Source organism: Pristiophorus japonicus, chromosome 12 (assembly GCF_044704955.1).
Source record: "Pristiophorus japonicus isolate sPriJap1 chromosome 12, sPriJap1.hap1, whole genome shotgun sequence".
Lineage (NCBI taxonomy): Eukaryota > Metazoa > Chordata > Chondrichthyes > Pristiophoridae > Pristiophorus > Pristiophorus japonicus.
The window spans coordinates 45013076-45085164 of record NC_091988.1 but is presented as its reverse complement, the minus strand read 5'-3'; the positions used below and the strand labels follow the sequence as shown (position 1 = coordinate 45085164).

The following is a 72089-nucleotide window of genomic DNA, read 5'->3' as shown; positions in this document are numbered from 1 at the left end:
TGCACCACTATTATAGAGTGGGTTGCCATGGGTTATTTCATGCTTGACATGCTACACCTAAATTATTTTCATGATGGAGTGTGCTGATACCTCTATTTTTTTCAGAGTTGAAATGGGATATAACCTTCTCCAATATGGGAATAATTTTCAGTCTTTCTGTACTTCACGTTCTTGCTTCCAGACTAACATCAATTAATGCCACCGTTCATTTATTCTGTAATAAATTGGTAACCATACACTGAGATTATACAAGAATGAATCTGGATCCTAATGAATTTCTAAGTACACTGTAATCTAAGGTAAGGTTTTCAAACTAAATTATTTTTTTCCCTGAAAATCTTTTATGATCTTTCAGGACTGTCACTATTGCAGCCATTTCTTCATGATCCTAATTATGTAACATGCTGAAATCAGTAGACCATGTTACCTGACAGGAGATTATCTGATGCTTTGCGTCACAATTCTACTGCATGCCTACCGGGGCTTGCAGTACATAGTGTCATCTGACAACACACACCACATATTATATTCTCATTTCACCCTTGTAAAGAGTGCTAACACTGTCCATGTAGTAGTTTGACCAGGCAACGTGATTGTACTCAAGATTTTTTTGTCTGCATTCTTTGCCAATAGCTAAGTAATTCAGACACAGTAACCATTTACTTAGCTGACAGGGGAAAGGGTGGGTTGATTTGATACAGGGTTAATCCACAGATTATCTTATTAAGCATTTTAACTGTCTTTCCCTTCAAAACTGGAAATTAAATGAGTATTTTGACTCTGACACCAATGTTTCACTATATATGCATATATATTTGTAAATCATCGGCATATCTCCACATCCATCAGCTGAAAAGGCAGTGTGATAATAGTTGTGCATTTGACATAAGAGCGTTGATCGAATCCATGGAGAGCAAGATTGATTGGGTAAGCTATTGTGGCCTTGTTGTGTCGCAGGTACGAGTTTGAGATTGGTATCTACTTTGACTGATGCTGAGCTGAGACGCCCAATTATATTGCCAGCTCTGCATCGTTTTCTGGCTCAAACACATACTTACACATAAGGACAACTCTGCTCAGCAGGGTCCAATTGTGAGTTAAATCTAGTTAGGCATGGGGTCCTAAAACAGACATTAGACCTGTTATTAGCATATTCAAGGGACCGAGTGCCTGTTTCAGGTGGCGACCTGCCCTGGACATTCGGAAGTCGTGTGATACCGCCTCCCAAAATTCGTTCCCTGAACACTCATTTACCATCCAGAAATTGGGCACAACGCAGGCCAAATCTCCTCCTGCGCTTAATATGGCAAACAAGAAAGAGTATCTTTCAATTGGAAGGGCAGAATTCTTGTTAGGTTTAATTTTTTTCATTTTCTAGGGCACAAATGAATTAATTTTATTTAGATTTTTGTCAATAACTTTGGTATCTCTGTGGTAAAGTTAAACTATTTCCCTTATGCAGTTTTCACATGAAATAAAATGTGGCTTGTCAACTTACTAACTGTGTTAAATGCAAAACATCCTGCCTAAGTATGTATGGAGCATTTGTTCTCAAAGGAACAGTGGACTGCATCAGAAGTAGATTGGAAATGCAGCAATCTCCTGCCTGTTTCCTAGTGATGAGGCCTTGTCTATTTCTAAACAGTAATATATAATCAAACAAATATGGCTTTGGTAAAACTGCTTTGTAACTCTGTAAACACACAAGAAAAGCTGGTATCCAATGAGTGTTGTTTCTTTCAACATACATATCTATATTTACATATACATATATATTAAAAAACTCTATAAAAAACCTTACTTATGTGTGTACTTTCTATTTACCAATCTTACTTATTTACATTTCTGTCACAATTTTGCGTCAATTGTTTCCATTACAAATTCCTTTGTCCACATTTAGAGTGGAAACTCGATGTGCAAACTTGTCGTGCTGTGATTGCAGAATCATGCCACTAGTGGTGCTGTAACAACTCCATTTTGCTTCTCCCAGCTCCTCAGCCTGTATTGCAGAGAAACTCCTATGCTCCAACAAACTCTACTTCTCTGCTGTAAGTTTTTCTATTTAACTATAACAACAACAACAACTTGTATTTATATAGCACCTTTAACGTAGTGAAATGTCCCAAGGTGCTTCACAGGACTATTATAAGATAAAAAGTTTGAGACATCAAAAAAACATCAAAGTGTTAAATAAAAATAAGAGCAGAACATGTGACTTTAAAGTGGGGACTGAATTACATGCAAATATACGAACGTACAAACAATGATGGACAGGTAAAGACCATCTGGTCCATCGAGCCTGTCCCACACAATTGCGATACCTTGTGTATCACAACATATACACTCCACCCCACCCGAAACCATGGATATTCTGTGCACACCCTAGTCTAATTCACCACCTGAAGTATACATGGTCTGAGTTCCCTTCAGCAGAAATAGTATGCAAATTCACCTTCCGGTGAGCTGGCACCTGTGGCGTCCTATTTCCCCTACCCTAGTTTCTGTACACTTGTGCCCAGTGCTTCACCACCTGAAGACCTCACCTCTAGCCCAGCCTCTAAAGTGTGCGTAGTGCCAGTATCTGAGCTGGTGCTTTCAAGGGTGAGATCGAGCAAATGCTGTACGATCAGGAAGGCTGGTGTTTGCTTTCTGAAGTGACAGAGCATTGTCCACACCTTCAGCACTTGAAATGAAAGAGAGGGACAAGGGTTAGTTTTTAGTGTGCATGAAGAGAAGTGTCTGGTGAAAATATCTTCAGTTTGTCATGCAGGGTGTGCAGGGTAAGATAGAAGTAATAAAAGAAAAAGAGTATAAGGTGTGAAAAACTCTGTGTGGCATCTCCTCCAGCATTGCCAGCCACTATAGCAAGGACTCTGCTGTATTGCCCAAATTGTTTTCTTTGAGAATGGCAGCCTCCTGTCTGGAGTTGTGGGCAACCTTCTCCTCCAAGAAAGAAGGGAGTGTGTTAATGACAGTCTTCTAAGGTGCTTAGAGAATGTGCTTAATATGGTGCAATAGCTGGTATGCAGAGTATCAAATGTGAGGTGTGGGGAAGTGAACATTGCAAAAGTGCTGAGCGTGTTATTATGAGGAGAAGGTGATGGAGTGTAATGTGCACTGATTATAGGAGAGTGAAGGGAAATGGGGAGGGGATTATTGTGAGTAGTAAGGCTGAAGATGGGGTGGCTTGAGCAGAGAGTAAGAGAGGTTACCTTGACAACTCTGGTACAGTCAGTGAACTCTTTTCAACATTGTAGTTATGTCCTGGAAGCTATGCTCCAGGCATTAACCTCCTCAGTGATATCTACCCATTGGCGGTGGAGTTGTTGCCTGACGGGTGTTCTGCCCCCTGCAGGAACAGGATCTCCTTTGCCTGCACCAGGACCTCCAAGGCAGAATTGGAAAACCTTGGTACTTTCTCAGTATTTGCTGCAGCCATTTCTGTGTACAGAACTGTGTCTCTGTTGTCTGTAGCCAGAGTGCACCTCCCCTTTAAGAGGTGCTGGCTGCCTTTAAGTAGCATCAGAGACACCCAATATCAGGCCTCTCAAGCAGGCATGCAGCCAATGAATAGCTCTGGCTGCATGCTTGACTTATGACAATGAGCACGCAGCACAAATATTACGTGCTGCCTGGGACAACACCAATAGGCGAGTGCAGTGTACGCCCAGCCCCCTGCTCGCCCGTTTTTGGCCGTAATCAAATTTCTCAGCCAAACTATCCCTAATGTTAGCATAACCAACAAACAGTGCTGATTGTGAACTGGCCAGCGGACTGCTGAGCCAAAGGATGGAGTAAGATGGTAAACTATACCACACAATGGCTGAATTAGCATGCAGAACATACTCCAAGGTAGCCTCATGTTACTTGAATTGTTGTGGACAGTGGACTAAATTATTGCCAAGTATAATTGCAGTGTAACTGTGGCTGCGGTTAGATGAGGCCACCTACTCCAGCTGGACCATTAGAAAATTGATGAATCAATGCCAGGTTGGCAAATTTAAACTGCAGTTATACTGCCTAGTTGGCACCAATGCCAATGCGGCAGTTTGACTGCCCTAGTAGAGGTGTAAGAGTAGCTGTTCAACTTGTTGCAGAGTTCATTTTAACCACGTCTTACTTAGCGATCTGAGATTCTTTAATCGTATTATTTCACCGAGTATGTCCTGTAACTATTTTTGTTTCGTGTTCATGATCATAAAAGATTAAATAGTAAAACCTATTATTATTATTTGAAAAGCCTCGTTAATGTAAAGTGTAGCAGCTGTTACAGTAAATTATCATCAAAGTACAAAATAATGTCTGCCCCCCATGAGGCACTGTAATTGATACCTTATGTGGCTCTGAGACAATTCTCTTTTTCAGCAGTGCAGCCATGTGTTCCACTGCACCAATTGCTGAGTTTTTGCAAATTATGTTACAGGTTCATAAGGATGTGACATGTTTCACAGTCAAATCCCTTAAAAGAACATAGCTATGAAGGTAAACCAGATGGGAATTTAAACGCTAAATGTCTTTCCCATCGGTTAACTGGTTGCTTCATCCCTCATTTGTTCACCATCTGTTATTTTGAAACTTAAAGTGATCACACCTCAAACATTCCATCATGATTTAGTTCCAATATCTATCTTGCTTTTTTTACTAACAAAGAATATTTATGTTTCAAATATACAGCACATATTGTCGTAACATTACATATTTAAAATAAAACCTATGCATTTACATAACTTTTAAGTCAGTGTACAATCTACTACTTTAAGGGCCTTTAGTGTTTTATGTTCTATATAATTGGTTTTAATAGAGCTCTTAGTGATAAAATATCTCTGTTGATTATAATCCAGGTATAAAACTGTTGAATGACAGCTGCTCACACAAATTAAACAGCATTGTTTCTTGTATATTGTCTCAGGTTGACCCAGGATTCCTTTAGTCTATTCTGTATGACAATTCCTCTGAGTGTGTTGACTGGCAGAAATATAAGAGGTAAAGCTTAATTGTTGGAAATTGTTATGAGTTGGACACGCTGACCTTTGCACCAGGATTCCTGGTATCAGCTGCTGCTGTGCTAAACTGTGTGCCAGGATGCACTAACTGGCACAATTTACCCCATAGTTCAACAGTTTGTTTCTGCTAAATTGATCATTCATATGACCAACAGACAGTTAATGGGAAAATTGTCAGCACTTAGCAGCACATACCATTCCGATTCATGTGGAGTCACTGGCATCTCCCCACCCCACACAAGCTGAGAAACAATTGTTTGCGCTATTTGAGTAAAAGTGCTTAATTTATTGGTACGCCACTCCTCTGCTCACTATTTTAACAGAGGCATTAACCTACTGAAAATGAACAGATTAGTGCTTTGTTAAAGTAGTAGATAGAGGAATGTCATACGGATGCATTAAGTATTCATATCACAAACATTAATTGGTGGGCTATGGGTTTTTTTGCCGCTGTTCGAAATTATAATTGCATTTTTTTAAATCTCTTTAACCTGGGGTTCACTATGAGTTGCAAATGAAATAATGAGGTCTGTTATGAGTTAGCACATCCTGGGACACAGTTATGCTCAACAGGAGCTCATATCAGGAATTCTGGTGCACAGATCACCGCACCCAATTTGGACGATTTTCTGACAATTAAACTTTACGCTATATATTTCTGCCAGTTAGCACACTTAGAATAATTACCATAAACAATAGATGAAGAGAATCCTGGCTCAGTCCAATCCAGGCAAAGAATATCAGCTTGCAGCAGGATACTGCTTTGTATCCGGTGCTGAGCTTAATCCAATAGTCTTCTTCTGGGAAATCAAGGGACATAGGGAGAAATTGGGGTAATTTGCACCTTCCGTTAGCAGGGACAATAATGGGGCACAAACGACTTTGCGACCAGGCGCAGAATTGCTAACAACTCCCGCTAAATTCGACGGGGGTTTAGCGGCGGCGCTACGGCATTGCGCCCCGATCTCCTGCGCCCGGAGATCGTGACGTCACCGCTATGCGCAGCGTCCCATTAGTGCCACGGATCCTAAATTGGGTATCACTCCCTGAAGCTGCACCGGGCGATGACAGCTTCAGGGGATGTGTATCGGGGGGCCGAACGCAAGCCGGGAGACAGTTAAAGGGGAGTTGGCCGGCTGTTCGTCAAAAAAATGTCTGCTTTTTTTCTGCACCATTGCTGCTTTGGACGAGGGGTGCGTGCTGCGATCGCTCAGCCTGGCACACTGCTTGAGTGCTGGGCTTATCGTGCCACAGCCCGCTCCCCAGTGGTCCAGGTAGGACCCTTTTTATTCTGCAGAGTATGAAGCTTTGACCCTTCCCTTTAAATCAGGGAAGAGTCCCTCATACGAGGCAGCACTATGCAGCCTAATGCGTAGCGCTGCTGAGCCGAGCACCCCACTCCCGCCCCATAAAGGAAGTGGAACATGTTATTTTGTGCTCCAGTTCCTTTTGGGGATGTTAACCCCAATTTCTCATGAGAGGCGAGACTTCTGGCTTGGCGCAAAGTCTCCCAACTCGCGAGTGTTACTGCCCCCAAACAGGGCACATGCGAATTTCTAGAATGTGGATGATAAAGATTTCCAACTGCTACAGTCTGTACATTTTCTGGCAATGCTGCTGTAGAGCCAATTGCAATTCATGCCACATCTTAACGAGGACTGCTTCATTCGGTCACTCAGTATTAAACAGAAAAAAAATTCCATCGTTCCAGTTTCTCTAACCATCAATCCAGCCAGATACTGCAGTTGGGAAACACGACTCGGTTATTATTCTTTCGAAGCACAATTTAGAATCTACCACAGGCAAGGGAGAAGAAAGTCTCCTCTCACTGATTACTGTTAAAGGTCACAAGTAAATTAGGTCATTAAAAGTAGGCCAAGATCCGAGTAAAAGGATGCGCAACACAAAGGTATCACTAAATTAATACACTTGACTATAAGAAAGTCAGCATTTTAACTATGGGAAGGATTACCTGCTGCAAGGATTGGCATCTACCTGACACCAGGGTGTCGCTTTCTTTTTTGGAAAAGAAAGGGCAGCACTGCTGCTAGGGGCAGGTCTTAATAATTGCTTAAGCAAAAGCAATGAAAATTATTCCATATCAGGAATAAGTCGGAATTTGGTTTAATTGGTGGCCCTCTCCTCTCTGAGCTAGGAGATCATGTAGTGGAAAGTTGCCTTGTGCGGCAGTGCAACACAGGCGATGGCGAATGGGCCGCCTGTTATTCAGCACCATTGTCTTCAATAGAAGTGAATATCGGACAGGGCCTAAAGCAGAGGTCCAATGTTCATTTAGAACTCATTTCTACCCCCATAAACTCCCAACCCAGCCACGTAATCTATGCTGCCACTTGCGTTCAATGCTAAGGAAATGTTGCACTGTTGGAGGTGCCATCCTTTCGAGGAGATATTAAACAAAGGAGGAAGAGAGAAAACAAGGAATTATAGACCGAAAATGGGGGAAAATATTGGAATCAATTATTAAAGATACAATAGCAGCACATTTAGAAAGCAGTGACAGGATCAGTCCAAGTCAGCATGGATTTATGAAAGGGAAATCATGCTTGACAAATCTTCTAGAGTTTTTTGAGGATGTAACTAGTAGAGTGGACAAGGGAGAACCAGTGGATGTGGTATATTTGGACCTTCAAAAGGCTTTTGACAAGGTCCCACACAAGAGATTGGTGTGCAAAATTAAAGCACATGGTGTTGGGGGTAATGTACTGACGTGGATAGAGAAGTGGTTGGCAGACAGGAAGCAAAGAGTAGGAATAAATGGGTCCTTTTCAGAATGGCAGGCAGTGACTAGTGGGGTACTACAAGGTTCAGTGCTGGGACCCCAGCTATTTACAATATACATTAATGATTTAGACCAAGGAATTGAATGTAATATCTCTAAGTTTGCAGATGACACTAAGCTGGGTGCAGTGTGAGCTGTGAGGAGGATGCTAAGAGGCTGCAGGGTGACTTGGACAGGTTAGGTGAATGGGCAAGTGCATGGCAGATGCAATATAATGTCAATAAATGTGAAGTTATCCACTTTGGTGGCAAAAACAGGAAGGCAGAATATTATCTGAATGGTGACAGATTAGGAAAAGGGGAGGTACAACGAGACCTGGGTGTCATGGTACATCAGTCATTGAAAGTTGGCATGCAGGTACAGCAGGCAGTGAAGAAGGCAAATGGCATGTTGGCCTTCATCGCGAGAAGATTTGAGTATAAGAGCAGGGAGGTCTTACTGCAGTTGTACAGGGCCTTGGTGAGACCACACCTTGAATATTGTATACAGTTTTGGTCTCCTAATCTGAGGAGGGACATTCTTGCTATTGAGGGAGTGCAGCGAAGGTTCACCAGACTGATTCCCGAGATGGCAGGACTGACATATGAAGAAAGACTGGATCGACTAGGCTTATATTCACTGGAATTTAGAAGAATGCGAGGGGATCTCATAGAAACATATAACATTCTGACGGGATTGGACAGGTTAGACGCAGGAAGAATGTTCCCGATGTTGGGGAAGTCCAGAACCAGGGGTGACAGTCTAAGGATAAGGGGCAGGCCATTTAGGACCGAGATGAGGAAAAACCTCTTCACCCAGAGAATTATGAACCTGTAGAATTCTCTACCACACAAAGTTGTTGAGGCCAGTTCGTTAGATATATTCAAAAGGGAGTTAGATGTGGCCCTTACAGCTAAAGGGATCAAGGGGTGTGGAGAGAAAGCAGGAATGGGGTACTGAAGTTGCATGATCAGCCATGATCATATTGAATGGTGGTGCAGGCTTAAAGGGCCAAATGGCCTACTCCTGCGCCTATTTTCTATGTTCTATGTCTCATCTGCCGGCTCAGATGGATGTTCAAGATCCTGTGGCACCATTCAAAGAAAAGCAGACCAACATCCCTCCCTCAACCAACGCCACTATAGACTGGTCATTCATCTCATTACTCTTTGTGGGATCTTGCTATGTAAAAAGTAGATGTGTTTACCAACATAACAAGCTTCAAAGTAATTCACTGCCTGTTAATTGATTTGAAATATATCTGAAAGGTGCAATAAGGTGCGATATAAATACAAGACTTTTATTTCTATATTCATACATAGTTTCACACATCTTTAACATACCAGATTGTATTTACAAATATTATAATTCTGAGAACCAAACATCAAATACCTACAATTCCTTTATCATGCCAGGTAAAATCAGAAATGATGAAAACAAAGCTGAACTATCACAGTAGCTGTTTTGGTAATTATAATTTTAATTAATTTATTTTGCTAAGCAATTACTATTACAGCACGACAGTAGTCAACTTAAGTGAAATCGTAGAAAGCAATTAATTCCTTTCAGATTCTTCATTTTTCAGCTGCAGAAGTTTAAAACTTTTAACTAGTCATTTTTTCTTTTTTTTAAAACAAGTTACTTTCGATAAAATATACCAAAAAAGGAGTGTGTAAAATTTTTAAACATATTATTCGGTTCGCATTGAGCTAAATTTTGACCTAGTCTGACATAAATTCAGGATGGAGCACAAACAGTTGAAAGGAGCTCTGTATTTGCATTTTTCCAAGAAAACTATGTTTTCCATTCTGATCGCTCAACACAGCTTTGCACTGACCAATCACAACGCTCCTACAATTAATTCTTGTTGCATGCTAAACAACGCGTTAATGATGCCCAAGCTCATTTGAATTCTCTGCTACAGTGAAGTGCTCCACAAAATCCATGGGAAATTGGCAGCGGAAACAGAGCAAAGCCCAGGCAGACAGCACAAAGCCAGAGTCAGGAGGCAAGGATTGACAGCTGAAGCTTGACATAATACAGGGAAACATTTTTGGAATGAACACAAAGGCCCCCCACAGAACAGTGAAGAAGAGGACCTGGGAGAAGACTGCTTCCAGAAACAGTATTATCAATTCCTCGGCTGTGGTTGACTTGTTAGGTAGGGTCTAGTGTTGCCTACAAAGACGAGAAGAAACAGCAGACCAGGAGCAATCAGGAGAGAAACAGGGAGTGCTCCAGCCATCACTAGTTTCTATGCCAAAGTGACTTGTGGCAGTAGGATATGATAATCATCAACAAGTAGAAGGTCAGAAGTACATGTCCGTTAAAAGTAGCTGCTCCTTTTTACTGTCTGTACAATCAGTTAGAAAATAAGATACAACTACACAACAGAATTGTTCTATGCAATTTAATCGGTGATGTTTTTTCTGATACAGCTAGTGTCACAGTTTAGGAAACAATTGATCACAGTGTCCAAAAGGTGAACTTATTTAAGTAAGTCAATACCAACTTCAATCCTCACCAAAATATGTAGTAAATAGTTAAAGGTTCACAATTGCCACGTTCTGATTTGTGTGAAAAATGAAATGTTAATAAATGGACAGAAATTGGACAACTTTACAAGAAACATCTGAAAATAAAGAACATGAAAAGACCATTCACCTCATTGACACCACTCCTACTGACAGACCATGTACATTTTGTACCAGCAAGGACTGTTCCTGATTTATTCAATCTCCTGAAGCAGGTAAACACAGAAAGTAAAACTACCAAGATAAAATGCTATGAAATTTCTCCCTAGTCCCAGAGGTGATTAAGCAAAACATCAAGATTTCAACTAAACATCTAAAAATTACTGTTGTAGCACGATTTGATTTGCTGTGGGTAACTGAAAACAATTGGGCATGTTCCCATCTGCAAATCACCCCAGTATCAATGTTTTTAGTCACATGTGCAAACCATGCGATTCCCCATCCACACAGCTGGTTCTCTAATGAAGCGTCAGAATCAATTATACAGTTGAGCAAATTTTAAGTGAATTTGCAGGATTTAAGCCCCTACATTGTGATGGAGTGAGCAAGCCAGAGTTACCACTCCAATAATCTTGTTAAATGAAAACTACCAAAGTGTGAATGGCTAGATTAGATGACCAAGCACTGGTGGATACTAACAATGAAGTTCTGGAAACTAGTGATGTCCTACATAGGACAGAAAGACAACCTTCTCAAAAGTGATTGGTTCAGGAAGCATGGGATCAGATTGCAGTCTGATTCAATGCTGTTTGCAGGATTCATTTGCTGCGGGTAAGGAAGAAGATGGCTGACCTGAAGAAAGCTGCTAAGGTCAGCCAACATAACAACATAAGAAATAGGAACAGGAATAGGCCATGCGGCCTCTCGAACCTGCTCCCCCATTCAATACGATCATGGCTGATCTGATCATGGACTCAGCTCCACTTCCCTGCCCGCTCCCCATAACCCCTTATCCCCTTATCGTTTAAGAAACTGTCTATTTCTGTCTTAAATTTATTTAATGTCCCAGCTTCCACATCTCTCTGAGGCACTGAATTCCACAGATCCACAACCCTCTCAGAGAAGAAATTTCTCCTCATCTCAGTTCTAAATGTGCGGCCCCTTATTCTAAGATCATGCCCTCTAGATCTAGTCTCCCCTACCAGTGGAAACCTCCTCTCTGCAACCACCTTGTCAAGTCCCCTCATAATCTTATATGTTTCGATAAGATCACCTCTCATTCTTCTGAATTCCAATGAGTAGAGGCCCAACCTACACAACCTTTTCTCATAAGTCAACCCCCTCATCCCCGGAATCAACCTACTGAACCTTCTCTGAACTGCCTCCAAAACAAGCACATCCTTTTGTAAATATGGAAACCAAAACTGCACACAGTATTCTAGGTGTTGCCTCACCAATAACCCGTACAGCTGTAACAAGACTTCCCTGCTCTAATACTCCATCCCCTTTGCAATAAAAGATTCCATTGGCCTTCCAGATCACTTGTTGTACCTCCATACTATCCTTCTGTGTTTCATTCACAAGTATCCCCAGGTCCCGCTGTACTGCAGCACTTCGCAATCTTTCTCCATTTAAATAATAACTTGCTCTTTGATTTTTCTCTGCCGAAGTGCATGACCTCATACTTTCCAACATTATACTCCATCTGCCAAATTTTTGCCCACTCACTTAGCCTGTCTAAGTCCTTTTGTAGCTTTTTTATGTCCTCCTCACACATTGCTTTTCCTCCCATCTTTGTATCATCAGCAAACTTGGCTACATTACACTCAGTCCCTTCTTCCAAGTTGTTAATATAGATTGTAAATAGTTGGGGTCCCAGCAGCACCCCACTCGTTACTGATTGCCAACCAGAGAATGAACCATTTATCCCGACTCTCTGTTTTCTGGTTGTTAGCCAATCTTCTATCCATGCCAATATATTACCCCCAACCCGTGAACTTTTATCTTGTGTAATAAGCTTTTCTGTGGCATCTTCTGGAAATCCACATCCACTGGTTCCCCTTTATCCACCCTGTTCGTTACATCCTTAAAGAATTCCAGCTATTTTTCAAACATGACTTCCCCTTCAAAAATCCATGCTGACTCTGCCTGACCAAATTTTGCTTTTCCAAATGTCCTGTTACTGCTTCTTTAATAATGGACTCCAACATTTTCCCAACCACAGATGTTAGGCTAACTGGTCTATAGTTTTCTGCTTTTTGTCTGCCTCCTTTTTTGAATAGGGGAGTTACATTTGCAATTTTCCAATCTGCTGGGACCGCCCCTGAATCCAGGAAAATTTGGTAAATTACAACCAATGCATCCACAATCCCTACCGCTACTTCTCTTAAGACCCTAGGATGCAAGCCATCAGGTCCAGGGGATTTATCTGCCTTTAGTCCCATTATCTTACTAAGGACCACCTCCTTAGTGATTGTAATTGTGTTAAGTTCCTCCCCCCCTATAGCCCCTTGACTATCCACTGTTGGAATATTAGTGTCCTCTACCTTAAAAACTGAAACAAAATACTTGTTTAGAGTTTCTGCTATCTCCATGTTCCCCATTACTAATTCCCCGGTCTCATCCTCTAAGGGACCAACATTTACTTTAGCCACTCTTTTTCTTTTTATATACCTATAGAAACTCTTGCTATCTGTTTTTATATTTTATGCTAGTTTACTTTCATAGTCTATCTTCCCTTTCTTAATCATGTTTTTAGTCATTCTTTGCTGGCTTTTAAAAGCTTCCCAATCTTCTGTCCTCCCACTAGTTTTGGCCACTTTGTATGCCCTTGTTTTTAATCGGATACCATCCTTTATTTCTTTAGTTAGCCATGGATGGCTTTCTTTTCGCTTGCACCTTTTCCTCCTTACTGGAACAGTACAGCTTCTACAGCAGTACCTGCTACAGATATACATGCCACAAAATCTACCCTCATAACCTGCAAATCAGTTTGTGGTGAACCTAAATATTCATAAAGACTTATTTTGTGCAATCCTACCGTGAGAGAAACGGTCCTAGAATGCTCACTATGCATGGTGCTCAAATTAAAGGTCAACAAATCACCAAGTTTACATCTAAGGTTCCTGATGGAAACTAGGGTAGAAACAGTGGAGGCATTGACTATAATTTCCCAACATGCTTTACAAAACAAAAATTGTGCCAGGAGGAGTAGCCATGGTACCAGTAAGGCTAAGGGGTTGGTACTGTGTGTATCTAGGCTACTGCTACAGCAGGTAAGATGTCATGTTGGAGTTGGTGAGGATAGGGAAAAGGATATGGACCTCAATGAGCCTGACTTCATCTGAGTGACTAGCTTCTTTCTCCTAAACATCCCCTAGAATTGGAAAAGCCGAGCCTTGTTTGGCTGTGTAAATAGTGAGATGTCTCCCTGAAGGAATAGATAAAGAAAGCACAGCCATTGCTACACTTTAACAATCCACATGAAGCTAAAATAACGTGTGCTTTGCCTTTACCAATCTGATCTTGATGACTCCCCCCCTACTTCGCTATCTCATACAACCTCTCCTGTATGTCTGCTTGTAAGCTGCAAAGCTTCCTCCTTGTGGGCATTCAAAAGTGTCCAAGATTATTATTCTCCTCCCGTTGCTGTTCTTTGGTGCCGTTTGTGTGCTACTTTTTCCTTTGCAAAGAGAGAGTTAGAGGAATTTAGTTGCCAGTCACACTTCTTTTCACCCAGGGGTCTGTGTCCATCCCTTGATTATAATACTTGCAGGTGATAGGTCACTTTAAATAAATCTTCTTTCAGAGTAGCACTAACCCCTCCTGGCCTGAAATTTGAGTTCAGACCACAGTATGAGGTTAACATGGTGCAAGTGAGGATTGTCTTGGTCAGAGGAGGGAACTAAGGCTGAATTTGTGCAAAAAGAAGGGCGATAGGCCACAATGCTGCTTTGTTTTGGAGTTGTGGGGGGGGGGGCGTTGGGAGGGTTAAAGTGCAGGAATGCTACTCAGTGGAGTAGGTTTGGGCTGGCAATTTTCTCTATGGAGGGGAAAGTATAATGCTCAGTGGGAGGACAGGCCAGATTGAAAACCTATGTGCATGTTGGGAAGTCAGAAATGTTGCTCAACGGGAAAAGGAAGGATAGCAGGGCTAGTGGGTACTGAATGGCCAGACAGTGGGCAATGAGGGCATGTGGGGGTGGGGGTGGGGTGGAGGGGGGGGCTGGTTGGGGAGTTATCTAGCTAGCAACATGGGTCTGCACATCTGAAATAATTAGCAGCATCATCCACATCTGAAAGTAGAAGACAATGTCCCCTTTCCCTTTTTAGATGCTGGTGGGCCTGATGTTTATTCCTAGCTAATTTTCTCTTCACAGCTGCTCCTTTCATACAATTTTCAACTGGAGGAGAATAATAATCTTGGACACTTTTGAATGCCCTAAAGGAGGAAACTTTGCAGTTTTCAGACAGATATACAGGAGAGGTTGTAAGAGATAGCAAAGTAGGAGGGGGTCGTTAAGATCAGATTGGTAAAGGCAAAACACACGTCATTTCATATGTATGTTTTCATATCATTCCATTCTATTAAGTTTGATCTCTTCAAAAACTTGATTCACATGAGTTCAGAGAAGACCAACAATAGTAATTCTAGAACTCCGGGCTTTAGGTCATGGGGAAAGTTCATAGAACCAACATTATTTTAATTATAGAAGATCGAGAGGAGGCATAACCTAGGTCAGTAAAACGCTGAGAGTTGTGGAATGTGTAGTTTAATCCGTTTATTTAATTTAGGTCTGAATTGCAAATATCCAGAACATGGGCACAATATTAATAAGTCTCAAGTAAGACTAGAGATTAGAAGGTTTTTTTTAACCACGACAGAATTCATATAGACTCCTAGCAAAACATAAGAGCTTAAGAAATAGGAGCAGGAGTAGGCCATTTGCCCCTTGAGCCTGTTCCGCCATTCAATAAGATCATGGCTGATCTGATCTTGGCCTCAACTCCACTTTCCTGCCCACTCCCCATAACCCTTGACTCCCTTATCATTCAAAAATCTGCCTATCTCCACCTTAAATATATTCAGTAACCTCGCCTCCACAGCTCTCTGGGGAAGAAAATTCCAAAGATTCATGACCCTCTGAGAGAAGAAATTCTTCCTCATTTCCGTTTTAATTGGACGACCCCTTATTCTGAAATTATGCTCCTTAGTTCTAGATTCCCCCATGAGGGGAAACATCCTCTCTACATCTACCCTGTCAAGCCCCCTCAGAGCCTTATACGCTTCAATAAGATCACCTCTCATTCTTCTAAACTCCAATGTGTATAGAGCCAACCTGCTCAACCTTTCTTCATATGACAACACCTTCATCTCAGGAATCAACCTCGTGAACCTTCTCTGAACTGCCTCCAATGCAAGTATATCCTTTCTTAAAAAAGGAGACCAATACTCTACGTAGTACTCCAGGTGTGGTCTTACCAACACCCTGTACAGTTGTAGCAGGACTTCATTACTTTCATCCCCTTTGCAATAAAGGCCAACATTTCATTTGCCTTCCTTATTACTTGCTGTACCTGCATGCTAACTTTTTGTGTTTCACATACAAGGATTCCCAGATCCCGCTGTACCTCAGCACTTTGTAATCTCTCCCCATTTAAATAATAATTTGCTTTTTTATTTTTCTTACCAAAGTGGATAACTTCACATTTTCCCCCATTATACTCCATCTGCCAGATTTCCACCCACTCACTTAGCCTATTTATCCCTTTGCAGATTCTTTGTGTCCTCCCACCTATCTTGTGTCCTTGTATCATCAGCAAATTTCGCTACATTACACTCGGTCCCTTCATCCAAGTCATTAATATAGATTGTAAATAGTTGAGGCCCCAGCACTGATCCCTGTGGCACCCCACTTGTTACAATTTGCCAACCGGAAAATGATCCATTTATCCCAACTCTCTGTTTTCTGTCGGTTAGCCAATCCTCTATCCATACTAATATATTACCTCCAACACCATGAGCTTTTATCTTGTGCAGTAACCTTTTATGTGGCACCTTATTGAATGCCTTCTGGAAAACCAAATACATGACATCTACTGGCTCCCCTTTATTCACCCTGCTCATTACATCCTCAAAGAACTCCAGTAAATTTGTCAAACATGATTTCTCTTTCATAAAGCCATGCTGAATCTGCTTGACTATATGATGATTTTCTAAATGACCTGCTATCACCTCCAGCATTTTTCCAATAACAGATGTTAGGCTAACTGTAGTTGAAAAGTAGTTGATTAACTCCATTGAAAAGATTTGGATAAATAAATGTTAACTGAAATAGGTAGATAAGAATGAGTTGCAGTGGGTTCTTTACAGAGCCTGCCTGGAGATGGATCAATGTTTCAAGAGATTCTACACTTGCAGTTGAAAATACACCTGAGCCACAAGAGACAGAGACTAACTTTGTTACACCCTCCAATGTCCTCGAGATCTTGCAGAGAAGGGTATGTATCTGCTGAAGCAGGCCAGGTGCAATCTTCATGCCAGTGTGTGGTCTAGCGGCAAGCAGATGTGCACTGATATGGTTATCTGCAACACATTATGCAGTTTGGCTGAGCACTGTTGGCAGTGTACACAGATCCTCTATTCAATTTGCTCAGCACACTTGTGTATAATGACCTACTGTCCTCTATGTTGCTCCAGGATATAGCAATTCACAGCCTTATAGAACTATCTGAAGGCCTTTCCAGGGAATTGTGGGGTAGGAATCCATTTCACTTCTTCCTAAGGTCAGGACTCTAAACTGTGGCCCACAAGTCCTGGCAATTTCACTCTCTGGTTTATCCTGTTTAAATGTCATTGGTCTGGCGGTTTGGGAAGGGTATCCTTAGCACTATTCCTTCATTGGTGGATAAATTCTAAATCAGAACGCCAAAGTCTATTAGTATCAGCAACTTGAGATGTATTCAGATTAATGGGAACATGGACTTCAATTTTAGAGGGTCCAAATTCCAAAGGGCCCACTCTGCTGGTGTAATTATAGCAGAGCAAACCTCACAATAACCCAAATGGAAGGTCTCATATCCTGCCACAAATTCCAGGGACAGGGTTATTTACATGTTTGGAGTGGGGGCATATCAATGGCACCCACCCCAATCCACTGTTTGAAGATGGAGCAGTCCACAGCCGCTCAGCTAGAGGTTCCCCAAGGCATGTCCTGGGCCAAAGAATTTTGCCAGCTTTTTGATTTTCAGCTCCAAAGAAAGCGATAAGTAATATAAATAAAGATAATCAATCCCTTAGTTTTGCCTGAGAACCTCCCAGGGCCATCCCAAGGACCTCAATAAAACATTTGCCAGGTCTCAGTTAGTAAGGGTTCTGTTGAGGTCTTGTAAGGCCATGCTGGGCAGAATTCCTGGTGTAGCCTGGGAACTCCACCAGAGATGCACCTTTGATGTAGAGTGGAGGGCAGAAGACTTACTCATTCCCCCCCCACCCCCACTCCTTATTGGAATTTAAGGTATAACTGTGTTCTGCTTGAAATTGAGTTCCCATTATGGGCTCCACCTGTTGTCTACCTTGGCCTCACGTCTGAATTTTGGGGCCTGCATGTGCTCCCCAAGGCTCCATGGCATACACCTCTGTGGCCCATGTAAGTAAAAAGCTTGGGCACTCCTACCTGACCCTTACTTTGGGAGGGCAGATGGATCTTTGTTAAATTTGAAAAGTGAAGCCTTGAATATTTTCCTCATCTGCATGTATCCTATAGAATGATGAGGAGTTGTTGACTAAGTAGCATTGTTTATCTTTTAAGATATCTTTGCACAAACTCTTCACACAGAAAAAACAATGTAATGGCAGACACAATTTAAGCAATTGGACAACTTCAGAATGCAATGGGTATAACTACAATTATATAACTTGTCTGAAGAGAAGTAATATTTTATTTACTTGTATTTCCTTTTCTAAGTTGTTAAAACAAGACTTATATAATTTTACCACTTACTTCTTGACTTCTCCTCTATGTCAATATTTCAAATTCAGCTCATGTGTACATCTGAAATCTTCAGCGTGAGCTTGGATTACTCTCCTGGGTAGAACTCTGAATGCTTCTTAAACACTCAGCCTGATTCGGTGTTCTTTCTCTTGGTGGGGACATGACATTGTTTGTGTGGCAGTTCGCTGCACAATTCTAGCTGCAAAAGCGCAATGTGCATGTGCATCTATTCAGTAAATTTCTATCCTGAATCACTCTTCTAATGAGATGCCAAATGGTTTTACCGACTTTAAATCACAATTCAAGCTCATGTTAATTAATCCTCTGTATTAAGACGCAACCTGTGCATCAGTTCGCAGAGTTAGCCGATTACAATATTTGAAATTATCAGTTCACTAGTCACTGGGATTAAATTGAGATCTGGTTCGAGTATAACTAAAGTAAATCCAGCTATGTTTAAAACATAGTACTTCAGAAATTGCTGGCTAGGTAAAATTGATTCTATCCACACCCAATCATAACTGAAGTGCTGATATACCAAAGCTGTTAAAATGTAAAAACTGTGCCATGAAATACGTACTAGAAGTTATATCAGTTAAGCTCTTTTATGCCAAGATGGACACGACTTTTATGTGTTGAATACGAATTAAATTGACTGTCAGGGAGATTATCGCTCCCAAACTGGTTGATATTCAACGTTGTTTAAAACGATTTTCACATCTTGAGTAAAATCACATATGGGTTAGTTTGGCCAATAACAAATGACGTATGTTTGTTCCCCAAAATAAATTAGCAATAATCCTCACAAACACTAATTATGAAAAAAGGATTCATTTGCTAATTAATTGAATACCAATTAATTTGGAAGGGAAAATGATTCAACAACTGAACATTATGCAAATTATTTTAATAAATATGTCTTTTTGTTCTTTCTGTAGATATTGAATGAAGGTGGGTGACAAAATATTGCAGCAGGGGCAAATTTAGATTAAAAAACATAAAATTACTAGTTATCAAATGTTGGACAAAACACCGCCATATAAACTGCAGGGAATCTTGCGTTGAGTTAATTTGTTTACCATGGAATCAGAAACTGAAAGCAAACACAGCTTTACCATAACATTTAGCCTGGTGTCTTAAATCTTGAAGAGTGTGATAGGATGGTGACAGGTCACACATTGATGCAATCAGGCCCAGTTAATAAAGATGCTTTGGGTTTCTACCTAGGACTCTAGAACAATACACATTCACAATGCACAATGTCTGTATGTGTTGTGTGTGTGTATGTGTTGTGTGTGTGTGTAAATGTATGTGTTGTGTGTGTGCTGTGTTATGTATATGTTGTGTATGTGTGTCGTGTGTGTGTGTGCTGTGTGTGTTGCGTATGTGTATTGTGTGTATGTATGTGGTGTGTGTGCTGTGCATGTATGCTGTGTGTATGTATATGCTGTGTGTGTGCTGTGTGTGTTGTGTGTGTGTATGTGATGTGTGTGCTGTATGCTGTGTGCATGCATGTGTTGTCTGTATGTGCTGTGTGCATGTTGAGTGTGTGTGTGTGTATGTGCTATGTGTGTGTATGTTGTGTGTGTGTGTATGTGTTGTGTGTGTACTGTGTATATGTATGTGTTATGTGTGTGTGCAGTGTGTATATCTGTTCTTCTTAGGCAATCCCCCAGAGTCGAGGATGACACTAATATGAGTTCTAATGTGACTGATGAGACCAATGCGGGATCTACAGTCTCTGTCACAGGTGGGGCAGGTGGTGGTTGAAGGGACGGGTCGATGGGGTGCTTGGTTTGTTGTGCGCTCCTTCCGCTGTTTGTGCTTGGCTTCTGCGGGCTCCCAATGTAGAGGCTCGAAGTGCTCGGTATCTTCTGGGATGATTCCCCTCCACTTTGAGCGGTCTTGGGCCAGGATTCCCAAGAGTCGGTGGGGTGTTACGGTTTTTCAAGGAGGCTTTGAGAGTGTCCTTGAAGGGTTTTCTCTGCCCTTCTGGGACTGGCTTGCTGTGATGGAGCTCGGAGTAGATTGCTTGCTTCAGGAGTCTAGTATCGGGCATGTGAAAATGTGGCCCATCCATCGCAGCTGATCAAGTGTGGTCAATGCTTCGATACTGGGGATGTTGGCCTGAGAGAGAACACTGACATTGGTGTGCCTATCCTGCCAATGGATTTGCAGAATTTTGAAGAGGCAGTGTTGGTGGTACTTCTCCAGTGCTTTGAGGTGCCTACTCTATATAGTCCATGTCTCTGAAGCGTATAGGAGGGTGGGCATCACTACTGCTCTGTAGACCATGAGCTTGGTGCTGGGTTTGAAATCTTGGTCTTCGAACACTTTTTTTTCTCAGATGACTGAAGGTTGCTCTGGCACACTGAAGGTGGTGTTGAACTTCGTCATCGATGTCTGTCCTTGCTGACAGTAGACAGTAGTATGGGAAGTGGTCCATATTGTCAAAGGTCTCATCATGAATCTTGATAATGGGGGACAGTGCTGTGTGGTGGGGGCAGGTTGGTAGAGAACCTTTGTCTTATAGATATTTAATATAAGGTCCAGACTTTCGTATCTTTCAGTGATGGTGTCAACAATGGCTTGGAGTTCAGCCTCCGATGTGCACAAACACAAGCGTCGTCTGCATACTGTTATTCAATGACAGAGATTTGAAACAACCTTGGATCTGGACTCTATGTGTTGTGTGAGTGTATGTGTTGTATGTGTTGTGTGTGTATGTGTTATGCATATATATGTTTGTGTGTGTTAAATCTCAATATACACATCACAAATGATTACACAGCAGACAGTAGATACGTTACTTAATTTAATGATCTATTTAAATCCTTAATCGCCCGAATATAACTTGTGCTAACCATTCAGGTCACGTTATTATGAAATCCTACGCCCTTTGGTTGAGATATATAACATTTGAGGTGTTTATAAACACCTTAGCAACTATGGTATTTAGCAAGTATGTGACATCGTTCTTTAGGGCTTCAGTGCACATAGAACTATTTCCATTCCAGTCACTACATCTACCTGTTGGGTTGCGTTGTTATTTTTGGTTAGACAATCAAATCAATGTTAATACCGGATTATGGAGGACACTGAAGTTCACCAGAGGTAAAGAACTGGAATATCGTAAAATCTTCTGTTTTGCCACAATTGGGTGAATCTACCATGTATCTAAAAGTATAGCTGTAAATGCAAAAGTCTCGTTATCCCGCTACCCCAGTAACAACTGAGATCAGTGAAGTCCAAAATCTTGTTTACAACTTGCTTTGTGAGTCATGGCGACATTAGCTGAATCTACTTGTGTCGAATTATATACCTATAAATACATATATAGTTTGCTATCCGTTATTCAAAAAGAACTGACTTAATTAAATATCTCAAACGCAGAAAAGTTATTTTATATAGTTATAAAATCTTACTGAAAGAGGTGTATTACTTGTTTAGTATATTAAACAAAATATGTCTTTAAAAATAGGTTTTGAAAATTGCAATGTTCATTTTCAATTTACGGCGACCTCAACATCTGATAGATTATTAATTATGTTTTACCACTACGTTTTGAACTGAACTATGAACATGTTACCCATTTCAAAAAGTGAAACCGTATTTCTCCAGTCTCCCGTGATTATCTCCAGGACCACAATGTTGAGGCATATGGCTCTGCTGCCCTACATGTCCACATCGATAATGAAAAGTATCTACAGGTTTTATATGAATATAATGAGCACCAACACAAATCAATTGAGAAATGGTTAATCAGCGCAGTGAACTCGGTGGAGTTGCTCCAGACCCTCACAGCACACTGGAAACGTGTTTGTGCCGTGAGATCCCAGGCCATTGCTAACCGTTTCCTCAGGTTGAGAACATTAAACACGTTTCCAGTGGGAACCGTCAAGCTTGAGCAGGCTGTGTATAAAGGTTTCTTCAAATCAAAGCAGTCGTATTGCAACATTCAAAATATTGGGCGCGTCAGTTATACCACAAGTGGTCCTTACTGGGAAAGGATAAACGGTTTGGTGACAAGAAATCCCATAATTGGCACAGTTACAGCGTTTAACTGCAAATGATGGAATCGATCCACAGCTGTACGCTGTCATAGGTTCCATTCAGCGCCTCTTCATATTTAATGGAAATCTCTGTTTCTCAATTCTAACTGTAATGTGAGTAGACTTTCTTGGCGATGGCTCCACCTGCAAACTTTGCATATGCAAACACCATCACCCACTTCTTACTGAAATCCAACCTCCCCTCCCAGGAAACAGCTGTTGAAATTCTTGCTGCCAGTTTTATTACAGCCAAATTACATTGTGATACACTTAAAATACAACGCGAGCATTGCTGAGTATGGGGCCAGTGACTGAAGTGTTTGTAACCGCCTCCCAGTTAAAGACAAGGGCATTTATTCTGAAAAAAGCCACATCATTGCATTGACTTGTATTTCATTACTAAACAACTTGCAACGTGGAAAGCAGGGAGACAGTTTATAACGGAAAGTTATTTCGTTTTTTTATATATATTTTACAAATATTTATCAGAACAGTAATACTGAATGTTTTACTGATGCATTTGAAACATGCGCTTCCATTTCTAACTCAATCCTCCCCCCGGCATCTTCACTATGACTCCTACATTACAACAGTGACTACACTCCAAAAGTACCGTATTAGCTCTAAAGCGCTTTGAGGCGTCCGGTGGTCGTGAAAGGCGCTATATAAATCCAAGTCTTCCAAATCTACCTTTCTAAACTATATATGAACCATTTCAAGATGGCCAGTTGTCGCATGTCATTCAACCGAATTACGCATTAAACATATATTTAAATAATTAAATACGATATTCTGTATGTCATGCTTAAGGGTTTCAACGCCTTCAGTGAGATGAGTCCCCACTTCCCTTCATTATCCCAATAGATGGAGGTGTACTTCAAACGTGAATCTACTTGCCACCTACAGAGAGCACAATCTTTATTCCAGTTTTATTTGGCCGAATTTAATGAAAATGATTATTATTGTTACAGTGCGTTATAACGACGAAAGGCAGCGTGTTTTTGTGGGACCCGGTCTGAATCTCCTGCTGTTATGACAGTTAACATGCACCTTTCCAAAACCATATAAATTATCATGGGAATGGCTTCAACTGCACAGTAATATTTCCGTGTCCCCTGGTGAGAAGCTGATCCGTTTATTTAAACTCCAAAACGAAGCTCTGTTGTTCCGGAGTTTGGGCACTGAAGCCTTTTCTTCTCTGGCTTGTGGAAGTTAAGACGATTATAAATACTGTTCGCAATTTATCGCTTACCTCCAGAGCAAGTAATATTGACTGTTTCGCTTATCTTAGTCTGCCAGGATCCCGAATGCTGCCAGTTGAAATTGTGGCTTGTGGTGAAGTGAATTTCTTTGCGCTTTTCGTGCAGAACTTGATTTAAAAACTCGGCTAAGGCGTTATCTTCGCAACTGGAAGATTTGAGGTGTTTCTGCTTCCTTGTATTGAGTGAAACTTTCCTTGCCCTGATCAGGGTAGGACGTCCCATTCCTTCATTCAAATTTAGCTAGTCTAACTCTACAACCCTTTAGAACTGACGGTGCCTATCCCGTATAGTTAATACCCTTTAAAACTAGAAATGGCTCGTAGCAAACTTGATCGTGTTCTCAATTAACTCCGTGTTTATAAAGTGATTTGGTCTGTAACATTTACAGCATGAAGTGAAGGAAGTACAGGCGTAGTGGCAACTTCACCGCAATTTTATGCTTTTAATGTTGTCCATAGCATGTATATCGCTTTCTGCAATGTTCAAATTAAAATCAAGTCGTGGCTTTTCTGCGTGACATTACTTGAGAAACATGAGCGGTTTGCAGCACTAGCTCTACCGTGTGTCAAAGCCCTCAGGATTTCATGTTCCAAAATAACGTGCCAGCCCATTAAAATGCTAATACTTTCCCACTTGGCATTATCGACCAGCCTACGAAATGGGACTTGTGTTTGGCACCCGCACAGTGTTAACTTGTTGAAAGTAGGCAGCAAGCATCAACAACAACAAAAACCCGGGCTCTGTGAGGGCTGGAGCAAACCAAAAGAGGAAGGGGCAGTAGCGCGGAACCCACTGCCATCTGAGTGGATGTGACTTTGAGATGACATTGACGCTATGTAGATGAGAGTGGCGGGCTGCGCGCCGCACGCTACGTTGTCGCTGGAGGAATTAGACTTGCGCCGAAGCCTCATCCTTCTTGCTCCCTGCCCCTCTGCTCCTCTCCGCTCGCTGCACTCTCAGAGCCGCGCTCTGGCAAGACACTGAGCCGTCGCCTCTCAGCTCGCAACCCCCAAACAACAACAACACAGATTTGCTACTCGACCAGAGGAGGGAACAACATCCAAGTGTAAACACGGGCTCGCCCCGCGCTTTGGAACTGTAAGTGGACGGTTTAAGTCTTTCCAGAGAGCGAACTGTTTCATTGATCGAGGTTTGTGAGGAAAACAAATTAACAGCAAGCCGGTGGGCTGATTTGAAGTGTAAAATTGCACGTATTTGAAACGACTGTAATCTCAATGTGGTTGTGTAGCAATAGTTTCCTTGTACAGCTCATACTGAACGATTGAGAAAAGTTTGATTGTTGGTCTATGGGAATGTGCTCGAATGCTGGTGTGGGGGGATTTCATTGCAATGGCTAAGATTTGAAAGTCGAGAACACTAGGGTTAAGACGCCAGGCTATTTCTTCTCCAGAAATTCATCAGTGGGGAAGAAATGCTGGCGATCTTTACTTTGATCAATCGAAAGCGACAGGGGATATTTTTATACACATCACAAGCAGACAGCTTGACGGGCAATGCTCGGAGCTTGAGACGTCCTGTTGGTGCAGGTCCGACTGGACTTTCCGATTTAATGTGATCGCCATCACTTTATGGCAATGTCCAGAATTCTGCTCAAGGATTCAGGTCTGTTGCACACCGTTCACATCGTGCGGACAGTTCCTGCTTAGCAGCGAGGCTTTGTAGCACATGGACACAGAGCACATTGGCAGAAAGTAGTCTGTTTGTGGGGAAATGTGACAGGCAGTTGCAAAAGCCTCGACGATATGTTTTAATAAAGGCGATAGATGGCTTTTTACAGCAAGGTTTCCTTGTAAAGAAATGGGAAACGATGAATAGTTAGAATGTCCTCAAGCTGTGGTAAGATCGCCGCGTATTGTGCTCTGAAATCCGACAACTGTTATTAATTTAGTCAAACTCTGAAATGACATGTGACCCAAAGCCGCCAATATGACCAAACTGATAGCAGAATGAACGCACGTGCCTTTGGCTGTTTCTATCGTTACGAGCTCTAGCCTGCGTATCCTTGTCTCATTCCAGCACCTTTCCCCGCCTGGCTAAATCTCGCTTCATCCAGAACGAACTCAGCCGTCTCTCCCCCCACTGCAAGTTCGGCTAGGGTTCCGAGTCCACGATATTTTTTTTCACCTGTGCTGGTCAGACAGAACCGCGAAGCTGCTTTCCACGTGGTCTGGTGCTGAAAATTTCCGCCCAACTCCCAGACGCTCGGCGCCCAAATTTAAAGGCATGGCGACCAACGGCGCAAAAACACCCGACGGGCAAATTTCCACCGAGCTCCACGACGTCCCCACCTCCAACGACAAACCGAAAACCCTGGTGGTGAAGGTCCAAAAGACCAGAAAGATTCCCGAGAGAGAGAAATGGGGAGGAAAATATGACTTTCTGCTCTCGTGTATTGGATATGCAATCGGTCTGGGAAATGTGTGGCGCTTTCCTTACCTGTGTGGCAAGAACGGCGGAGGTAAACCTTACTTTTCACTTCACGGCATACTTTCTAAATAAAGCAATAGTTCAAACAAAGCGAAACCAGAACATTTCCTCTTTACTGGGATTGGATTTCAAAATCTAGAGTCAATTACACATTAAAGATCAACCACGCCGAGCTCTGTGCAGTTGTGTTGATATCGAATATTGTCGGCTATTGAATTACTGCAAAATAATGCAGCAATTTTATGTGTAAAAATTGGAATAGTGAAATCCAGGTGAGGCACTATACCCAAATCTTGTAACGGAATGCATTTTTTAAGTTCAAGAAAAGAGGCAATGCATTTTAACGCGTGGGTTATGGTATTAGATGGTATGCCAACTCGTGTGTTTTATAACAACATTTATTAAGTGTCTAATCTTTCCAGTTAGTCTGGATTTTATGAGGCTGCCTATTTCTCATGGTTTTCTAACATACTTCTCATTGTTCTCTATAAGGAGCCTTTCTCATACCCTATTTCTTGACCCTGATCTTTGCTGGGATGCCAATCTTCCTGCTGGAATGCTCGGTGGGTCAGTTTACGTCTGTCGGTGGACTCGGGATCTGGAGACTGGCGCCAATGTTCAAAGGTATGGTCTAAATCCGCACCGCGAGCAAGAACGCCGCGCATCGCTCGCCCGACCCCGGTGTGCAGAGAAAGTGAAACACTGTCAATGGGAAATGTAGCATCTCGCTATTTCCTAGCTGATAGAGAGGAGGATTTGCAGCGGCATTCTAACCTAATTCAAAATACTGTCATTCTTTTGTCATTGTTTACTACCATTGAAATGTTGTATTATTGCAATTCTTAATTTGAGCGGTCTGTTCTAAAGTCTACACAAAATATGTTAATTTCTCGGTGGCACTTCTGTCTCACACCCAGGCTGCTCATAGCAAAGGTTAGGGCCAATATAGTTAAAACATTTTCCAAGCTGAAGAAAAGGCTAACGACAAACCCCTACAATCGGTCTCACAGAAGCTATTCCAGATGATATTAACATTGTGTATTTCACTTCGCATCTCATAAATATCGTGTGAGGTCCTCACTGGAAGCTTTAGTTAAGAGTGACTGCCTTTGTTAACGTGCCCTTAAATTGATTGATAATGTGCGAATGAATGGCACAACCTGTTATATTAAACATTTCGGCCGTCGCGATATTTCTTGTATTTACAGGCGTGGGTCTCGCAGCTGCAGTCCTTTCCTTCTGGCTAAACATCTACTACGTCGTCATAATTGCTTGGGCCATTTATTACTTATACAATTCATTCACCTCAGTAAGTTGTTTCTGCTTACTTTTGAGCGCGAGTTTTATTTTCTTGGCTGTTATAATAATGGGTGTTAAAGTAACTATTGTTCTCATTCTCCAAAATAACTACCAAGGCAATGAAGCACTCGGCGACTGTAAATCAATATCGGCTCTTCTATAGTGAGCGACACAGGAGAGGGGCAAATCCCATGTATGATGCCACATAACTGCATTCATAGCGCTGGCTTGGGTTGAACTGGCAAATAAAGACTACAAATAATAAAGATTGATTGGTGACTATGTGAGATCTAGTTCATGAAAAACGAAGCTAATTGTGACATTTTGTAAACAGGAACTTCCCTGGCAGAGTTGTGATAATGTCTGGAATACAGACAGGTGTTTTTCAAACTACAGTATGAGCAATGCTACTAACGTGTCCAGTCCAATTGTGGAGTTCTGGGAGTAAGATGGCTTTTTATCTCTTTCGACTTTTGTCTAATTTTGCGAATTAAGATTTACTTTAACAAAAAAAGTAAGCCAGGAATGAAACGTGTTGCTGATAAACACATAACTCTATCCACAGACGAAACATGCACCAGTTAAGTGACGGGTTGGATCAGCCTGGACAAATTCGAGCGCCTCTTGCAATCACACTGGCCATCGCCTGGGTTCTAGTGTATTTCTGTATCTGGAAAGGAGTCGGCTGGACAGGAAAGGTAACGTCATTCCGACCTTACAGAGAAAAATTCTCGGACACGGTTAGACCCGCGACATTAACATAACTGGAACCAGAGGACGTCAGATTTTCAACTGCGCTGTGAAATCGCTGTGCCCCACCCCCCACATTATCTCCGACATGTCTTTGGCTGAGGGTGTGGAACATGCAGAATATAACCTGTGGACTAGATACATTTCATAGAAAGGTGACAGTACAGAAGGAGGCCATTCGGCCCATCGAGCCCATGCCGGCTCTCTACAAGAGCACTTAACCCAGACCCACTCCCCCGTAGAAACATAGAAACATAGAAAATAGGTGCAGGAGTAGGCCATTCAGCCCTTCGAGCCTGCACCACCATTCAATATGATAATGGCTGATCATGCAACTTCAGTACCCCTTTCCTGCTTTCTCTCCATACCCCTTGATCCCTTTAGCCTTAAGGGCTAATCTAACCCCCTCTTGAATATATCCAATGAACTGGACTCAACAACTTTCTGTGGTAGAAAATTCCACAGGTTCACAACTCTCTGAGTGAAGAAGTTTCTCCTCATCTAGATCCTAAATGGCTTACCCCTTATCCTTAGTCTGTGACCCTGGTTCTGGACTTCCCCAACATCGGAAACATTCTTCCCCACAGCCCTGCAATTTTTTCCCGTCAAGTCCTTATCCAATTCCCTTTTGAAAACCACAATTGAAACTGCCTCTACCACCCTCTCAGGCAGTGCTTTCCAGAGCCTAACCATTCACTGCATAGCGCTGAAGGAGTCCATACAGCCCATCATGTCTGTGCTGGGTTTTAACTAGAGCAACCCAAAAGCTGCACTCTCCCCATAGCGCTGCTGGTTCCAACGACCATTTCCCCTTAAAAGATGCAGTGGTCTCTACCTCAACCATCCCGTGTGGCAAAGCATCCCCGCAGTCATCATTCTTTGCCTAAAGAACAGTATTTGTGCAACAGGTAAAGGAAGTTTCGGCTCAATCCAGATAGTTAGCGATGAATAGTGAGCAATGGCGAAGTGGGAGCCCCTGAATCGATAGTACAGGCACACACTTCCCCAGCCTTACACTGGCTCTGGGAATGGCCCGCTATCATTCCCATTATCATTTTTAATTTGATCCAAAGGGGACAATTATTTGCATAAGTTCCAACTTTTCCCTTCCTCGTAGACATAAAGCCTCTCCTCCCAATGGAATTACACAGATCCCACTAGAATTAACAGTGAATCAGTCTAATAAAGATCTAATTTCCACACAATTGTAAGTTTGAAACTTATATACTGCTCGGAGCAGTTCACATCAACGACAGCGGTATCTGACCACCAATGCGACATTTAACATGTGCATTTTGGAGCACGAAGCTATAATTCTTTAAAGTTAAATATTAAAGAGCCTATAAAACAGTGTTGCGAATCCATCCTATCCATGGCACAGATAAAGTATGTAGACGTATATTACCACGATCTTCTCCATCATACTGAACGGTCCGTGTCTTTTCACAGGTTGTTTACTTTTCAGCAACTTATCCCTATGTCATGCTTCTCATTTTGTTTTTCCGTGGAGTGACACTACCCGGCGCCCGCGAAGGGATCTTGTTCTACATAACTCCCGACTTCAGCCGCCTTTCCGATTCAGAGGTACGTCAGCAGCGCGGCTTAGGTTTCGGGCTCGTAGAAATAGGTACATGAAACCACTTTATTTGCGGCCGCCCATCGCCAACCTCCACCATTTCTTTCTCAGGTCTGGCTGGATGCAGCGACACAGATATTTTTTTCCTACGGTTTGGGCCTTGGTTCTCTGGTGGCGCTTGGCAGCTACAACACATTCCACAATAATATTTACAGGTAACGTGTTCCTACACAGTCACTGTTACATATTGCGTACAGCATTCTCCTCCCAGAATACGCTGTTATAGAACCATGCAGCATAGAAGGCCATTCGGCCCATCATTCTGTGCTGGCTCTCCCAAAGTGCTATCCAATAAGTCCCACTCCTCTTTCTCATCATTCCCCCCCCCCCCCCCCGCCCTTTAAAGCTTAGAATCCAATCACTTGTTGATGATCCAGGCAATATTCGGTGTCATAGGTTCAGATTACACTTCTAAACCTCTCCAGCTTTAATTTGACTTTGTTTTTTGTAGTAATCCGAATTTGTCACAGATTAATGTTCTATAATTACTCCTAGGCCCCCGTTATTGCCGAGGAGGGGAGGCCTCTCCGATTACAATGCATTTTACACCAACCCCTGCTGAATCAGTTATTCTTCGGGAGGTCAATAATTATGAGTCACTTCAATTCAGTATTGTCCGAATTCCTTCAACAAGGAAACAAGGTTTAATCCAATGAAACCTAAGCCTTAGGGTTTCTTTTGTCCAATAGCACGGGGTTGTCTCATTTCATTAGAGCCAGTTGGGTATGTAGTTTTCTCACACATGCGGCTTTAAACACTGTTGAGCATATTTTCAAGATGAGAACGTTTCAAAATCTATAGTTAGTGCAAATCAATACCTGGTTTAACAATAGTATTGTAATTGTCCTCGAGGATAGCCTATTATATTCCACACCTCGATATTTATGTCAGGCATTTGGGGCTGGTTTGCATTTCTGTGTTACCAGTTGGTGGATGCGTATGGCGCCTTAAACCCCCTCCCCAAACTGTTCCATTGAATCAAATGGAGACACCATAGAGGATAGAGGACAGCCAATATATGTGTTTTGAAATCAAATAAATTAAAATCAAGCGCTTCTTTCTATCTTTCCTTCTGCCTCCTAAATAAGATCAAACTAAACTGAACCAACTGCAGGAAGCTGCCCTGCTCCCCAGCCTCTGCCAATGCTGTTCATCACCAACTACCAGGAGGAGCACAGGAGCCGCTTGACGTTGACACTCGCCCCTTTTCCTTCTGCCCCAGTGAGGAAATGCGTAACCTCCACTAAACGCTTCCCCGCGATGACATTAGCTATCACCAGCGGGAATTCACGCCCCGCTATTGCCCGGCATCGCAAGTTGGTGCTGTTTTGATGTTGGCCTAGAAATTACTTCTGTAACATTTCACGTGCTGCAGACAAAAGCAATGGGTTTTTTTGCTCCTTGTTTCAGGGATTCGATTATCGTGTGCTGTATAAATTCCACCACCAGTATGTTTGCTGGTTTTGTCATTTTCTCCATCGTAGGCTTCATGGCACATGTGACAAAACGGTCTATAGCAGACGTGGCTGCTTCAGGTATGTGCACGCCTGTGCTTACGCAGTTTTGCAGGGTACTCTTACATCTAATGCACAGATTTAGACCCACTCTGAACTTATTGTAGCAATGAAAGTACGGGTAATATCTTTCGCGCTACCTCTGAATGATGTTAGTGAATATTTAATGTTGTATCGGATACACTTTTATTTTCCCAATGCTATCTCCTCTAAAAGAAATTTCAGGTGGCTTGTATTTTAAGTTCAATGATAAAATGTTATGCCTGTTTGTGATTTTGGAGTACTTATTGCACCTCCGCAACGAATATGCTTCATTGGCACGTCTTACGGCTCATGGATACCACAAGTGCTTATTTCTGTAACTCCTTCTCAACGCACGTCACTCCCAAAAGGACTATTACTAAAATCTACTCTTGTGAAGTGTGGTCTTCTTCATGGTGCCACGCAGAATGAAGAAATACTCTTCCGAGCTGAATGCACATAATCTACCTCACACAAGAGGATTTGCCAGACACTAGGGACCGGTTTACAAAATATCTGCGAAATAATTTGGCCTGAAGAAGGTGGAAGCGATCTATCAACCTGCGCGTCAGAACAGGTACTCGCCATAATCCATCAACACCGAGACCACCACACTGAAATCTGGGACTCCGTATACTTATCCAGGGTGGAGCATTATTCAATGATGGGACAATAGACTTGGAAGTCCGCAGCCATATTCAGAACACTAGTCCTAGCTTCTCTTGAGATGGAAAACCTTTAGAGCTAACGTGATATCAGGTTGAAAATTAAAACTAAAATCAAATCCATCGTGCTATTGTGATTAAAGTCCCTTCTCGTTAATTGGATAGTTATAGCTAGCACAAAAAGCTAGAGAAATTTCACATGCAATATTTCGACACCATTCCTCATGTCAAATGGCATCACGAGATCTAAACCAGAGAAGCAACACCAGCATGTTGCTGAAAACATTAATGAGATGGTCTGGAGAGGTGCTGAAAATGTCATATGACAGACTTCTCAGGACGACTTTAAAATGAATTGAACGAAGACAAACTTTCCTTTGGTGGCCAAGTGAGAAGATCAAGCAAGAGCAGCAGGAACATAGACTGCAATTGGAATATTCAGATCCGAGTTATTGTTGCTATGTGTGTGGAAGGACCCAATGATCTTAGGCTACAGACATAAGACTAATAGCTAACCTCTTGCAATCATTATCATTGGCACAATTAGGTTATCATTATTATACGCTTATTAATTCTATCTGTCAAAATATGGTAAGAGGAATGCTTGATTCATGCATATAAGGTACTGTGTTGAATCCCGCCAGAGAGGTCTTAATGTAAAGGTGGCCAGCAAATGTACAGAGTCATACTTTCATTTAGGAAAAGAGGACAGTAGGAAGCACTATAAGTCTTTGAATGAGATGCAAAATCCTATCAGTCATAAAACTCTCTTCCGTGTGAATTCTCTGGCAACAATTTGAAATAAATCATCAGATTTTTTGAAAACTCTCCCTGTTTTAAGGGCCAGAAAATATATTAATGTACAAGGTCAATAGTATCCAAAATCAAGCATACATTAAAATATAAAGTCCAATACTAGCTGAGAATAAGAATATAGCATTTGTGTTCCTAATTAGGAAGGTAAGATACAATTAAAATGGGCTTTTTAGACAAAATAAGCAAGACTAAAAATTAAAATATATTACTCTCCATAAATATATAATCTAGCCTTCCAACTGTTACAGTGAATGTTGTGTCAAGTAACACCTTTAAAAGCACTAAAATAAATATCTGGTTAGAAGCAGGAACAAGCTGGTGAGGGTAGAGATCATCATAAGCTCAGTGGAACATAAAAGGTCCTTGGGATCATGGAAATGACATGCCAAGGGAAGGCAACAAGCCGAGGAAGAGTAACATAAGCTGTAAAGTTTGATAGCTATTCTATAGTTTAACATTACTTTCCTTGGGACGAACTTTGCAGCATCTTAATGGATTGAGTAGAGTCCGTGATCATAAACTGTACATGGTCCATGAATGGATAATCTTTTCTCATTTAGTGCTTTTAGTTAATTTTAGCAGTGTATTCCTGCACTGAAAATTAGTTTAGAGAAATTAAATTGCAACATATTTAATTTTACCTACAGTAATTATGTTTGCTCTAGAACATAAAACAGATAATATTTGATTTTCTTTTCATTTCTAAGGTCCTGGTCTGGCATTTTTGGCATACCCTGAGGCAGTGACACAATTACCAGTATCTCCGCTATGGTCCATTCTCTTCTTTTCAATGTTACTTATGCTTGGGATTGATAGCCAGGTAAGAATCCATTTCAGCACTTTGTTTGTATTGTATTTGATGTGTCAGTAATAAGAATTGCAGGTAATTCACATTTTTGATTAATTCAAATTCATTAAAATTTTAATACAAAATAAATATGGACGCCAAAAATCTTTGTACATATTTGTGATTGAAATTGTGAACAGTTGTTAACTAATAACACATAAAATTTGTTAATATAGTTGAATATTTAAAAATTATGCTATTTAAACACATTTGAATAGTAAGATTCACACTACACTAAGTAAAAACAAGTTGATTATATTATGTACTATTATACAGAATTACAACTGTACATTTACAGAGCTGCTAGGTTTAGCCAGAGATTTGTCCTGCTACTTGCTTGAAATATTCTCTGCGTATCTAATGGTTTATGGGGAAAAACACAAAGAATGCCTTTACTGATTGTGTCTGACAGGTGCAGACATATCCAAGCCTTGCATCAGCCACACATCAGTACTGAACAGTTTCCTGTTGCTATGGGTAACGCTGCTGATTAGCCCCTGGCTGTGTTCCTGCTATAATTTCCAGGATGAAACGCTGTAATAAAAATAAAATTTCTTAGTAAAATCAATGTTTTGTGTCAACAATAGTCCAAGTTAGGCTGTCAAAATATGTCAGTGTGAAGAATTGTTCTATTCTCAATGCAAGCTTCCATTGAGGGCTGCACTGTATAACAGTCTAAATACATTCATGTTTAGTGTACAGCCTGACAAGGTTCCTTGTTAGATAAGAAAGCAGATTGGCAGATGGCAAATGCAGCAGTGTGGTCAACATTTAATAACAAGAGTGACCGAGGCAGGCAATTCATATTTTATCTTTACATTTGCCAATATTCACCTTGGAAAGCAAGAGATACTCTGGGGCACACTGCCCTAGACAATTTAGTTAAAAAGTAGATTACAAAATTGTTTTTTCCCAGATTTTCAGTAAATATCTTTTATACAATTGAATAATAGATATTTAAAAGCTAGATTTTGAGGGAAACATTTTCTTCTTTCAATATACTTACCATAAAACAATTGGATATTGAACCTGTTGAAACTTGTACTTTGTTTCTTCAGATGTCGTTTCATGTACCAACTTGCTCAGTGTGTAATGGAGTGGTAAGATTTAACATTACACTTGCCACTTCTCACACAGTGAGTTCCCAAATTCAGTTGTGCTAACAGGAGGAGGAGTTGAATGAAGGCTAGATACTTTTCCATTGGACAGAAGAGCAAATCATCTTGAGTTACTCTTGTTCATCTCCCAGCATCCGGTCACATAATGGGATTTCCAACGGCCATGGAGCTCAATGTACAAGATTTAAAGAATCAAATAATGACATGGAGTTGATTTGCATATCATCATCATCATCATAGGCAGTCCCTCGAAGCGAGGATGACTTGCTTCCACGCTAAAAATGGATGAGTTCACAGGTGTTTCAATGAAGGGGACCTAATAATGTGTGTATAAACACACAATCATTAAGGTGGAAAAAAAATACCTCAGAACTTCTCTCCACTTACAGTATAAATCATATTTGCCCAGCTTGCAGCTTTACGCTATTTTGTTCGGAGGATGTTTAGTGGGGCAATCGTGTATATGTGTGTGAGAGAGGGAGAAGATGAAGAAAAGAGAGAGAAAATATTTCAGAGATTCAATAAAATTAAAAATCACAAATTTATTCAGAGAACAGACTGACATTCAATGTAAACAAAAGGAAATAAAAAGAAATTTAAAAATAAAATGAGTTTGAAGCATGAAAAAAAGGCAGCCATAGGGGAAGGGGCTGAGGCAGTATTCGTCACTCCCAAGAATGTTTTTTTCTATTTTTGATTCAGCACCCTGCCATTTGTAAAATCACAGCATCCCCTTCAGATTTCTGGCTAATTTCCAAATACAGTGCTGTCAAGAAGTTAAAATGATTACCGATTTGATAATAGGGAATGCCCATGTTTGTAAATTTTATTTTACATGTGTAAAAGCAAAGGAAGATGCTTTTGTTGAGGCCAATTCACTGAATATATTCAAAAAGGAGTTAGATGAAATCCTTACTACTAGGGGGATCAAGAGGTATGGCGAGAAAGCAGGAATGGGGTACTGAAGTTGCATGTTCAGCCATGAACTCATTGAATGGCGGTGCAGGCTAGAAGGGCTGAATGGCCTACTCCTGCACCTATTTTCTATGTTTCTATGTTTCTATGTACAATAATAGGAAGTATAAATAAACTATCACTGTTTATAAAAATACTTACATAATCGAAAGGAAAAATAAACTGATGTTCATGTGCAACACTTCTTTCAGTTTTGCACCGTGGAAGGCTTTATAACCGCTTTGGTGGATGAGTTTCCCAAGCTGTTACGAGGAAGAAGAGAGATTTTCATTGCCGTGGTCTGTGTTATTTCATATTTGATAGGACTATCTAACATTACCCAGGTAAATTACAATTAATTTCCATGAAACTATTGAATATGTAATCTCTAGATTTAAGCTGATTTCCATCTGAAAATGTGACAGATACAATATAACTTGCTGCAGAAAAATAGCCACCACATAACATGATTTGTGATTATTCAACTTTGATTTTGACTGAGCTGAAATTGAAACAAAGCTAATCTACAGCATCTATTTATAAAAGTCTTACTTCTATTCCAATTCGTGACATTTTGGACATAGGGCCAATTTTAACTGCAACTGCCCAGTATAAATGGGGCAGTAGCCGCCCAAAAATAGCATCGGGTCACTTACTGTCCTATTTACCCTGCACTCCAGCTGCTACCATCTTGGTAGGAGCCTTTAGATAGGCAGCAGGAGTGCCTGTCTCAGGTGGGAAACTACTTTTGCTATGAAATACATAGGACTTCAACTGTAACTTTGATCTACAAATAGGTAGACAGAGCATGCGCCATGCAGTTCCGTATATTTGTATTGGCATTGAACAGCCTAAGCAGCAGGCCTTAAAGGCCCCACTAAGATACTCCGGCCTGCTGGCAGCCTGTGTGTCTCACAGATCATTGCCTGCACCCCCTTCCCCCACCCCCCCACAGCCAGCTGGTGCCAAAACGAGCTTCCCCATCCAGTAGGTTGCATTGGAGCTCTGGCTTGGTATGTACAGCTTGCTGGACTGATGCAAATGATGCTCAGGCCTCGTAATGGCTTGGACGTTATGGCAGGAACAAACAGCATTCTGCCCATTGACTACCTGTTTTGTACCAAAAGTTAAAATCAACTCCTGCATTTTGAGGCATCAGGAATATATGTCTAAATAAGTGCAGTTATTTCAGGCACTTCTAATCTAGAACTGGAAATTTACAAGGCAATCTGCAAACTTCCTCACTAACAACAGTTTGGGCTAGAAATTGGCCAGCCTTGCACCATTTTATCGGCGATATTTTGCCTTTTTTGACGTTAAAATTTACTCACCTAAATTGGCCAAAGTTGTGCGCCGGCAGTTTTGAAATACTGCTGAAAAGCGGACCACCGGAGTGCAATGCCAAAAAACGCAATATCGCTTTAAATTGGCCATTCGGTGCACCCATATCTGCGCGAAAAAAATGGCAGGTTAAAAAGCTGCATTGCAGCCCCAGAATCAGCGGTAAGTATGAAGGCCTACAAAAAAGATAAATTAAAGTTTTTAATTTTTTAATTTTTTTGCAGCGATTACTTAGTTAAGGATCTTGTAAATGTATTGTAATGTTGATTTTTTGTTTTTTGCAATTTTTTTTGTATGTTTTTCCCCCTCCCAGGGCCTGTCTTTTTAGTGGTAATCGGCCTCAGACTAAAGTTGGCGAGGACCACAGTTTCCACTAAGAATCCTCGTGCAACGCCGATTTTTACCATCGGGCATATTTTGTTTCTAATTTAACCCTTTAAAAAATAGCGGTATTTGTAATGGTAGTTTTGAAAAAAAATGCCCAAAAATTGCCGTTATCGCCAAAAGTTTAATATCTAGCCCTTAATCTCTAAATGACCTCAGAATTTCTTTGGGCTTTAATGGGGCAGGCCTGTTGAAGTATAATTGCACGTTACCCAGTATCATTATAAAACACTGCATTATCCGACTTCCCATTTACAACACTGTGACAAAACTGCAAGCACATTTCAAATTAAACAGTGAAGACAAATGTAGGTCACTTGCAGTCAGAATCAGGTGAATTTATAATGGGGAACAAAGAAATGGAACAATTGAACAAATACTTTGGTTCTGTCTTCACTAAGAAAGACACAAATAACCTTCCGGAAATACTAGGGGACCGAGGGTCTAGCGAGAAGGAAGAACTGAAGGGAATCCTTATTAGTCAGGAAATTGTGTTAGGGAAACTGATGGGATTGAAGGCCGATAAATCCCAAAGGCCTGATAGTCTGCATCCCAGAGTATTTAAGGAAGTGATCCTACAAATAGTGGATGCATTGGTGGTCATTTTCCAACATTCTATAGACTCTGGATCAGTTCCTATTGCTTGGAGGGTAGCTAATGTAACCCCACTTTAAAAAAAAGGAGGGATAGAGAAAACAGAGAATTATAGACCGGTTAGCCTGACATCGGTAGTGGGGAAAATGTTGGAATCAATTCTTAAAGATATAATAGTAGCTCATTTGGAAAGCAGTGACAGGATCAGTCCAAGTCAGCACGGATTTATGAAAGGGAAATCATGGTTGACAAATTTTCTAGAATTTTTTGAGGATGTAGCTAATAGAATGGACAAGGGAGAAACTGGTGGATGTGGTGTATTTGGACTTTCAAAAGGCTTTTGACAAGGTCCCACACAACATATCAGTGTGCAAAATTAAAGCACATGGTATTGGGGGTAATGTATTGACGTGGATAGAGAACTGGTTGACAGACAGGAAGCAAAGAGTAGGAATAAACGGGTCCTTTTCAGAATGGCAGGCAGTGACTAGTGGGGTACCGCAAGGTTCAGTGCTGGGACCCCAGCTATTTACAATATACATTAATGATTTAGACAAAGGAATTGAATGTAATATCTCCAAGTTTGCAGATGGCACTAAGCTGGATGGAGTGTGAGCTATGAGGAGCATTCTAAGAGGCTGCAGGGTGACTTGGACAGGTTAGGTGAGTGGGCAAATGCATGGCAGATGCAGTATAATGTAGATAAATGTGAGGTTATCCACTTTGGTGGCGGAAACAGGAAGGCAGAATATTATCTGAATGGCAGCAGATTAGAAAAAGGGGAGGTGCAAGGAGACCTGGGTGTCATGATACATCAGTCATTGAAAGTTGGCATGCAGGTACAGCAGGCGGTGAAGAAGGCAAATAGCATGTTGGCCTTCATTGCGAGAGGATTTGAGTATAGGAGCAAGGAGGTCTTACTGCAGTTATACAGGGCCTTGGTGAGACCACACCTTGAATATTGTGTACAGTTTTGGTCTCCTAATCCAAGGAAGGACATTCTTGCTTTTGAGGGAGTGCAACGAAGGATCACCAGACTGATTCCCAGGATGGCAGGACTGACATATGATGAAAGACTGGATCGACTAGGCTTATATTCACTGGAATTTAGAAGAATGAGAGGGGATCTCATAGAAACATATAAAATTCTGATGGTATTGGACAGGTTAGATGCAGGAAGAATGTTCCTGATGTTGGGGAAGTCCAGAACCAGGGTCACAGTCTAAGGATAAGGGGTAAGCCATTTAGGACCGAGATGAGGAGAAACTTCTTCACTCAGAAATTGTGAACCTGTGGAATTCTCTGCCACAGAAAGTTGTTGAGGCCTGTTCATTAGAAATATTCAAAAGGGAGTTAGATGTGGCCCTTATAGCTAAAGGGATCAAGGGGTATGGAGAGAAAGCAGGAATGGGGTACTGAAGTTGCTTGATCAGCCATGATCATATTTAATGGTGGTGCAGGCACGAAGGGCCGAATGGCCTTCTCTTGCACCTATTTTCTATGTTTCTTTGTAATTAAAAGTAACTGGAACTGAATCTAGACTTACATTTTATTGCCAAAGTTGTGTCACTTCACTCTTTTTAAAAGAACAGTTCCACTGGATGATTTAATCAGATAATTGACGGAACTTTGTGAGGGCTCTGTTCCCCTGGCCTTAAATGCAGTAGGAGGCTGATTGGAAATTCACAGGTGTCTTGCTTATGATTCTTCTGTCCATTAATGTCAAGGGTTTTTGGAAAGTTCCATCCAACATGTGGAGAATAGCTGAGACTCAACCCATGAGATTAAATTGGGAACACTCCAGTGGGAGTACAGCAATAATATAAATTGAAAGCATAATTAAGGGTGTCATTGGCATCACTTGAAATATTGTGAAATTAATAAAAGATCAATTACTTGTCAGAATTAACAAAGCTTACTCATTTAGGTTGAGTTTAGTTTCAAATGTGCAGTTGTATACTACAGAGGGCTATTAAATTGTCCTTTAACTGGTCTAGTATGATTGTTGAAAGTTTCCTTTCTGTGAGGATTCTAAATGAAATGAGTTTGTATTTTCTAAATCCAGTACTTAATGGGTAGGAGTTCAGAGCACATAAATTGCCCGTGCTTGTCCCCACGGTGATTGTGAATGCCACTCAGACTGATATGAAAGTGGAAATAAATTGCACTAGTGGAATAGGACATGATCTTCTGAGGCTGAGGCTAGGATTTGTGTAGTGTAAAGAGATCTTTCCCTTATAATTGACACATTTTAAACATGATATGCAAGAGTTTGATATGGAGTTTGAAAAATGTGTGAAATCTTACATTACTTAGCTCCGATCTCCAGCAATTTGATCAGAACAAAATTCAAAATGCAAATAATAAAAGATCTTTAATATTAAAATTATAGATATTGTTTGCTAACGGAGTACATTTTAGGGCTAATTGCCTGATCGGCTACTGCCACTGAGGAGCAGCACTTGAATGGTTGGCAATTTGTGGCCCACAGTCTCTGATTTTTTTTGTCCATTCATTTAAATGGATGGAAAATCAGGAGCTGGGGTTCACAATAACCCAACCAATGCTCCCTGAAAATATTATTCCTCACTGATTGGGAATCAACCTTTTGATTATTTATTAATTTATACTAACTATAGATTAATATCCATTCAAAACTGTTAAAAGCAATTACATTGCTCCCAACAAATCTGGTAGTCTCTCCTCCCACACCCATATTATAACATAAGTTTTTTATGTTATTGAACTGTATTGCCTCATTTTTTTGTGATGCCTTTTTTAACTATTACCATCTCCAAAAAAAAAATTGGGAATAAACACATTTGGTTCACCTTTGAACTCTGGGTAACATCATAGACAAGGCAGCTTCTATCCTTACCTAAAATCAAAATATGCACAGGTTCCAGCAAGGATAGTGATGAGGAGCGGGAACCCTGGCTGATTTTTACCTCCACAGGCCAGGCCATGAAGGCCAGTTCTCGCATTCTACCACTACCCCAGCTGAGAGCAGCTCATGGATTGGGATGGACCCTACACCATTCTAGCTGTCTACAGATCAATTTTGCATTAAGTATTGCATTTCGCAACTGAACCGCCAGCAACTCCATTGCATTTTTAAATTTTCTGATCCTGAATTTTTAATATAACACTTACGTTCCACTCTTTTGGGTGCTTATTATTTTAATAAGTACTCCAAATAAAATAAAAAATAGTGGGGTCATGTAGCTATAATGCTTTAGTTTCTATCGGTGAGATCTATATTGAGTAAGGTGCTGTCTATGTGATATTATTTCAATGAATTTACTGATGAAAATCATGTCAGTTTCTGTTTCATCCAATCTGCAAATGTTTTCCTTCAGGTCAACATTTGTCAGATTTCAGACCAATCAAAAACATTGCAGGAGCTTTAAGCAACATTTCACATGGCACTTTTCAAAACCTGTATATAAAGCATTAAAATGTATCTGTCACCTTTTCAAATCAAAGGTGAGTGAATGTACTAGGCTTTATGGCAGGATCGAGAATGTTACAGCAGAGAAACAGGTATTTGGCCCAATACATTTTCCCTGATGTTTTTCCCCCCACATGAGCCACCTATTCTAATCCCACTCTCTTGCTCACTTCCCATACCTTCTAGCAGTTCTCTTTATCAAGCAACTATCTAATTCCCTTTTAAAATAATTTATTGACTTCATTTCAACAATTGTTCGTGGCAAAGAATTCTACATTCCAATTACACTCTGTGTAAAGAAGTTTTTCTTCTAGCCACCCTTTCAATTCTTTTTCTAATTAGTTTAAATGAGTTCCACGTTGTTACTAATCACTGGTCAATGAAAGCAATTATTACTATGCACCCTATCATAGCCCTTCAAAATCTTGAAGATCTTGATCAGGTCACTCCTCAACCTTTTCAGTTTCAGTGAAAAAGCCCTAACTTTTCAAATGTCTCTTCATAACTGTAACAGCTGATCCCTAGTGAAGCTACTCTATACTTTTTCCACTGCTTTTATATCCTTCCTATAATGGGGTGCCCAAAATGTTACTCAATACTCCAACTATGGCCTAACTAAGATCTTGTAGAATCTTAACATTACTTCCTTGCTTTTCTATTCTATGCCTCTAGATATAAAACCAATTATTCTGTTTGCATTTTTGTGGCTTTATCCACTTGTGCTACACTGTTAATGAGCTGTGTTCCTGCACACCTCTGATCCTTGACGAATTTTGAAATCTGGCCATTCAAGGTGTTGCTCTTTTCCCAATTTCTAGTTACAAATAAAAATTAAACTGTATCTGTCACCTTTCAGCCCAGCCTGCTAGCTAAAGTTCTATTTCTGTTTTCACAATCCTTATCAAAATTTAATGTCATCAGCGACATTTGATATTGTTCACTCAATTCTTAACATAAATTATAGCAACCCTAACATATGTCCTTTAGTTTAATCTCTCTCTATTCATCCATGGAACGGCAGTCTTTGATATACCTTACTTTTATCATTTGTATCAGAAACTTGACAGAACAATGTTTTCCCTATTTTTCCTCAGTGCAATGTACCTGGCTTGTACCCTTTTCATCTCCTGTTTAAACCTTTCATATTGCTGATCTACAATTCTATTTGTAGCATAAATACATTTAGAAAACCGTTTTTTGAATGTCAACACTAGATTTCACTCGGACCAGTAAATAATATTTATGATTTGTCCTAAACAGACTAGAACTTAAACTAAGATTGGTAGTTACTTTTAATGCAATAAAATATATATTTGGTACAAAAAGTGTAGTATAATTATATGGAAAATAAGTGTAAAAATATACACAATTGGTCATAGCTGCCTGACTTAGTGATATCATTATACAGGGTTTTCAAGGAGTAATTTGTTATAAAGGCTGTGTGTAATTGCTTCAATTAAAGATTGAAAGTTTTGAAAAATGGTATTTAGTAGGCGTATGATTCCTCTGAGCTCTTCCCATAGAAATGCAATAGAAAAAAACAACTAGAGTATGGATAATTATGAACCATCGTCAGTAACTATGTGTCAGCATATATAGGGTAAGTAATGCTTCTATGCTTAGATACTGCTGAGATATCTGTACAGTATACACATAGGCACTGAAGGTAGATAAAGTATACGGAAGTTTATTTACAATGTATCAAAGGGATTGTACAAAATACATTCATGGTAACTTCATTTTAGTGATATGGAAAACGTGCATGTATTGCAAGTTTACTTTAATCAGAATTACCTACAGAACAGCTATTGTCAGGATCTGTCAATTATGTTTAGGGATAGCTAAACTGAGCGTGCAATGAGGGTGCCAGTTATAATCAACAACTGGCACGCAGCTAAAAGATACTGAAGAATGATGTATTAAATTAAAAGCTATCTAAGCAATGTATTATTATTTTTCCCTAGGGTGGTCTGTATGTCTTTAAACTTTTTGACTACTACTCTGCTAGTGGAATGTGTTTGCTGTTTCTTGTTTTCTTTGAGACCGTCTCAATATCTTGGTGCTATGGTAAGAATTATTAACACCAATTTTTTTGTTGATTTTGTATCATGAAACTTCTCCACTAAAAGTATTTTGAGTCTGTGTGAAAGACACCGATATCTTTTCCTTTACATATAGTCATCATGAGGCTACAACCACTTGTTTCACCAAGCAGCTCAACCCTATGAACCCAACAAAGGGGATGGGGGCGGACGGGCGAACAGTCATTGCATCAAATAGCTGGATATCGGGTCACATTGGGTCAGATCTTACACTTATTCTGCAAAAGATTATTACAACAATTTGGGAACCAAAATTCAGCTATATATTTCGGTTTGTTTAAATGCAGAATCAGAAATAACATCTAACCACATATCAAATATTTCTGGCCACAAAACCCTCCTCCTTCCTATGAGGATATTAATAAGTTCAACTTTACTAAGTTTAGCCAGCAAAATTTTGAGCTTTAATTTCCAAAATATACTTTTTTGTACCATTTTACAATAGTTCCGTGTGAGATTGCATGAAAATTTGGGTTATAAAGAAATTGCAGTTTGCAGAGTTATCAGATCAATTCCAACCTTTAACAGACGATCTCACTTAAACCCTTCAATTTTCTGAAACAGACATTCCGACACAATACTCATTACTTTAAAACAAAATAACACATATTTTGTATATATACACACAAAATAAATGGCTGAATATTCCTAGTTACTGGTAAACGGATGCTGACACACTGCATCAACACTGCACTAGTCAACTGCATTACTGACATGGAGATTATTCCATGTACTGGTAATGCATAGTAAAATTTCAGGCAATGTTGAATATTTGTCTTACAGCCGCTATGTTGATGTGTCATCTTTTTGCAATTCTTCTCATCGGCCTGTGCTCTAGTAAAGACCTCTGAATCAGCAGCAAACGTTGATCACATGATATCATCAAAGCCAGGCAACTGAGTTGGCGCTCTCCACCACAAACAGCTTGATCAGTATACCATTGTTGATCAGATTAAGACTATACAAACAGTTATTTGTGACTGTGGTGGCAGCTGATTATCACTACACAGGAGGAAATGTTTATATGCTCAGCATGGGAGGTAATCTACTCTACATGAGTAACACAAATGGTTGATTGTTAATTTGACATCCAACACAGCAATCATCATATCCTCTCAGAACAGATTTCAAAAATAGAAGAGGAAGCTACAGTTTTGCATATCTCTGGTCTAACTAACGGTTAACAGTTGGTCTTCGCCATTTTGGCTAGCGCTGGCCATCTCACAACTAACTCAGGAGATCATGTTTAAGGATGCCAGAGACATTTCACTCTTATCTTCATAAGAAGAAAGAAAGGGATTTATATAGCGCTTTTCATGACACCAGACTTCCCAAAGTGCTTTACAGCCAATGACGTACTCTTGGAGTGTAGTCACTGTTGAAATGTGGGAAATACGGCAAACAATTTGCGCACAGCAGATTCCCACAAACAGCAATGTGATAACGACCAGATAATCTGTTTTTTGTTATGTTAATTGAAGGATAAATATTGGCCGGAACACTTGGGATAACTCCCCTGCTCTTCTTCAAAATAGTGTCATGGGATCTTTTATGTCCACTTGAAAGAGTAGATGGGGCCTCGGTTTAATGGGCCATCTGAAAGATGGCACCTCCGACAGTGCAGTGCTCCCTCAGCACTGCACTGGAGTGTCAGCCTAGATTTTTTTGTGCTTGTGGGTCTTGAACCCACAACCTTCAGACTCAGAGGCGAGAGTGCCACCCCTGAGCCACAGCTGACACTGACAAGTGGATTTGTTAAAGAATAAAATATGCAAATGTCTCAATCTCAGGATTTCCATGTGAGATGGAATAGGATTTCTATATATAAGGAATAACATAGCCTCAGAAACTCTCTTGAGGAACACGGCATTGACGCTTTCTAGTTTGTATATAGAACCAAAAGGATCATTGTTTGACTACAATTCATTAAAAAGTCAGACAGATCAATAAATTGTTATTGATGCCATAAGTAACCTGTGTGAACTTGATGCCATTGCAGAACTTTCAATGTCTACATTATATTCAGGCAACCAGAAACATCTCATCCAGGCATTCCAATGTGTCAGTCCATTTTTGGGTTGTATAAAACAAAAGATTGATTACTGACTGACTGACTGACTTCAATCTGAATTACAATTGAAAGAGGAACTCATTGATGCTACACTCTTATTTTGGCCACAAGAGCATTTCCCACAATTTCCCAGTTTAAGAATATGGATCATTTACATTAGCTGCAATCCCCTCAACCCATGTCAAAGCTGACAGCATACAAGTGAGTGATCAAGAAATACATTTCTGTAACCACAGAGCTGAAACCATCAGATCTAATTTTAATTGACAAACTACAGAATACCAATCATGGCCTGACAGGTTAACTTTTGTAATTTTGTGCTTTAGCTAGTACCTTAGCACTATAAATGGTAAACTTCTTAAGTCAATCAACATTTCACAATTTGTTCAGGCTATGATAAAGTATTGTTCATCTTGAACACAGTTAACTTGAAGGCTTGACATACGGATATTTGAATGATTTTTGCATCTGCAACCTTCACTTCATATATTCTAAACTCATTTCCTCATGAGCATCGTTTTCTCAACTCCAATCCTATTTCTGGGATGGGCTACTTCTTCACTGTGGAAGAGAGTGGTCATCCCAGATGATCAGAATATCCTATAATTGACTCTGCAGGAATCTTTCACGTCCCAATAGCTAAGCAACATTTCAGCCACTTAACCTACAAACAAATTGGTTTGTGACGTACACTGTAACAACAAATGACAACTCTGCTGGGGATGACAATGTTATTTACTACTCTTAGAATACATCTGACAAACAACACAAATGGCATGCGTTAAAGATTCTTGCCAAATTGCTGGCTTTTGTTCATGGTATCACAGCATTACTAGTTAAACTTAGGAAAAAAACTTGCCTTGACATTGAAGAGAATGAACTGTTCAAACATTTGTTTCCACAAACGGCCATTAGGCAGCAGTGTACGCTTTGAAAATTGCCCAAGTGCATAAATTACACAAGAGTTCCAGAAATGATGAGAAATATTTCTTGAATATTTTTCTGAATAACCTATCTATAAAGTTAAAAATGTTACATCTGGAAAATGTCCAGCAAGTTCACAATGCGCAAAGTATGCTGATTAGCTCAAATTTCACATTAACTAAAAAAAAGAACACTTGAACATATGCATCAGTATCTCACAACAAATTTCATACACAAAATGATGGACCAACCTCATCCTGAATTTTTCCCACAAGTACTTTATATGGCCATGTTGATTTCCCACCCACCCCACTATATACCACTAAAATAAAATGTAAACATAACAAATAAAAAGTTAAATCAACCCTGCAGAAATTGTCTATAAACATGCTGTTGCCACCTTCCAAAGCCTAAAACAACTTTCACCTCAAGACTTTGGAAATTGCTGTGATTTCCATTCACAAAGCTTGCATGATTCACCTGGGCTGTGGAGCACCAGAGCATGTGCAATCTTGGTGCCCCAAGGGATTTCAAGCCTCTGACAATTCGAAAACTGCCAGGATTCTGCCTGACAGAAAAATAACTAACTCACCATTGCCAAAAATAAAGAAGATTCGACTACATAAATGGAAGGAAGGAAGGAAGGAAGGGAGTGAGAAAATGAAGGGAGGGAGTGAGAAAAGGAAGGAAGGCAAGAAAGGAACGGAAGGAGGGAGGGAGGAAGGAAAGAGGAAGAGAGGGCGGGAATGGGAACGGGCCACAGGAATTCCTAACTTTATCTTGCAACTCTCCATTGTTGAAGGAAAGTCAGGTGCACAAATGTCTGACATTTATTTATTTCAACAGTCCAACTCAGGTTGCACATCACAAAATGGGAGCAAAGGTGGTCATGAGGGAAAGAAGACAGAACAAACTGCACTATTCAGTGAGAAGAAGGGGGAAATGAGGTAGACCCTCTTAAAGGGGAGGAAGCAACAGAGAAACCCTCTGAAGATAAAAGAAGGGAGAAGAGGGGCTAGAAAAGATGGGAATACAGACCATGTTACAAATTGATTAGGTGGGACTCCCCGAATCTGCAGGGGCCTGAAGCATGATTGCTGTTGGATCCACATTATAATACAGCCTAACCTCCAACCCACCATGTGTAATACCACAGGGGAACCACGAGTGCTGACACAATTTTAAATATTTGGGGGCACACACTCAGAACAAAACATTTTTATGAATGGTTTCACAACAATAACACTTTAAAAAAGAAAAATAACCTTTAATCATAAAAGTTTACCTCTAAAAATCTAGTCCAAAGTTATATCTGATCTATATTAGTCTATATGGTCAACAGTACAGTACATTCACTATATGGTCAAACAAATGTGTTCAGAGAATTTGCATGAGGATTTCCTCTTGAACACTTTGATGTTATTTCTGCAATAGGCCAATTCTCCACTGGGAAAAAAGGAACGAACATGACTGATGATCACAACACCCTGCATTTGCTTCAATTTGGTGGTTGACACAATTAACATACAGTCCAACTTTTTCATAGATCAGTTTAATTTCTTACATGCTAATAACAAATGAACCACACTGAATTACTTTAGGGGAAGTGCTGTCCCTATGTGTAGTGATATCATTAATACATTTAAAAAGAGCTGCAAGTGACTAGAGCAATTTATTCTCCTTTTATGTAAATGTATAGGTAGCTTGACATATGTGTAGTAGCAACATATGATAAATTTACAGATTAGAGTGAAAGTTTGAGTGGAAAGGACTTTTTCAGTTGGATAATTCCTGATTATCACAATGGCAGGCAATGCAAGCATAACAACAAGCCCTTGCAAATTGACAAGATTTTCTCAGCTGTAGGAAGCGCTGAAGATTGGTCCAAGAGTGGACATTGAGCTGGAGGAAGACATCATCCAAGGCTTTTTTTTGTCAGACTTTCAGTCAGTTGTCAATGAAGGAAACGCCTGAGTGCTAATAAGCAGTGGAAATTGCAACAAAAAAAATTGGAACAGAAATTGCTAACTGATCACAGGAAAAAATGGCAGATCATGGTCAGTCTGGGGAGGAGGGGGGGGGTGGCTGGGGCTGGAGAGAGGTGGGAATTCAGACATTGCCAACTGATTAAATAAAATGCAGTGTAAAAATAGTACCCAAGAAAAGGGTTGGATTAAATGTCCATGATAGTAGCATGAGGGCACAAGGCAGTAGATACCAAAAAATCAGTAATAGTTAAGAGAAAATAGATCTCAATATACCTGAAGATGGCTTTAAGGAGACTACAAGACTGTGATAGGACTGCATTACCTAAACTTCTATTACACTGGTTGGCACTATGGATCTCAAAGTCACACAGTCCCAAAAGTGTGTCATATGGCACTATAGAGCATGATGTTACTGGTATATTACAAGGCCGTGCAATGAGTGATAACACGATAAAGAAGAACATTCTGACAGCGAATGAGAAGAAAACTAAATGACAGCTTTTATTCACCAGTTCAATAGTTTCAGGTGTCAGCTGCGGAACCAAAATGATCAACCTGAAATTAAATTGTTGGCCAATTCTCTTCAAACCAATGATCACATCTTCACGTTATTTGTTCCAATTTGTTAATGAAAATGCATCTCAGTCCTGCATACCATTAACAAAAAACGTGCAGGCGAAAGAAACTATCTGAACTGAAAGGATATAAAATCTCATGGGATCTTAAAATAAATGCAAAAATACCAAATGTTGGCCATTATTCAACTTCTATAACTTGAGTTATATTGGATGATATCTGCAGATTTATAGCAACTCCTGATATGCTGATTTCACTAAAGCAATTTGTCAAATCTCCCAATAAATGGATGTGAAGATCACGATGAAAAAAACTGCTTGTCTGCCAACTGTTGTAAATTCTAATTCCAAGTCTCAGATCGATGCTCCTCTGTGTAATCTTACACATGATTGCTAAGTGAATGATACTCTCCAAAGAGGCAAGTCGAGAGTGGAAAGTGACATTTCAAAGAAATGCTAAACAACTGGCAATACATCTGCAATGTGGCCATGAAGATTTCATTACAATTTGGGACAACAAATAAATGGTTGGTGCCCAGTTAAAAAGTGAATACGTTGATGTAGCACTGTAGAAGTACATGAGAAGGCTTCCCAAGAAATTTATCTCAACATCCCAGAAAATGAAAAAATGGAACAGTGATTTCTCTTCGATTTGAGAGTGCCAGTGGAATAGCAAAATCCAGCAACTCCATCTCTGCCGAATAAATTACTTCAATATCTATTTTTTGCTCACAGAAGACAACACACTATTTCTCTATGCAAGCTACAGTGTAGGACAGCATGCTGGTTAAAAATCTTCATTCATATGTGCCACTTGGAAGTCACTATCCTGAGAAGCTTTATTCAAACTCAGAAGCCAAAAAAAAATGAAGTCGGTGCTAATTCTAAGCCATGGCTTGTAAAAGTACGAAGAGGAAAGGACGGGTGATAGCCAGTCGGCAGCTTGTGTTATATCTCTTCCCATTTTTATTTCCATTGAATTCAAATACGGGAGAGATGCCAACTTGCTCGCACCCATTTTACACTATCTTAAAGCCAAGATCTATCCCAATGAAAGCAATTCCAAAGTCATTAGTTTACTAGAGGTTTGTTTTATCCTAAGCTCTTCATGCAATAGACAAGATTTATATTTACCTTCTATAGATTTCTGGACGGACCGAGAACGATTGCATATATAGTCATTTAACTTCTGTGACTGGAAGATTCCAACCATTTTTTTAAAAGTATTTCAGAGTTTCTGCTTTGAGAGGGATCAAGGGTGCATTGTTCCTCCCACTTTCACATTGATGCAAAGGAGGTTCAGGTGTGCATCAATACAAAAGTGGCAATATGTGATGCCCGTTAGCACCTCTGGGGGTGCTAATGGGGCGCAAAACACTTCATTGGGGGGGGGGGGGGCTCTACCGGCTCCCACAAAATTGCGTTGGAGTTAGCGGAGGCGCAGTCCACGGTAGCGGCACGCCCCACCGGTAGTGCTCCAGGCCGCCGCGCAATCGGCAACAACGTCATCGCCATGTGCGCCGACTCCTTAGTGGCGCGCGCCGATCCCTTTCCACTCCACGGCGGATATTGCCCTGCACCCAGCGAGGCTGCCGCGAGTGATGTCAGTGTCCGCCTCACGGGTTGCGAACCGGGCCGACCTCGCTCGCGACTTCTGTTGCGTGGTCCAGGCCGCCATTGTACAGCCCGGCACTACGGTTTGAGTGCCGAATTGCGGCCTCGGCACCACGCTGCCCTGGTGGCCCAGTAGAGGCCATCTGAGGCCCGGCAGAGTGCACAGCGGCCCAGCCCTTTAACCGAAGGGGAAGACCATTGAAACGCGTCAACGCTACCCGGAGCATCCAGTACCACCCCGGAACCCATCCCAAGAGTAAGTGGAGCACGCGAGATTGTGATCTACTTCCTCTGAGGCACAATTTGGCAAATGGAGGGGGAGCTCCGCACCGGGCGCAGGAAGAGCCGCACCGAGTCGGTTATCGCCCCCAATCGGGGAGCTTGGGAATTTCTCCCCCTTGATCTCTGTCTCACTTCTAAGCATACAAAAGCAAGTTCTGTGAGAATTCCTCACAAAGCTTGTCTCAGGGAGCTTTTACTAGTCTGAACTGCAATACAAATTTAACATAGATCCAGAATTAAGTCGCAACCTGACTCCAGACTGAAGACCAGGCCCTGATTCCAGGTTCAGGGGGGCATTGCTACTATAGCATCGATATGAAGCAAAACCACTTCACATTGATTCTACTATTGTGTAAATGCACCCTCACACTGGTTCAAGTTTGCACTGAGCATCAGCCTACGTCAGACCAATGTGATGCCACATGGTAAATGATAAGCATTAATTTTGTTGGGAACTTTATAGCTCCACTGCCACTTTCTCGTGCTGTTGGCCTTGAAATTCCACCATGAGATACCAGGCACAGTGTGGATGGGAGTAGGACGTTACAAAGGGACATAGACTAAGTGAGTGGGAAAAACTATGGCAGATAGAGTTCAATGTGGGGAAGTGTGAAGTCAGCTAGTTTGGTATTTCTGAGAAAGATAAACTGCAATATTTTCTTAATGGTGAGTTACTAGAGGAGCAAAATGATTGAGGTGTCAATGTGCACAAATCACTAAATACTAGCGCACAGGCACAAAAAGGAATCAAATAGGCGAATGGGGTGTTGGCCTTTATCTCAAAGGGGCTGGAATTTAAAACTGAAGAAGGAATGCTTCAGTTCATTCAGAGAATAGTGAGATCCCATCTGGAGTACTGCACTCAGTTTTGGGCACGAAACCTCAGGAAACATACATTGGCCTTCGATGGGGTACAGCACAGATTCACCAGAATGGTAACAGGACTTAAAGAGTTCAATTATGAGGACAGGTTGCATAAACTTGGCTTGTATTCCCTTAGGTTTACGTGAGTCAGGGGTGATCTAATCAAGGTATTTAAAATTATTAAAGTATTTGATGGGGATACTATTTCCTCTGATGCAGAAATTCAGAACAAGAGGGCATAATCTTAATATTAGAGCTCGGCCTTTTAGGAGTGAAATCAGAAAGCACTTTTTCACACAAAGGGTAGTGGAACTCTGGAGCTCACTCCACAAAAAGCTGTGGATACTGAGTCAATTGATATTTTCAAGTTTCAGTTTGCTAGATTTCTATTAAGTAGAAGTATCAAGGGATGTGGAACAAAAGTGGGTAAATGGAGTTGAGGTACAGATCAGCCATGATCTTATTGAATGGTGGAACAGACTTCAGGAGCTGAATGGCCTACTTCTGTTCCTATGTTAACAGAGGCATTAACATGTTTAAAATAAACAGGTTGTCACCTCTGCTAAAATAATGAAGACGAGATTTGATCACAAATACGTTAGACATTTGTAGCCTGGAATTATATGACATTTCCAAGGCCATTTAAAATAAATCGCTTGAGGAGCATAACTTTAAGCAAAAGTGCAGATCTCCATGATAGCTGACCTCAGTTTGACCAGATGCAAATTCAACTGATGTTAACTGGGCCTCATGCTGTGCAGCTAATAGCCTGATAATGGTAGCTTTAGTATAATTGCAGCTCAAGGCTTATATTCATAGAAAATAGAATCAATATATAATGCTTGTATTAAATATACTGGTAAAACTATATGCAATCATCAAATTATTAAATATTTTTTGCTGTGTAATATGCCTTCGGTCATCTTATATTGTAACAGAGCAAATCTGTTACCGATAATCATTTTGATTATGTATCTGTAGCAACCATAAATGCAACTAATGACAGATGCAAGTGTCCCGCCTTCCGGGGCAACATAAATGCTTATTAGTTTTTCCATATACCGGGAAGATAGTTTCAATGTTAATCAGCTCTCGCTGCTCTTCTGAAGTGCTTACACATAACGGGGGTGAATTTCCATTGGGTTCTCTCAATTGCCTGCCATAATGTTGATGGAAGAGGCATCAAAATTCGCGGCAGTCAAGTGGGAGAACCCCCAATGGATAGTCACCCTCAATCCTATCTTTTTAACATGGCAGACGTTGAAACAGAATCTTAGTTCTCCACCCATTACTGCTCAACTTTCCTACTAGAACTAGGGAACATTCATACCATCAGGATAGTCAAATGTCACAATGTTTGGCCCAATATGATGCAATATTCAGGAACTCTAATGGAAAATATGAGTGTAATGTATGCACCTGTAAGTATGCTCGCAGATTGTAGCTATTGCATTGTGAGTGGCTTAGCACGTGATGTTCACAAGACTCAATAAAACCCCAGTTAGTTAGGTCTAGGTCATCCATGGTGAGGTATGCAGTTGTGAGCCTAGTGGATGAACTGGTAACGTGTAGTGTGATTGTTAAACCCTTGTTAATAAACCAACTAGTTCTTAATAGCAATGTGTTGCTATGAATTCTTAAGCAAGGAACCCTTGAAGCAAATACATTACAATGAGCACTTTCCTTTTCATTGCTTGTATTTGTTAAAAGAAATGTGGGAAATTATTGAAAGACAGCAGAAGAGAAAGGATGGGTTTAAAGGAAGAACTCACTTCTGAAAAATGTATTTAACGAAGTTAAAGAAATAAAGCAACATGTTTGTTAGTTGCCAATAGGGCAGAGTTGTTTTCTGAATGGCCCAATAATGATAGAAATTTGGAAGAGAGAAGAAATCCTGCAGAGAAAGTCGAGACTCATAAAAGACAGTAATGAAAAAGAATCGGAGAGAGAAACTGACCAGTAGGGACATGGCAAAAGCAAAGGAAAAGAGAACGCAGTTGGAATCCTCGACTGAAGAAAAATGACTGAATCTGGAACAAGATGACAAATACCAGAAAATAAAAATCAATATCAATGTAGAAACTGTCATTGTTGATCAGGGATAACAGCCAAGCAAAATGGACGGTCATTGAACAGTCTTTGGATTTACCTCCGAGGGATTACCTGAATTATTTTCCATTGTTTTAAAATGAAGGAATCTTTAAATTAACAATCAAGCAATTATGTGGCTGATTATTTCACTCAAAGATCTCATGAAGAATTTCATTGTTGGTATAGCCTATTAATATTCTGCGACATAGCTTCACATCACAATATTCCTGACGTTCTGCATTTTCATGCAGTAGTCTATCAAACATAAAACTGGCCAGTATTTATCTTCAGACAGCCTCTCCACATCAAGGTTTTCAACTGTGCATCAAGATCCTTGCTTCTTAACATTTTATCCTTCATACCTTGAAATAATAATCGCGTTACTAATTCAGTTAATTGGAAAAGATTCTGCTGCTTGCTGAAAACTTGCAGAGGAACCACCAAAATTGCTGCCAGCCAAACATGACATTTGTTTGAATGAAAACATAACATTTTTACAAAAGGAGAATAAATTCTCAGAAACCAGTTGGTTTTGGAATCAGTACAATCTCCTGTGAACCATCTCAGGCGTTTTATTGGGTTTTCGTATATATAGTGGGAAAGTCCGACAGAAAGCTATGGTCGGATTGTGAAATACCTTTCGCCACTAAGACTAGATTTTCTGACAGACTCGTTTCCATCTCAGTTTGGTTTGTTTCAAGTTTATCTTAGAAAAGAAGATTTACTTCTACTGATACTCAGCAGAAGATTGCACCAAGGTCCAATGAGAGATTAAAAAATAAATAGATGCTCGCACTGTCTCTCCACTCGTGAAATAAGAGAGATGCATACATTTTGTCTTTGTTCTATGACAGAAAGGTCACGGGTGTAGCGAAGAGAACTTGCACGACTGGAGGGCAAGATAAATCAAACCAGCGATAATCAATGACAACAGATAGAAGCTTAGTGGAGATCTGAGAGGGGGGAGCTGCTGTGGAAAAGGACTTTGCTTCAAACTCAAAGACTATTGAAAGCAATAACAGGGCAATGATAGCACAACTACAAAAGGAATAATAGATAGTTAATCAGAAAAAATTGTTAACGGTCATAAATGTAAAGTGATCACAATACATTTGTTATCAGTAATTGAGAAACATAGTTTATCACATTCACAAATTAACCAAAAATACACATTTTAAGTGCACATTGCTCAGAAATAGTCAGCCGTGAAAGGTTATCCTATTTGTATATGTGAGGGGCATACACACAGCAAATAAAATCCAAAGTCAATGCTAGCTACCTCTGAAACTCAGGCTCTACAGAAGTATATTTGTTTAAGCTGCACAATTTACAACTCTCATCTTTTCTCAGTCTGTCATTAGAATACATTGATTTGTCCACTAAATTGCCCATCAAGAGATTGTGTACCATGCCATGAAAATATGCAGAAAAGTAGCTACTTAGCTGTATAATAAGCAACATTTCTTTCAGATTAGCTCTTCATTAATCTACACCATTTGGGAATAAAAAACATACGAACAATATTTTATAATGTTTTCAGGGTCTTCATTTACATTGCCTCTAACCTCCACACAGTAAACATATTCTTGTCTGCAGTATTTTATTTATTCAATGTGTTAACAGTAAATTAAATTACTGAATTGTTAGACTCTATTTAACTAATGCTGAGTGCCATTGTGCCTACGTGGACATGAATATGCTTCATATTATTGCATTTGCTTGTTAGATACGTGAATAAAATTGATATTTCCTTTCTTCAGGAGTGAACAGATTCTTTGAAAACATCGAGGAGATGGTCGGCCACAAACCTTGTCTATGGTGGAAACTTTGCTGGTCCTTTTTCACTCCAATTATTGTTGGGGTAAGGAAGAGCATGCATGTGCATAATATGTTAGTGTCAGAGGGATTGCTTATTAATCCAAACAAAACTGCTAATGTGCACCATTATGAGTATGCCGAAAGTTACCTCACAAATCAGTCATAAGGACTGTGAAGTCAGGTTGGGATGTTTCTCAGGTGGGCTCTTTGGTCCAGACCTCAGACTGTCCAAGAACAATGCCAGAGGATTGTTTTTTTTAAAAAAAACATATGATATCAGGCTGAATTTGTAGGGAAAAATATCAATAGGACATGAAAAATATCCATACGGCAAAAAGTCCTGGTTGGTTTTTATCAGAAACCACATTCTCTTTTAAAAAAAAATTGCATTTATACCATGGACCAATTAGAGAAACACCATAACACTAATCAAATTGTTGGTTTTGATTTTTTTTAAACTCTTTTGAGTGACTTTAGTTCCCATCCACCAGACTAAACACCTCTCAAAATTAAACTTAAAGCAGAAAACACACAAAATATTAAACAATTCTGAAACAAAACACAAACTAGCCTACAAAGTTAGACACTGTATATTGGAGGATCTTCAAAAAACCTCCCTTGCTTGATTCTGGTGCTCTCTTTTGGGGCCTGATCTTAAGTTCCGCTCATTCCCAAAGCTTGCATTCTTTTCCTGGGCCTCCCCTGCTGGCCTGCACATTAGTATTAAGCTAAAAATTCTCAACCAGCTAACAGATTCTCTATGGTGTGGCACATTGGGAATGTCAATCCACATGAGCAGATTGAAAACTACAGTTCCCGTGATCTATCTCCCTCATCACACGCAGAATTTGTTAATGAGAGTGGAACTCACTAGCACCTAAATCTGTGTCCTCTGGTTTTCGACCCTTCCATCAATGGGACCAGTTTCTCTCTATCTACTCTGTCTACACCCCTCACGATTTTGAACACCTCTATCAGATCTCCTCTCAACCTTCTCTGCTCTAAGGAGAACAATCCCAGCTTCTCCAGTCTATTAATGTAACTGAAGTCCCTCATCTATGGAACCATTCTTGTAAATCTTTTCTGCACCCTCTCTAAAGCCTTCACATCTTCCGAAAGTGCGATGCCCAGAATTGGACAACAATACTCCAGTTGAGGCTGAACCAATGTTTTATAAAGGTTCATCATAACTTCCTTGCTTTTGTACTCTATGTCTCTATTTATGAATCTCAGGATCCCATATGCTTTTTTAACTGCATTCTCAACCTTCCCCTGCCACCTTCAACGATTTGTGTACATGTACCCCCAAGTCTCTCTGTTCATGCACCCTCTTTAGAATTGTACCCTTTAGTTTATATTGCCTCTCCTTGTTCTTGCTACAAAAATGTAGCAATTCACAATTTTCTGCCTTAAATGTCATCTGCCACGTGTCCACCCATTCCACCAGCCTGTCTATGCCCTCTTGAAGTCTATCACTATCCTCCTCACTGTTCACTATACTTCCAAGTTTTGTGTCATCTGCAAATTTTGAAATTGTGCCCTGTACACCCAAGTCCAAATCATTAATATATATCAAGAAACGCCATCCCCTGGGGAACATCACAATATACACCTCTCCAGTCCGAAAAATAACCGTTCACCACCACTCTCTGTTTACTGTCACTTAGCCAATTTATGTATCCGTGCTGCCACTGTCCCTTTTATTCCATGGGCATCAACTTTGCTGGCTAGCCAATTATGTGACACTTTCGCAAACGCCTTTTGGAAGTCCATGTACACCACGTTGCCCTCATCAACCTTCTCTGTTACCTCATCAAAAAAACTTAATCAAGTTAGTTAAACGCAATTTGCCTTTGACAAATCTATGCTGGCTTTCCTTGATTAATCCACACTTGACCAAGTGATTGTTAATTTGTTCCCGGGTTATCGTTTCTAAAAGCTTTCACACTACCAAGCTTAAACCGACTGGCCTGTCGTTGCTGGCTTTATCCTTACACATCTTTTTGAAAAAGGGCATAACATTTGCAATTCTCCAGTCTTCTGGCAACACCCCCTTATGCAAGGAGGATTGGAAGATTATGGTCCGTACCTCCTCAGTTTCCACCTTTACTTGCCTCAGCATCATAGGATGCATCCCATCCGGTCCTGGTGGCTTATCTACTTTAAGTACAAACAGTCTTTCTAGTGCCTTTTCTTCATCAATTTTTATCCCATCCAGTATCTCAACTACCTCCTCTTTCACTATAGGCTGGAATTTTGTCCAGGGTAGGGGTGATTTGGGTAACAGCTAACTCATTCTGGGATTACGAGGGGTCAGCGAATGGTTGGCTCAGTCTGGGATTGGGGAACGGTTGGCTCGGTCTGGAATTGCAGGGGTGTGGAGGAACAGCTAGCTCGGTCTGGGATCACGGGGGGGGGGCGGGGTATGTTTGTCGGGGAACGGCAGGGGAGGATTGTTGATCGTGAGGGGAGGTAGGGGAATGGCGGGGGGGGGGGGTGTTGAAGGATCCCGGGGGTGGTGGTCAGCCGAGGCTCGGGATCAGGGGAGCGGGAATTGGGGATCGACAGGGGGGCAGAGAGGATCAGGGCTGGCCACCGGAGGATTGTGACTGTCGTGAGCATCATTGGTAGGATGGGGGGGGGGGGGGGGGCAGACCTCATGGTCGGGATTGGAAAGCCTGGGGAGACGATTAGAGGCCTCGTGGGGGGGTCTACGACTGTGGGGGTTGGGTTAGATAGCGACCCCATATCCAGGAGGTTGGTACAAAGCCACTTACCTCCTGGATCCAGCAGTCCCCGCCTCGGTTTAACTGCCGGGTTTCACGAATTGCATGAAACCCGTCCACATGCAGTTAAATTCAAAATGGAGGTTAAAAAGGCAGCTTCCAACCTCATTACAATATTTAAATTTATATACCGGCCCCTGGGAGCCGGGTGATTGCCCGCCCCCTATCCCGCTCCCGTCTCACCCTGTTAAAAACGGAGTAGGCAGGTTGGAGGCGAGATCAGGTCTGGAATCCAATTTTTAACACTGCACCTACGCTGCAAACTCTTTTTTAGGGGAAAATTCCAGGCTATGACATTGGCAGAATTTTCTTCCTTGGTAAAGACAGATGCAAAGTACTCATTTAGTACCTCAGCCATGCCCTGTGCATGCATGCACATGTCTCCTTTTTGGTCCCTAATCGGTCCAAGCCCTCCTCTTACTACCCGTTTATTAATTATATGCCTATATAAGATGTTTGGATTCCTTTTTATATTAGTTGCCAGTCGAGTCTCATAATCTCTCCTTGCCCCTCATTTTTCCTTTTTCACTTCCCCTCTAAACTTTCTATATTCAGCCTGGTTCTCACTTTTATTCTCAACCTGACATCTGTCATTCACCCTCTTTTTCTGCTTCATCTTACTCACTATCTCTTTCGTCATCCAGGGAGTTCTGACTTTGGTTGCTCTACCTTTCCCCCTTGTGGGAATGTACCTCGACTGTACCCGAACCATCTCCTCTTTAAAGGCAGCCATTGTTCGATTACACATTTGTCTTATAATCTTTGATTCCAATTTACCCGGGCCAGATCCGTTCTCAACCCATTGAAATTGGCCCTCCTCCAATTAAGTATTTTTACTGTAGATCGTTCCCTCTCTGCCCTCAGTTTCTCTTTTCTACCTGGCCCCTTCATTTAGCTACAACCCATGAAGTTTGGCTGCCAGGCTGTGATTTGAGAAAGGTAAAGATATTAATTAAATCATTAAATCAATGTACGTCCGAGGGATCCAGAGTGTTGGGATAGACAAAGGAAAAAGAAAGGAGAGATTTAGAGAAAGAAAGAAAGAGAAAGAGAATGGGAGACAAATGACAAAATACAGAGACGGCAATGAGAGAAAGGAACAGAAATTCTGTATTGCCCCAGTTGGGGCACTAACTTTTGAAAAGTTGCAAGTTTAGCGCCAGACGCTAATCAATCTCCACACCCGGGAAATTGAGTCTCCGTGCTGAAAGAATGCAGGGTGTGCTAAATCAGGCACTAATGGCATAGGTGAGTGGTGTTAGGCTCCAAGCGGTAATGAAAATGAAGTGTGTAATCAGGAGTGAGCATTAGTGAAGGCGCCCTCCAGCCATTAATGAGGAGGGTCACTGGAGTCTGCACGGCAGCCCCCAATGATTCGGGGAGTGCAGAACGGTGATATGTTGTGGGATGAAATGCAAAGGTCTTTGACATCCCGCAACATTCCGGGGACTAAGCAGCCTTTATCTGACTGCAGATACATCACATTGTTTGATTACACTGATGCTAAGAGGCTGCAGCGTGACTTGGACAGATTAGGTGAGTGGGCAAATACATGGCAGATGCAGTATAATGTGGATAAATGTGAGGTTATCCATTTTGGGGGCAAAAACACAAAGGCAGAATAATATCTGAATGGCGGCAGGCTAGAAAGAGGGGAGGTGCAGCGAGACTTGGGTGTCATGGTTCATCAGTTTGAAAGTGGGCACGCAGGTACAGCAGGCGGTAAAGAAGGCTAATGATATGTTGGCCTTCATAGCGAGGGGATTTGAATATAGGAGCAGGAAGGTCTTGCTGCAGTTGTACAGGGCCTTGGTGAGGCCTCACCTGGAATATTGTGTTCAGTTTTGGTCTCCTAGTCTGAGGAAGGACTTTCTTGCTATTGAGGGAGTGCAGCGAAGGTTCACCAGATTGATTCCAAGGATGGCTGGGCTGTCAAATGAGGAGAGACTGGATTAATTGGGCCTTTATTCACTGGCATTTAGAAGGATGAGAGGAGATCTAATAGAAACATATAAGATTCTGACGGGACTGGACAGGTTAGATGCGGGAAGAATGTTCTCGATGTTGGAAGTCCAGAACCAGGGGACATAGTCTTAGGGTAAGGGGTAGGCCATTTAGGACTGAGATGAGGAGAAACTTCTCCACCCAGAGAGTTGTTGACCTGTGGAATTCCCTACCACAGAGAGTTGTTGATGCCAGTTCATTGGATATATTCAAGAGGGAGTTAGATATGGCCCTTACGGTTAAGGGGATCAAGGGATATGGAGAGAAAGCAGGAAAGGGGTACTGAGGGAATGATCAGCCATGATCTTATTGAATGGTGGTGCAGGCTCAAAGGGCCGAATGGCCTACTCCTACATCTATTTTCTATGTTTCTATCCTGCGCTCTCTAGCACACATCAATGATCTTTGGAACAGAAGTACTGGGGTGCATCCCTTTAAGCAGTGCGCTGCTAGCCGGCTTGTTCACTCTTCCGCTCCTGCCACTGTCAGAGTGAGGCGGTAGGTGTTACTGAAGTTTGCAGACTGGGTGCCCAGCAAGTACTGCAAGCTCGCTGATGCCCACGATCTGCATGGTGAAAGGTGCCGAGGCTCTAACTGTTATCGCCGGCGCTATGGGGCCGGCGAATGTGACGTGCGGCGCAGGATTTGCCCCATTAACACCCCCCCAGGCACTAGCGGGAGGCGGTAACCCGCCGAATTTCAAAGTGTGTAAGCAACATTACAGAATGAATAGGAGTGAAATTGGTCTTGGGAGGTAGCACAGAATAGGTAACAACGAATTGGTGGCTTTCTTTACAATCCGCCTGATTTTCTCTTCCATTGACTTCAATGTAAAAGAAAATCAGGCAGGGTGTAAGATAGGCCACCGATTTTCTATTGCTCATTTTGTCCTTCCACCCAAACTGCATTTCACCCCCAGAGTGGGAGACAAGCACAGGCACCGTCATACAAAGAGAGAGACAATTGTTTAGAATTTTTTTGGTGAACGATATCACAGGAAATCAACAAACACATACCAGTGTTAATTAACATTATGAGGGAGAAATTGGGCTCCTTTGCACCTCCCGTTCATGCCTCCTGGGGGCGATAATGGGGCACAACAGGTTGGTGAGATCAGCGACTCCTGGTAAATTTGGCAGGAGTTCTGTGGCGGAAGAATAGCGTAGCACCCCGATCTCCTTTGCCAGGAGATCATGATGTCATCGCTGCGTCCATTGCCCCGGTAGCACTCCGGACCCGAAGTTGCGTTCCACCCCCTACAAAATCGCCAGCCGAAAACACTGACAGCTGCAGGAGGCGTGCATCGGGCGACAGGCCGCTTTGGGGGCGATGCTTAAAGGCGAGGTGGCCAAGGTAAGTAAAAAAAAAAATGACCTCTCTTGCAGATTTTTTTGCGGGTTCTTGCCCGCGATCGATCAGCCCGGCACTCCTCCTCTTGCACTCTAGGAAGGAAGTAGAGCACCTGATTTAGCGCTCCACTTCCTCCCTGGAGCACAACCGCTTAATTTTTTTAATGCTTGAAAATATTAATGCCTGGTGCTAATATTTCAAACTTTTAAAAGTTAACGCCCCAAATGGGGCGCTCCCAAATTTCTCCCCCAAAATGACTAACAATCTTGAGACAAAATTCCTCTTCAAAATCAGATTACCTAGGATTCATCTCATTTCCGTCTCTAGGATCTTGTTGAACTTTATTTGCCTATATTAAAGCACTAACTATACTTTAAAGTAATGAATTGTATGGAAAATGTTCTGAGGCGTTTCTGCGGGGTAAAATAAGACACAATAAACTCAAGTATTTCTTTATTTGCAGGGTGTATTTCTCTTCAGTGCAATTCAAATGACACCACTTACGATGGGGAGTTATGTCTTCCCCAAGTGGGGCCAAGGTGTGGGCTGGTGTATGGCTTTATCATCCATGATGCTGATTCCTGGCTACATGGGTTACTTGTTCCTCATTTCAAAGGGCTCTTTAAAACAGGTAAGTAAGAACAGTTGAAAAGCTACATTTGATGAATGTATGGTGACTTAACTGCTGAAATGTACCCAGGATCCAATCTGTACATCCAAATTGAATAGAAATGTGTTCTACAGTTTACAACATAAACAAACATTGCCGAAACAATGCAGACCAAATTAATTTTCCTGTGAAAACGAAGTAAATTGCCATGTGTCAAAGCACAGTCAAGTCTGAGAGTTATCACTGGAGAACTACAGAGTACCCAATCTACTCCTTTTCAAGAACATCAACAGTCTTACTCATTAATTGCCGAGCCCTTTCTCCACTCCGGGTAGTTTCACTCAGCTACGCTTTGCAATCCGGTCAGCCCTACCTGCAGGTTAACCATGCAAATTTAATGTTGGTGCATAAGCAGCAATCATGTTTCACCAACATTAAACTGCCAGTGTAAATGTACCCTTACACATTGAAGCAGATACTGTTACTGCTTGGTGGACTTAAGAGCAAAGACTAACTCATTTGGGGAACGGTGGCATAGTGGTTATATTACTGGACTACTAATCTAGAGACCTGCACTAATGATCTGGAGACGCGAGTTCAAATCCTATCATGGTAGCCAGGTGATTTAAATTCAATTAAATAAATTGGGAATTAAAAAGCTAGTATCAGTAATAGTGACCATGGGCTAGAATTTCCTCGCTGCCCAAAAGACTGGGAAGATTATTGCCGCCGAGAACTTCCTCCCCGCCCCCCCAAAAATGTTTTTTAAATCCGCCGAGCGAAAAACATGAGCCTTGCGCCCCCATTCTGGACGAAAAAGTGCAATTTAGGGTCGATTGGGCCGTTCGTAAACAAAATGGGCATAAAATTAAAAAAATCAATAAAAATTTACCCCGAGGCTGCGGGTTGGGCCTACCACCAGAAAAACAATAAAAATAATTTTTCGAAAAACATCAACTATCAAATCAAAAAAACATTCCCAAGACACTTCAAAACTAAATCACCACAACACATTTTTAAAATAATTAGTAAAAAAAACAATTACTAACATTTTTCTTGAAAAGCTACTCACCGACCGTCCAGCTCTGCTGATCCTCGTGGGTGTTTTTTTAAACTTACCTACGGGTCACCGATCAGCCAAATAGCGCGCCATGGCGATCTCAGGATGGTGCACGCCGGTGGTCCGCTCCCCAGCGGTACCTCGAAACCGCCGGCGTAACTCAGTTAAGGAAATTTTCGCTCAGCTGATTACTGCCCACAATGGCCAATAGCGCCCAGAAATCGGGCAGTAAGCCATTGGAAATTCCAGCCCCATGAAACTACCGGATTGTGGTTAAAAACCTAACTGGTTCACTAATGACCTTTAGGGAAGGAAACCTGCTGTCCTTATCTGGCCTGGCCTATATGTGACTCCAGACCTTTAGCAATGTGGTTGACTCTTAACTGCCCCTCTACAATGGCCTACCAAGCCACTCAATTGCACCAAACCACTGCGACAAAGTCAGGACTGTGGGAGTAACTTCACCACACAGACTGCAGCGTTTCAAGAAGGCTTCTCAAGGACAATTCGGGATGGGCAATAAATGCCGGCCTTGCCAGCGACGCCCACATCCTGTGAACAAATAAATAAAAACAACAATAATAATACATGTATTTCTCTCTGGAGCTGCTGAGTAATCTTTTATCTAACAATGTTCTTTTAACATCATTCATTCAACTGCATAGACTGGGGCTCCTTTCTTATACTCTCTACCACTCCCAAGTTGAATTCTACCCCAGCCATGGTCTGAATTATATTGAAGGTATGACTCTGAAATTCTATGGTAATTCTCCCAGTCTCTCATTGTAACTTTGGTGGCAGACCGGCAGAACCCCTACAGATATGGTGTAAATGGTTATTTCAAGTGTTTTTCTCGGGGTTCCACTGCCATCCCACCAGAGTTACAGCAGGAGTGCGGGAGAACATCCACAGAATTTCAGGGCCTTTGTCAACACCTTCACCGAGGCGTACGAGAGCATAGGCCTTCACTAAACATCCGGAAGACAAAGGTCCTCTACCAACCTGCCCTCACCACACAGCACTGCCCCCTGGTTATCAAAATCCACGATGAGGCCTTTGACAAGGTGGACCATTTTCCAGAGCTCGTGAGCTTACTGTCAACAAGGGTAGACATGGACGACGATGTCCAACACCGCCTTCAGTGTGCCAGCGCAACCTTCGGTTACCTGAGGAAGAGTGTGTTTTAAGACCAGGACCTCAAACCCGGCACCAAGCTCATGGTCCACAGAGCAGTAGTGATGCCCGCCCTCCTATATGGCTCAGAGACATGGACAATGTACAGCAGGCACCTCAAAACATTGGAGAAGTACCACCAACACTGCCTCCACAAGATTCTGCAAATCCACTGGCAGGATAGGCGCACCAACGTCTGTGTTCTCGCTCAGGCCAACATCCCCAGCATTGATGCACTGACCACTCTCGATCAGCTCCGCTGGATGGGCCACATTATCTGCATGCCTGACACGAGACTCCCAAAACAAGCGCTCTACTCGGAGCTCCGACACGGCAAGCGAGTCCCAGGTGGGCAGAGGAAACACTTCAAGGACACCCTCAAAGCCTCCTTGAAAAAATGTAATATCCCCACTGACACCTGGAAATCCCTGGCCAAGACTGCCCAAAGTAGAGGAAAAGCATTCGGGAAGGCACTGAACACCTCGAGTCGCTTCGCTGAGAGCAAGCTGAAGCCAAGCGTTGACAGCAGAAGGAGCGCACTGGCTCCCCACCCACCCGTATCTTCAACCACCGTCTGCCCCACCTGTGACAGAGACTGTAGGTCCCGCATTGGACTCTTCAGTCATCTGAGAACTCATATTTAGTGTGGATGCAAGTCATCCTCAACTCCAAGGGACTGCCTGTGATGATGATTGTCATGTATTCAACCATCATTGTAATCCATGTATAAGCTGACCTAAGTTATACACTGTGGGAACATTGACCACTAGGTGGTGAACTTGTGGGAGACACTCCTAACCTGGACTTTCAGGTATAAAAGGGGAAGCTCCACCCACCTTCATCACTTGAGTGCTAGCAAATAAAGGTTACTGGTCACAGAGTGACCTCCTCTCAAGCATGGGCCTCATGTGCATTTATACTGTATAGTAGGGACATATTATTGGCGACGAGAAACTGGGATTTAAACCACGCGAGCATGGCCACTAGCAGCACAGACGAGAGGTACTGTGTTGGGGATGATTGGGACGATTTTATTGAGAGACTACAGCAAAGTTTCGTCACTAAGGAATGGTTGGGACAGGATTCGGCCGACAAACGCAGGGCTCATCTCCTGACGGTTTGTGGATCCAGGATGTACTCCCTTATGAAGGACCTTCTAGCGCCAGAGAAGCCGGCGGACAAGACTTTTGAAGAGCTCAGTAAGTTGATTGGGGAACACCTTAAACTGGCAAGCAGCATGCACATGGTGAGACACCGGTTTTACACGCACCGGCGGCGAGAAGGGCAAAGCGTTCCAGACTTCATGGCAGATCTCCGGCGACTGGCGAGCCTATGTAAGTTCCCAGATGCATGCAGAGCGGAGATGCTGTGAGATTTTTTTATTGAGGGCATCGGGCACGCTGGGGTTTTCAGGAAACTGATTGAGACCAAAGACATGACCTTGGAAACGGCGGCCTTGATGGCCCAGACATTTATCTCAGGGGGGAAGAGACCAGAATGATGTTTGACAAAAATCTGGGCTCAAATGCAGCAAATGGACAGGGAGTCAACATTGTTAAAGTGGCACACAGTTCTCTAGGCAGACAAGGACAATCGGACATGCCCCAACATGTAGTCGAACACAGAGGCGGAATTCAAGAGAGACAATGGCTAACTGAACGTCGATTCACGCCGTCGCAAGGGACAATGCGGCCAGTAATGGGGCCATCAACACCTGTCAATGGTGCACTTAAGGACAGTCACAGAGACAGTCAGAGACGATCGACTGGTAATGGACCTTTTGTTTCCAACAACAGCTCATGTTGGAAGTGTGGAGGCACATACCCAGCCAGAGTTTGCAGGTATCAGCAATATACCTGCAGAAACTGCAACGTCAGCGGTCACTCGGCGCGTATATGCAGGAAGCCTGCAGCCAGGTTGATGTACGAGGAGGACGGGCCCGATGTAAGCCCTACGAGGCCAAATGTGCACTGGGGGAAATTGCTGGATGCTGAAGTTCAGCGAGTTCATGTGGAGCACATATACAGTTCATACACCAGGACGCCACTCATAATGATGAAAGTGCTCCTCAATGGCATCCCAATATCAATGGAGCTAGACACGGGGGCCAGCCAGTCCCTGATGAGTATCAAACAGTTCGAAAAGTTGTGACCGTCCAAGGCCAGGAGGCCAAAATTATCGCCGATTGACGCACAGCTACGGACATACACAAAGGAGATCATTCCGGTGCTAGGCAGCGCCATGGTAGTCGTGACCCAAAAAGATTCGGAGAACAGGTTGCCACTCTGGATTGTCCCGAGGGACGGTCCCGCACTGCTGGGGAGGAGTTGGCTTGCTGTCATGAACTGGAAATGGGACGATGTCAATGCAATTTCTTCTGTGGAGTGAGTATCATGCTCACAGGTCCTGGACAAATTTGACTCGTTATTTCAACCCGGCATCGGCACTTTCATGGGGACCAAGGTAGTGATTCCATAAACCCGGATGCCAGGCCAGTACAACACACAAGGCCAGAGCGCTGCCGTACGTGATGCGGGAAAAGATAGAAGGCGAATTGGACCGCCTACTGAGGGAAGGCATCATCTCACCAGTCAAATTCAGTGACTGGGCGAGCCCGATTATGCTGGTGCTCAAGGCGGATGGGTCGGTCAGGATATGTGGTGATTACAAGGCCACCATCAATCGGGTGTCACTCCAAGACCAGTACCCACTCGCGAGAGCGGAGGACCTCTTTGCGACGCTATCCGGTGGCAAACTTTTTTGAAAATTGTACCGGCCCTCAGCTTACATGACCCAGGAGCTGGCAAGTGAGTCAAAGAAGCTGACCACCATCACGACACACAAGGGGTTGTTTGAGTACAACAGATGCCCCGTTCGGGATTCGTTCGGCCGCCGCGATCTTTCAACGAAATATGGAAAGCCTCCTCAAGTCGATTCCAAGGACGGTGGTTTTTCAAGATGACATTCTCATCACGGGTCGCGATACTGAAGAACACCTCCACAACCTGGAGGAGGTGCTACGCAGACTGGACTGGGTAGGGCTGCGACTGAAAAAGGCGAAGTGCGTCTTCCTAGCTCCAGAGGTAGAATTCCTCGGGATGAGGGTAGCAGCAGACGGGATCAGAACTACTGCGTCCAAGACGGAAGCGATCCAGAGAGCACCCAGACCCCGTAACACGATGGAGCTGCGTTCGTTCCTGGGGCTCCTGAACTATTTTGGTAACTTTTTTCCCAAATTGAGTATGCTGTTAGAGCCACTACACGTGCTCCTACGCAAAGGTCGTGAATGGGTCTGGGGAGACAGCTAGGAAAGGGCTTTTGATAGAGCACACAATTTGTTATGCTCCAACAATCTGTTAACGCTATATGACCCATGTAAGAAACTTGTGTTAACGTGCGATGCATCGTCCTATGGTGTCGGATGTGTGTTGCAGCATGTTAATGCCAAGGGTCAGTTACAGCCGGTAGCTTATGCCTCCAGAGGTCTGTCCCAGGCAGAAAGAGGCTACGGGATGGTAGAAAAGGAGGCGCTTGCATGTGTATATGCAGTAAAGAAAATGCACCAGTACCTGTGTGGCAGGAAATTTGAGCTGGAGACAGATCACAAACCCCTAACGTCCCTTTTGGCCGACAACAAGGCCATAAATGCTAACGCATTGGCCCGCATACAGAGGTGGGCACTCACGTTAGCCGCCTATGACTAAACAATTCGGCACAGACCGGGCACCGAAAACTGCACCGATGCACTCAGCAGGCTCCCACTAGCCACCGCTGAAAGGGCTACTGATCATGCTGCTGAGATGGTCATGGCTGTTGAAGCTTTTGAAAGCGAAGGCTCACCCGTGACAGCCCATCAGATTAAAGTCTGGACAAATAGAGACCCGCTACTGTCTTTAGTCAAGAAATGTGTCCTGAATGGGGACTGGGCAGCCACGTACGGGGCATGCCCTGAGGAATTTAAACCATTTCACGGGCAAAGGGATGAACTCTCGATTCAGGCCGATTGCCTACTATGGGGAAACCATGTAGTCATGCCCCAGATGGGCAGAGAGGTGTTCATCAGGGAACTCCACAATGAGCACCCCGGCATTGTCATGATGAAGGCAATTGCCAGGTCACACGTTTGGTGGCCGGGGATAGACACAGACCTGGAACTTTGTGTTCGCAGGTGCAACACGTGTGCCCAGCTGGGCAATGCGCCCAGGGAAGACCCCCTTAGCCCCTGGTCCTGGCCCGCCAAGCCATGGTCACGCATCGATGTGGACTACGCAGGTCCCTTTCATGGGAAAAATGTTATTGGTTGTAGTAGATGCCTACTCCAAATGGATCGAGTGTGACACTTTAAATTCAAGCACATCCTCTGCCACGCTAAAAAGTGTACGGGCAATGTTCGCTGCCCATGGTCTACCGGACGTCTTGGTCAGTGACAATAGCCCGTGCTTCACAAGCACTGAATTCCAGGACTTCATGGCAGGCAATGGAATCAACCATGTCAGAATGGCACCGTTCAAGCCGGCCTCAAACGGCCAGGCGGAACGAGCAGTGCAGATAATCAAACAGGGGATGCTCAGAATCCAAGGGGGTTCCCTACAAAGCCGCTTATCACGCCTCCTGTTGGCCTACAGATCCCGACCACACTCGCTCACAGGGGTTCCACCCACAGAGTTGCTAATGAAAAGGACGCTCAAAACAAGGTTATCCCTTATACACCCCACCATGAAAGAAATTGTCGTGAGCAGGCGTCAGTCACAATGTGACTACCATGACGGGAATGCGAGGGCGCGAGGTATCGATGTCAATTACGATGTATTTGTCCTCAACTATGCTGCAGGGCCCAAATGGCTCGCAGGCACTGTGACTGCCAAAGAGGGGAGTAGGATTCTGGTAGTTAAACTTACCAATGGACAAATCTGCCGCAAACATGTGGATCAAACAAAAAGGAGGTTCAGCAATCCTATAGAAGAAGCAGAGGAAGAACACGATGTAGAGTTCACTCCACCACAGGTGACTGAATACCGGAACAGAGTGGAGGAGAGCCCAGTCACTGTGGGCAGTCCAGACAGGCCTGAGGCACCGCAAACAGCAGACACTCAGGCCAGCACCCAACAACCGGAGCCCCAACTCAGGCGCTCTACAAGGGAGCGTAAACCACCAGAGAGACTCAACCTGTGATCCCAATAAGACTTTGTCAGGGAGGTGATGTCATGTATTCAACCATCATTGTAACCCATGTATAAACTGACCTAAGTTATACACTGTGAGAACAATGACCACTAGGTGGTGAACTTGTGGGAGACACTCCTAACCTGGACTTTCAGGTATAAAAGGGGAAGCTCCACCCACCTTCATCACTTGAGTGCTAGCAAATAAAGGTTACTGGTCACAGAGTGACCTTCTCTCAAGCATGGGCCTCGTGTGCATTTGTACTGTATATTAAGGACATATTTTATTAATTACTCACAACTTTAAAAAAAAGTACATGATTCGCTGGACTACAAATACTATGACAATATTTATGAATTTTAACTGGTGCAATTGATTATGATATTTATAAAACTTAAACACATTTCTAGCTTCCTTGCTCCTGTGTTATAAACCTTGTTCCAGATATTTCTGTAAACATCGCAACCTGTGCAGCTGCCATGCAGCCCATATTTAACATGATTTGCACTTCAGTGACAGGAGGAGAGCTAGAAGGAGTACTTTGTATAGAATGTACTCCCACATCTTTACAATGAAATAAAATGAGGAATTTGTCTCCTACTTGGTAGGGGATTTCTTCAATTCATTCATTGTCAGACCTTTAGAGATTTGACCTCTTAGATCTTCACTCATATACATAATCTACTTCCAAATCAGTTGAAGTTCCAGGCTGGCCCAAAGTGAATGTGGAGTTACCCAGGCCAACAAAAGTTGATCCAGGTGGGCACTGCTATGTGCTCAGAAGTACAACACTTCCCTGGCTCAATTGCCAGTCTAGAACTAATTATAATTTAAGTGAATGAAGCACTTTAGAGCACAATCCTAATCTGTCATCTGAATGAGCCCAGGTGCAAATGGAACCAAAAATAAATGATATCTCCTGCAGCTAGGAAATATGTTCTTCAAGTTATTTTGAATTATACCAATGGAGAGGTTCATCGTATTGAAAATATTCCTAAAGTTTTTGTTAAATTTAGGATTAGCACTGTTTACCTAGAAGAAATAGTAGCCTTCCATTTGGGTTAGCCAAAACTCTAGGCTTCTCTATAATAAAAACTGAAAATGCTGGAAATCTCAGCAGGTCAGGCAGCATCTGTGGAGAGAGGAAGCAGAGTTAACGTTTCAAGTCGATGGCCCTTCGTCAGAGGCTTTTCTAAGCAGAACTGTTGACCTTGATGAGATTTGTTCTTAATATTGTCTAGCATAGTCATTATTAACTATTTTATGTTTTTGGTGCATAGCGTCTCCGACTTATGACTCAACCAACCGAGGACATGAAATGTCGGGAGAATGGACCCGAACAACCTGAGCATGGCAACACTCCAAGCGATGAAGCCTATATGTAGATTATTTATTAAATAAAAGGTACTAACACTGCCCAGAAAATGAATCTTTCACCGGTTGATCGAGACCAAGGACTGTAGTTACGTTATTGTGCACCTACCTCCTACCACAAATATGACCAATAGTTATACAAGGCTATAAACCTTTGTTGATGGACATCAGTAAAACACTTAACAAAAATAGTTTCAGTTCAGATTTTGATAACAATGTAATTTTGGCAAACAACCATCAACAGAGGCAGACTGTTAGCATTTTTAAACCATAGTTTTCTCTTTCAAAGAGCCGGCACATGCACAATGGGCCAAACGGCTTCCTTCTGTGCTGTAAGATTCTATGATTCTATGATCATACAGACGTGATTAGTCACTGACTTATTTTATACACGTCAACATATTCAGTCTGTCAAGTTTATAGCACTAAGTCCATTAATCAAAATTATGGTTTTGCAATAAAATTATGGAATTTTCTCACCTATTCTTTAATAGTCCTGCCATACTTTCCAGGACTCTACTGATTTTTCCCTGAAACCCCTGCACTCCCATAATGGAGGCTACAATCTGTGGGAATCCCCTGTGTACCTGTGGCCCATTCTCAGCCCTTTGTCTGTGTATTTACTTCAGTTCCTGTTCCACCCAAGTACCATTGTCAGATGCCAATGTGGGGATTGATTATTTTTGCAGTGAGGTAAAGCAAAGTATTACCACTAGGAGAGAGGATAAATGTAAAGAAATTCTTCTATATATAATTAATAGAATTTTATAATTTAGATGACAGTGTCCAAGATAGTCCAAGCCTTTAATAATGTTCATTTACTGTCTCTTGCTGAAGA

At 41.8% G+C, this 72089-nt stretch overlaps 1 protein-coding gene across 1 annotated transcript; it reads left to right on the top strand.

Moving 5' to 3' along the window:
- The first annotated feature begins 25808 nt into the window (after positions 1–25808).
- On the top strand, positions 25809–71262 carry slc6a1b (solute carrier family 6 member 1b). Its single transcript, XM_070894721.1, has 14 exons — positions 25809–26043; positions 26505–26636; positions 27221–27321; positions 27646–27755; positions 27877–28009; positions 29511–29645; positions 29749–29852; positions 31108–31232; positions 33421–33533; positions 35845–35976; positions 43367–43469; positions 55674–55774; positions 62335–62502; positions 71158–71262. The coding sequence occupies exons 1-14, from the start codon at positions 25809–25811 to the stop codon at positions 71260–71262; spliced, it is 1797 nt and encodes a 598-aa protein (XP_070750822.1).
- The last annotated feature ends 827 nt before the right edge of the window (positions 71263–72089 follow it).

Excerpts from the sequence above, each read along its gene's own strand:
- slc6a1b (XM_070894721.1), top strand. The coding sequence starts at position 25,809 with ATGGCGACCAACGGCGCAAAAACACCCGACGGGCAAATTTCCACCGAG. Across the intron at positions 27,322-27,645 it reads TATACAATTCATTCACCTCA|GAACTTCCCTGGCAGAGTTG; the intron begins GTAAGTTGTTTC and ends TTTTGTAAACAG. Across the intron at positions 28,010-29,510 it reads GAGTCGGCTGGACAGGAAAG|GTTGTTTACTTTTCAGCAAC; the intron begins GTAACGTCATTC and ends GTCTTTTCACAG.